The sequence below is a fragment of the Euleptes europaea genome, chromosome 6, assembly GCF_029931775.1.
Source record: "Euleptes europaea isolate rEulEur1 chromosome 6, rEulEur1.hap1, whole genome shotgun sequence".
NCBI classification, from domain to species: domain Eukaryota; kingdom Metazoa; phylum Chordata; class Lepidosauria; order Squamata; family Sphaerodactylidae; genus Euleptes; species Euleptes europaea.
The window spans coordinates 99,133,427-99,205,288 of NC_079317.1; the positions used below are offsets into that span (position 1 = coordinate 99,133,427).

General features: G+C 44.5%; 2 protein-coding genes across 2 annotated transcripts; one reads left to right on the top strand and one right to left on the bottom strand.

Moving 5' to 3' along the window:
- The first annotated feature begins 4,616 nt into the window (after positions 1–4,616).
- Positions 4,617–10,777, top strand: FTH1 (ferritin heavy chain 1). Its single transcript, XM_056852160.1, has 4 exons — positions 4,617–4,739; positions 8,769–8,915; positions 9,839–9,964; positions 10,469–10,777. The coding sequence occupies exons 1-4, from the start codon at positions 4,629–4,631 to the stop codon at positions 10,631–10,633; spliced, it is 549 nt and encodes a 182-aa protein (XP_056708138.1). The 5' UTR covers positions 4,617–4,628; the 3' UTR covers positions 10,634–10,777.
- Positions 10,778–14,570: 3,793 nt separating this feature from the next.
- Positions 14,571–42,579, bottom strand: LOC130479745 (bestrophin-1-like). The gene is made up of 9 exons (XM_056852156.1): positions 42,428–42,579; positions 39,131–39,225; positions 37,828–38,061; positions 30,575–30,729; positions 24,897–24,974; positions 19,797–19,949; positions 19,397–19,477; positions 17,711–17,862; positions 14,571–15,759 (listed from the first exon to the last, which is right to left on the bottom strand). The coding sequence occupies exons 1-9, from the start codon at positions 42,577–42,579 to the stop codon at positions 14,571–14,573; spliced, it is 2,289 nt and encodes a 762-aa protein (XP_056708134.1).
- Positions 42,580–71,862: the final 29,283 nt, after the last annotated feature.

Here is a 71,862-nt window from a genome sequence, read left to right on the forward strand (position 1 = left end):
CCATGGAAACCCTATGGGATCACCATGAGTAACCTGTGACTTGATGGCACTTCATACATACACATAGATCTATGTTGTGGCCTCATTTGGAATACTGTGTGCCGTTCTAGTCACTGTATCTCAAAAAGGACCTCACAGAGCTGGAAAAAGTACAGAAAAGGGCAACCAAGATGATTAGAGGGTTGGAGCACCTTCTGCATGAGGAAAGGTTTTCAGTTTAGAAAACAGATGACTAAGAGGGGATAAGAGAGTTGACAACGTTTTGTCCATCTCCCAACTTTTTGTCCATCTCACAAAATACAAGAACTTGAAGACACCCAATGAAGCTGATGGGCAATAGATTCAGGATGGATAAAAGGAACTACTTCTTTACACAATAAGTGATTAAAATCTGCCAGAAGATGTAGTGATGGCCGCAGGCATAGATGGCTTTAAAAGAGGATTAGATTCATGGAGGAGAGGTCTATCAGTAGCTGCTAGCCATGGTGATTGAAGGGAACCTCCATGTTCAGAGGCAGTAAACCTCTGAATACCTATGCCAGGAGGGGACAGCAGGGGAAGGCCTCGGCCTCTATGCCCTGTTGTTGGACTTCCAAAGGAACTGGTTGGCCACTGTTTGAGACAGGATGCTGGACTATATGGACCACTGGTCTAATCCAGCAGGGCTCTTCTTATATGGTTGACAGGGATGCCGGCACTGCAGGGGAATGCCTAATGTCCAATGGTGCTCCTCCTTTGCAGGTGTCTGCTTGGCCAATGATTAGGGCACATCTTGGGTGTGGGGGTTGTGGATTCAAGGTCAGCTTCCCTAATGTTTTGCTGGCAACTTTTCTATGCTGTGACTCAGACACTCATTGATGGGCTCTGTGCAGAATGGGGCATGGTCTTGAGCCATCGCCCCATTTGTAGATGCTGGTTGGCTGAACCCATTTGTCCCACTCAGAAGGATGTCACTAACCACCGCTCCATGATTGGTGGTTAGTGACATGGTTGCTAGGGACCCTTACATGCTCACTATGGGTCTGTGCCTGGCCAGGGAGCTCAAGTTATCCCCCACCCCACACCGAATGTCCATAGGAAACCAACCAGCAGCACTACTATTATCCTGGCAGCTGGCCACCAGTGCAGCCCTCAAGATTGACGTAGTCGACTAGAGTAACTCCACATAGGATTACACTGTAAAGTGGGGTGCCTAAGGCTACCATGTAAATTTACGACAGGAACGTTTGTAGCTCAATCTCTTAAGCAATCCTGTTAACTCAGACACAGGTCCCACTTTATTTGATAAGGTTTATTTCCAGGTAAGTGTACACAGGCTGCAGCAGTGACAGATCACATTGGCACGTTGGGATGACGTGAAATACGCCAGTATTTTTCCACCCTCCAGGCAGCAGTTTCTACTCACATCACTTGTAACATGGAATTACCTGATGAAGCACTCTGATCTCTTAATTATGTAGGGTTGTTTGGCGCCTAACTTTAGGCAGTATAGGAGTATGAAAGCTTTGAAACCAAAATTTGGCCAATGTGGACAAAAGTGAAAAGTTCTAGCTTTTGGGGTTTTTTTTGTTTTTTACACCATTTCCCAAAGCTGTTCTTCTCCATATGGAATGCCAGAAATAGCATGCCTCACAGTTGACTGTTTTTCTTTAGATCTTCTCACCTTGTACACAGAGTGTGTGTTTGTTTGTTTGGGTAGTCAGCAAGAAGAAACACACCCTTTCTCCACCGTCAAGGCAGGAATGCCAGAATTTCGTCATCTTAGAAAACCACTTCTTGAGCATCAAGAGGCTTTCCTGCGCTTGAAATGTAAATGACTCACCAGCCACAATTCCTTCGGTTCCACCCTTGCCTCCTTCCCTGACGGTCAGCGGGGCACATCAACACCGGAAGAACCACCAGCCCAGATAGACCCTATCCATAGAGAATTGTTTCAATATCTATTACAGCTACCAGAACTCTATACATGTTCCATCGGAAAGCTAAAACAATTCCTGCTCCAGTTGAATGGACCGCTAAATTATTTGACTTTGCGACAACGTCAAGGCTAACAAACCTGTTTCACAGAAAGCTGATAGACGAATACAGAGATTTAAAATCAGATTTAACTGATTTAAAACCAGTCAATATTTTTAGGATGTTAGAGGTTATAGACAGTCTTAGGATATAAACAAATTGCTAGGATATAAACAGTCAAATTGCTAGGATATAACAGTCATAGCAGATAACTAAGGTTTATATCAATTAAGCGGCTTTAGCAGTTAGTAATGCTTTTCATTAATTGTATCAAAAATGATCATGGTTTAGACTAGTTTAGTTTCCTCATAGCGAGGTCTTTGGGGGTACGATCGATCAGCTGAGCTTGAGCACTGTCAACTTGTACATTCCCTCTCTCTGTGTTAAGTGCCATCAAGTTGCTTCTGACTCATGGTGACCCTATGAATCAAAGTCCTCCAAAATGTCGTCTTTGACAGCTTTGCTCAGATCTTGCAAATTGAAGGCTGTGGCTTCCTTTATTGAGTCCGTCCATCTCTTGTTGGGTCTGCCTCTTTTCCTGCTGCCCTCAACCTTTCCTAGCATGACTGTCTTTTCTAGTGACTCTTGTCTTCTCAAAATGTGACCAAAGTACGACAGCCCTCAGTTTAGTCATTTTAGCTTCTAGGGTCAGTTCAGGCTTGATTTGATCTAGAATCCACTGGTTTGTTTTTTTTTGGCTGCCTCTTAGTGTTAGTTAGTAATGCTTTTCATTAATTGTATCAAAACTGATGATGGTTTAGACTAGTTTAGTTTCCTCATACTGAGTTCTTCCGAGCTACGATCAGCTAAGCTTGAGCACAGTCAACTTGTGTGTGTGTGTGTTAAGTGCCGTCAAGTCGCTTCCGACTCATGGCGACCCTATGAATGAAAGTCCTTCAAAACGTCCTATCTTTCTGCAGTAGTAGAAAAGAGCAAGAGTCCAGTAGCACCTCAAAGACTAACAAAAATATTTTCTGGTAGGGTATGAGCTTTCGTGAGCCACAGCTCACTTCTTCAGATACAGCTAGAATGTGAATCCATCTGTCTTTAAGTAGCGGAGAGTGAATTCAGACAAGCATTAGTATGTAAATGTTAACAGTATGTAAAGGTGAATAGCAGGCCTGATGGGATTAGGTATGGTATGCAGAAGAGTCCGTGATGTCCAGGGGAGAAATGGGTGTGGAGAAATCAGCATTGGTAATGAGCCATGAATGCAAGGTCTTTATTCAGCCCAGGTAAATGCATTGACTTTAGTTTGAATATCAACTGTAATTCAGCAGTTTCTTTTTCCAATCTCCCTTTGAAATTCCTTTGTAAGAGAACTGCTACTCTTAAATCTGCAACAGAATGTCCTGGAAGGTTGAAATGTTCTCCCGCTGGTTTTTGAATATTGTGGTTACTGATGTCAGGCTTATGTCCTCTCTTTGACAGCCTTGCTCAGGTCTTGCAAACTGAGGGCTGCTGTGGCTTCCTCTATTGAGTCCGTCCATCACTTGTTGGGCCTTCCTCTTTTCTTGCGTGTACATTATGTTTTTCTTCCCCCGCCCCACAAGTGTCTTTTCCCTTTCTTCTTTCTGTATCCATATATTGAAAATTATAATAATTTATAAAATATATTAATAATTTATAAATATAAATAATTTATAAATATAAATTATATTAATAATTTATCAATATAAATTAGCGGCTGGTGCGGAGCCTGCATGACTCGGCGGTTCTTCCAGGTCGTGTGGTGTTTTTTATTATTATTAGTTTTCAATATAATTATAATTATTATATTTATAATTTGTTATATTATTTATTTTATAATAATTTATAAATATAAATTATTACAAAATAAACAATATAACAAATTATAAATATTGTTAGTTTTCAATCTAATTATAATTATTTTATGTATAATTTGTTATATTATTTATTTTATAATAATTTATAAATATAAATTATTACAAAATAAACAATATAACAAATTATAAATATTATTAGTTTTCAATCTAATTATAACTATTTTATTTATAATTTGTTATATTGTTTATTTTATAATAATTTATAAATATAAATTATTATAAAATAAACAATATAACAAATTATAGATATTATTAGTTTTCAATCTAATTATAATTATTATATTTATAATTTGTTATGTTGTTTATTTTATAATAATTTATAAATATAAATTATAAATTATCTATAATAATAAATATAATAAATTATTTATAAAATAAATAATATAATAAATTATAAATATAATAATTATAATTAGATTGAAAACTAATAATAATAATAAAAAAAAACACCACTGGAAGAACCGCCGAGTCACGCGGGCTCCGCACCAACCGCCTCGAGAGGGCGGGGCCAAAACTCCCTCCCTGCGCAGCCGCTCGCAAACCGACCCCTCCCCTCCTCCCTGGCGACGGTGGGCGTGGCTCCCCGTCCCCGATTATGACGTCACCCCGAGCTATATAGAGGCGGTGCGTCAGGAGGCCGCCTTCAGAACGGCCTGCGAGACGGAGCGGCGGAGGTTCCTGCTTCAACAGTGATTGGACGGAACTTCCTCAGCCCCCCCGCCCGCCCGCCCGGCCTCGTCTTCCTCGCCTCACAGCCGCGCCGCCATGGCTTCGTCTCCTTCCCAGGTGCGCCAGAACTACCACCAGGACTGCGAGGCGGCCATCAACCGGCAGATCAACCTGGAGCTTTACGCATCCTACGTGTACCTCAGCATGGTGAGCGGCGCGGGAGGGCTTTGGGCCAGGGCCCCGGGGCCAGTCTCTCCCTTATTTTTGTGCCCTACGCAAGGCTCACTACTTGTGCTTTCTCCCCCCCACCCCGCCATTGCTTTTTTTTTATATAACATTTTTTATTGTTTTTTATAGCACAGTAGTTTCCATCGTTCATTAAGATAATTACATAATATAAACAATATTCCTCTATTCTGTATAACTAATTAGTTCGTATATTCTCGTTGACTTCCCCTCTCTCCTCCTCTTTATCTTTTTGATAGAAACTAAATGCGAAGGTGACAGTAAAGCTAATTCAATACAATAGATTAATCCAATTACGTTTCTTAAAATCTGAATCTTTGATCTTAATAGTATTTCTACCTTAATCGATTTGAATTAGAGTAAAACATAACCTTCGATGCTTCCCAATTTAAGCTCATTTTGGCAATATATTGTCCATGCCGCCCATTCTCCCACCAATTCTGTGTTCGCCTTTTGATTTACTAATGCCGCAAGTTTAGCCATTTCTGCTAGTTCCAACATTTCATTTATCCAGTCCAACCCCCCGCCACTGCTAACCAATTTTAAAAAACCAATTAAAACAAAACAAAACAGATGTCTTGTAATAAAAATGAAATAAAAGCCTGATGCATTCCTGCAAAACCTTTTGTAAGACGTTATAGTTAATTATGCCCTGACCTGGATGGCCCAGGCTAGCCTGATCTCCTCAGATCTCAGAAGCTGTGAGAACAGACTGCTGGACTTGATGGGCCTTGGTCTGATCCAGCAGGGCCTTTCTTATGTTCTTAAGCTAAGCAGGGTCAGCTCTGGTTAGTATTTGGATGGGAGACCGCCAAGGAAGTCCAGGGTTGCTGTGCAGAGGAAGGCACTGGCAAACCACCTCTGTTCGTCTCTTGCCATGAAACCCCCCCCCCAAAAAAGGGGTCACCTTAAGTCGGCTGCGACTTGACGGCACTTTACACACACACACACACACACAGTTAATTATATTCCATAGCACTGTTGTGGCAGTTAACCTTAAAAAAAATTGAAATATAAATTGTCAGTTACATTTCCCCCCCCCCCAAGAAACTAATCTGTTTAAAACTGTGCCCCTCAGGCCAGTTCTGTGCCCCTCTGAGGTCTGCGCCCTAAGCGACTGCCTAGTTCGCCTAATGGTAGCCCCAGCCCTGCCTGGTGCGGGTGAAGAAGAACGTGGAAGCAACGGCCAGCACAGCCTCAATGTTTATGTGCCTTGGCGTGTCCTTGAGGAGTGAGGCCTCTGCTTGGTGTGGGCGGTGCCTCCCTTCTGGATTACCTCCCTGCAGGCGGGTAGGGAAGGAGGAGTTCTCGGGTGCCAGGATCGTGGTAAACAATCGCGCCTCTCTGGCCCCCTTTGCACATTTCCTGGATCTTCTCCCAGAGTAACCCTGGTTCTTTCCTGCCTGTTCTAGATGCAGGATTGGTGGGGGGGGGGGGGCGACCCTAAAAACCGGCCTACAGCCCTGATTTAGTGCTGTGGCAGCTATAGCAAGGAAATGCAGGTTTCGGTGACAGTTTGTGTCGATCCAAAGGCTCCTTTTGTTTTCATGTTTTTTCTTCCCTATGGGCACGACAGCGATGAAGAGGGAGATGTGTGCCCTTAATGTGCTCTCCCCCTCTGCAAAGACAGTTTCCATTTACGCATGGGAGGTTTTGCCTGGGATTTGCTGCTCTCTGGATGCACATTGCCCCCCATCCAAATTCTCCAACTCAACAATAAGCCCCCATGCAGAGTTTTGAGAATTCGGATGGGGAAAAATGTGCATCTAGAGAGCCGCAAATCCAAGGCAAAACCTCCCATGTGTAAATGGCCAGCGACTGCTCCCTTGACTGAGAGGGGACTTAAAGCTTCTGTTTAGCTGCTGCGCCACAGGCAACGAGCTCCTCGTTGCTGATCCCTGCGCCTTTGGGTCGCAGGAGCATTGTAGTGATGTAATCACATGGGATCTGATTAAACTGGCAAGGTGGATTTATATGGTTTTGGCCCACCAGGCGGTTGGTTTCAAATTTGCGAAATGAGCTGTGTTTGGGTGCAAAGTCTCCAGAGCTTGTTTCTGATAAAGAGTAATCGAGCTTCAGTTGACCTTGGGCCTGAGATAATGATTGTTTGTATGCACTGGCATTACTGAAGCCTTTGGACTGAAGAGTCGGAAATCTTGGTGAAATAGATACCATTATTTCCTCTTGTTTCGAGCCAGTAGATAATCTGGGGGGTGGGGGTAGGTGTACAGGCATCTGGCATTGCCAGTAGACCTATCCGCTTGACAACAGCATGGCTTGAAGGGTGTGAGCACAGAGGCACCTTTTGGCTCCTTCCAGAGAACTGTGTCCAATGATTAGGCTGGGGAAAGGGTTGCTGAAAAACTTCTTCTGTGTACCAGTCTTCATCGGAACCTGCAGCCAGGGTGTATTGTGAGATGAATACTTAACCTATACTTTCTCCAGAACTAAGCAATAAGCTGCTCAGTGCATTAGCTTATTTAAGATGATAGTCTGAATTTCTGTGGTTAAAGATGGTGTAATGATGATTGTGGGTGTGTTCAGTTCATCCACATTGAATGACCTTTGTTGGATGCTGAAATCGGGTTGTCGGCTGTCATATAACCTTGATCAATATATACTGGATTTGAAGGAAGGCGCATATACAGCAAGCTATAAAAAAACAATGTTGCAGCTGTAAAATGAATAGCATTATTGAAACTGCAAGAGGGGGGGGTAAATTCTGGCAGCGTGGTGTAGTGGTTTGGAGCTGTGGACTCTGATCTGGAGAACCAGGTTTGATTCCACACTCCTCCTCATAAGAGGCAGAGGCTAATCTGGTGAACTGGATTTGTTTCCCCACTCTTACACACGAAGCCATCTGGGTGACCTTGGGCAAGTCACAGCTGTTTAGAACTCTCTCAGCCTCACCTACCTCACAGGGTGTCTGTTGTGCGGCGGGGAAGGTGATTGTAAGCTGGTTTGAGTCTCCCTTAAGTGGTAGAGAAAGTCGGCATATAAAAACCAACTCTTCTGCTGCTAGTGACCTCTGGTTCCTAAAGAAAGAAAAGATCTCCCACAACTTGTTAACCTTACCTTCTGTCCCTGAACTTTCCTCAGCTTCACAAAGTTTAAAGTGTGCACTATGTGGGATTGTGCTCAAGTGGAGAAATCGCTGTGCAGTTGATGGTAGCTTAATGGTATAATTGGGGAAAGTATGCCTCCGGCACTCAAACCCCATTGCCATGATGACTCTTCCAAACAAGATTTTATCATCCTAGTGTTTTTTAAAATTGCAAATGAGTTGCTGAAGTTCCCAAGCAGTAAGATTTCTCTTCCTTGAAGGGGCCACCATGACTTCTGTGTAAATGTCAGCTTCCCCTCCCCCCCCCCCCAAGCAGCTGCATTGCTATGGGGAATCAGATGCATCATTAGCTCTGACATTACAATAATTCTCAATTTTGTGTATTATATTTTAAGATGGTTATTGTGAACCTGAGTACAGCCAGGCTTGATAAAGATCAAGCAGTTAATCAAATCCGTATCAGCAAACATCTATCTGTTCATTCCATAACAAAATTAGGAACAGTCGGCTGAGTGTTAATGGCTGAAATACTGGCTCCTATAAGTCAATTTCTGCAGATGTGACGCAGGATGCCCTGACTCTGTCCCACATACTTTTGGACTGCCACCTATACGATATCTCAAGAGAAAATCTCATAAAACCTTTAGTCCCATACTCCTCTCCAAACAGCAGCAAGATGCTTCACAAGCCACTAGCCGACTGTGATTCACAGATCACTGAAAAGGTGGCAAGATTCCTGATGACAGTGGTCAATCAATGGGCACTTAGTTTGAAGAAGGACCACAGTACCGGGGACTGAATTATATTCAGACTCTATTTAAAGTTTTTATCCTTAATCTTTTATTTATTTATTTTTCTACAATATGTATTATGCCAATAAAGGTATTTGAATTTGAATTCAATAATTTGGATATTTCCCCCCTCAGTCCTACTACTTTGACCGTGATGACGTGGCTCTGAAGAACTTTGCCAAGTACTTCTTGCACCAGTCCCGTGAGGAGCGCGAGCATGCAGAGAAACTTATGAAGCTGCAGAACCAGAGGGGTGGTCGTATTTTCCTACAGGACATCAAGGTCAGTTGTGCTAAATAAGACTCGAGAGTTAAGGGTGTATCGTGCAGCTGTATTCTGGTGTGGGACTTGCTGTATTTTTTTTTTTTTTACAGTTTTATGCTGCCTTTCCTCCTAATGCAATTTATGGTTGTACCTCATGCATACACAACTGAGAATGTTGTAGAGGTGGGCCTAGCTAGATCCTCCTCACATAGTAGTCATATACATACAAAGACCTCTTATAAATGAGAAGCATTCACACACACTTGCACACACCCATGGTACAGTTCAGCGGTAATCATGTGCCTTTACTTCAAGGTAGTAGCTTTCAAACTGTGTTCCAGGGAGCCCTGGGGTTCATGGAGTCTTTTCATGAGAACAGCATTGAGGGACAAGCATCCCAGCCATTGCTGCTCTACAGGTGTGCATGCTGAAAAGTGTTTGGGATAGACTTGATCTCATAGCGGCCCTGCGTAAACCCAGTGGGCTTGGCTGGTGAATTTTGTGTGATGTAGAAGTGGTCCCATACCTTTACAAGATGGGCAGATAGTCCTACCTTGAAAGGGTTTCATTAAGGTAGAGAGTGCAAAAAACACAAGACTAGGTTGATATCTCAGTGTAAAATACTAGGCCTTCCAGAATTGTGGTACAATGAAAATGTGATTTGAGAATCTGGCTGTCATGGAAACTATAGTGTGTACTGATCTGATGGTGATTGTGCTTATAAACTGGGACACTTGCCTGAACGTAAGTAGGCGTTGCATGTAACTTCATTGTTTCCTAGGTGATGCTAACTAAGCAAGTGTCCTATGTCAGAGAAATTTTTTTGAATACCTTGGAGTGTGTACGCTAAAGCAGAAGGTCTTTTGTGACGGGCATACTGTGTTGTCAGGGATATCTGCTTGGATCTCCAATGTGAAAATTGGTATTCTTGCTTTTGTTAGAAGCCAGATCGTGATGATTGGGAGAGTGGGCTGACGGCAATGGAGTGTTCTTTGCACTTGGAGAAGAACGTGAACCAGTCTCTGCTGGAACTGCATAAACTGGCAACTGAAAAAAATGATCCTCATGTAAGTTGCAGCTAATGGGAATGCCATGCTCCTATAGTACAGGCCGACTGCTTTGTACCATGTCCCATCTAAATACTAACCTGGGCCAACCCTCCTTCGCTTCCAAGATCTGACGAGATTGGGCCACCCTGGGCCATCCAGAGGTCAGGGTAACTAATTCATGTAGCAGAATGCATTTTTATTGCTGCAGAACTTAGACCACCTCACCACAGAACTCTACAGCATGAGTTACCCATAAGGCTGGAGGTCAACAATAATATCCTTGCATTTCCTTAACTGTTCCCATTAATGGAGTTTGTAAAGTCTAGAAACTACATCTGTGCTGGGCAGGGGGGAATGAGGAAGGAAGAGAAGCACAACTGAGTTGAAAACCCAGACTAATGATGTCACACTGGTTTTTTTTGGTCGTCATATTCTTGCATAATACCCTGAGGGCCGCTTGGCTTTCTGTGGGCTGGAAGTGTGTTCTTGTGTTTAACCTACACTCTTTTTTTTCCCTTGTAGTTATGTGATTTCATTGAAACGCACTATCTGGATGAGCAGGTCAAATCCATCAAGGAGCTGGGTGATCATGTGACCAATCTGCGCAAGATGGGGGCACCACAATCTGGAATGGCAGAGTACCTGTTCGACAAGCACACCTTGGGAGAAAGTGACAATGAGAACTAGAAGCCTGCCATTAATGCCTCACTGGGACTCGAGTTTTTTGTTTGACCTTGCATGTGTCTTTGGTTTATCCCTAACACTGTCCATGACTGTAAAAAAAAATCAATTTTTGTTGTAGCTCATGCCCAATAAACTGACTTGGTTCCAGTTGGTTTCAGCTGTGCTGTCATATGTAGGGAGCCAGTGAAGTATATCAAGTGATGTAAAGTATTTATCTTCAAAGTTACTGCAGTTTCTAGGTCTCCAGTGCTCTCCAGTAACTTCACTGGGGACATTGGTGCATACACAACAGCTGCCCCACTGGCAGGAAGCAAGGAGTTAGCGGGGCTACATTTTGAACTTCCTTCCCATGTTTAGGCTTGTTCATTGCAAATGCACAGTGCCATGATTCCCCCATTAAATATTCGTTGTTCGAAGTAAAAATGTGCAGGGGCCATCCTAAATCAGTGTACCTACTATAGCATATGATTTTGTGGGCCAGGATCTTTGTGTTCATTAAGACACTGCAGGATGTGATCTGTTGCAGTAAAGTTGCTATTTCAGGGTGCTCAAAGACTTCTTGCTGGAATTGCTGGACTTGGTTATGCTTCTGGATTTTTAAAAAGCAACTACACATACATATATGCTTGAAGCTGTCAGACCATTTGTCTATCAAAGTCACTATTTAGTCAACATGGACTGACAATGGCTTTCCAGGATCTCGGTTCACGGTCTTCCATGGATCTTAGTTCAAGGTCTTCCACAACTACTACCAGATCTCAACTGGAGATGCTGGCATTGGACCTGAGACCTCCTCTCTGCAAAACAAGATGCTTCACTGTGGAGTTGGATGGCTCTCTGTGGTTAACCTGGTTGTCATTAGTATTTTGATACAGTTCATATCATGTTGCTTTAGAAGGACAATCTAATCTTGGGAAAGCAAGTGAAGAGCTGAATCTCTTCTGACGCTACTGTAGAAATCAGTGTGTTAAGTTGTTTGGAGTGGTGGAGTCTGATCTGGAGAACTGGGTTTGATTCCCCACTCCTCCAGATGAAGCCAGCTGGGTGACCTTGGGCAAGTCACATTCTCTCAGCCCCACCCACCTCACAAAGGAAGGGAAGGTGATTGTAAGCTGGTTTAAGTTTCAAGTGGTAAAGGAAAGTCAGCATATAAAAACCAACTCTTCTTAATTACTGCTACATCTTTCCAATTATATACGAGTTTTGATGACATCCATGCAAAGCTTTACTAATCTGCTTCAACATTTTATGTACATCCTGAGATAATTAAGCATGTAGGTGTCAACAATTTTAAGCTTTCTCATGTCTCCCAGTACAGTACCAATAAATCATGCTTAGGGACCCCCCACGCTCTTAACTGGCGACAATAGGAATATACAAAACATCCCATGAATTGGTAAAAACATGTCTACACTATTACTTTAGTCCATCTTGACTATTTCTAAGGAGTCCTGTAGGATGGATGAATAATTGCCTGGTGGCATAGCTTCCACTAATGAATTGGGCAGTCATTTGTTAGATGTTTGCAATAGATTGAAATCTGCTAAAAATAACGACAGTGAATAACAGCTGCAGCACACTACCTCTTACAATGAGCAGAAAGGCTAGAAAAGGAGAAATTGATGTTGATAGCTCATGTCAAATCAGTGATTGTGTAGCATGTACATAGCCCAACCTCATGCTTGTATACCAGCTTTGTGGATGGAAACTACCAACTGGTAGAGCAGTGGAGGCTAATCTGGTGAACTGGATTTGTTTCCCACTCCTACACACAAAGCCAGCTGGGTGACCTTGGGCTAGTCACAGCTCTTATAGAGCTCTCTCAGCCCTACCTACCTCACAGGGTGTCTGTTGAGGGGAGGAGAAGGTGATTGTAAGCCGGTTTGAGTCTCCCTTAAGTGGAAGAGAAAGTTGGCATATAACCAACTCTTCATATGTTGTAGTCAAAATAGTACATTTAAGTTATGGTTATAGTGGAGATTCTTTAATGCTAATCTAACTGTTCTTATAGTCTAAAAGGGTACAGCTCATTTTTATGAAGGGAATTTCCTCCTTATGTAGACACTGGCTTGTGTTGCAACTAGTCCAGTAAGCCAGATGGTAAGGGGGCGGCAGCAGAGAAGTGAGAATGGTCACAGTTCTCATGTGGCATCTCTTGAGGTTTCCAGTATGGAAAAAAAAGTGGTTACAGGTGTTTACCCCAAATTGTAACAGTACTTTTCATATCCGCTTCAATTTAATTTTGGCAACTAAAAGCTTTTTCTGGGCAGGCAGAGTTTGTTGGGTCTGTCAGTTGCTCAAGGTGTTATCTATGGCAAATGCAAACAGCCCATTTGATTTTGCTTGGTAAAACAGGAAGGGCGCTGTCTGCTTTCGCTGATACTATTTAAGTTATTAGGAAGTGAAATGTTTTCTTCACAGGTGGCTTTGTCACCTGCTTTTTAGAAGTGGAGCATAGTCCAAAGTATGACATGATTTTCTTTTTTGCTTACTTAGTGAAGGGTTAGAGCACAATATCTGGGCTCCTTATAGTGTAAGAAAGCTGTTCTAACCATTTGTACTATACAGTGCAATTCCTATGCAGAGTTACTCCAGTCTAAGCCCATTGAAATGAACTGAGTTAGACTGGAGTAACTCTCCTTAAGATTGCACTGATAGCTCATCTAAATTGTAAATGCTTGTTGGGTTGGAGGATATTATCCTTTGAGTCTTCATTTTGTTTATTTAACTTCATTTATACCCTGTTCTCCCCAGAGGGGCCCCAAAGTGGCTTCCATCGGTCTGCTGTGTAGTGTTTATTTTCTAAAGATGGTTATACATGTAGAGCAGGGTTTCTCAAGCATTTATTTACTTCATTTATATTACCTTTCTCTCCAGTGGGAACTCAAAGCGGCTTCATCATTCTCTCCTCCATTTTATCCTCACCTAGAGCTCAGTTTTTTTTCCATATTACAGTTGGAGGCATGCTTCACTCTTAAACTGCAGAATAGATTGAGAAAAAATATGCTTGTAAGTTCCCAGGACAATAGGCAGGCATCCTTGCTGCAGGACAGCCCAGTCAAAATTGCCTGCTATTCTGCCCTCCTGTTATCCAGTAAGTCTTTTAGCTCAGGGGGCCAATTTTGGGGCCAATAGTGATGTTTCTAGGATCCCTCCCCATATTTTGGCAGCAGATAGGAATTAATGCTGCATGGGTCATCCTGGCTGTTCTGGGCAAAGAATGGTGAACCAACCGAACCTGCTGGTTTTTCAAAGTACATTTAATCTAATCCTGGAGTACATGGCATGGGAACTGGCGCCATAGAGTCTCTGTACTGTAGAGCCTGAAGACTGATGTGCTTTTGAAATGGATAAACATAAATGTACTACTACTCATGGGTATTTGCTGTAATTTGGGCCCTTGTAAATTGTCTGATTCAGGCAAGTCTCGTCCAGCGTGTGGTGGTCTTCTGTAATCATTGCATGGGAGTTGCCTGATATTGTGTGAAGAAATATGCTCTCCAGCTTGGAACATATCCAACAAGTTTCACCTGTCGGTTGCCCTAGTACAGGTGCTCACCAAGTAAACATCATGAGTGGGAAAGGAATCACTGATTGAAACAGTAGTTGTGCAAAACTGACAATCTACAACTGAAACTGGTTCCAGTGTTAGTGACTTGATTCCATTCTTTGGTGCTTTCAAACTGGTCAACAAACAACTCAACTGCTTACTGGAATTGCAGCTGTTTTCGTAGTCTTGCAATGAGTATAGAGTTTGTAACAGACTGGTTGATGGAAGTACACGTGAGCCGCTCAACCTAAGGAGCTAGCGTTCTCAATTGTTCTTCAGCTCCTAGTACCTGGTTCTGGTGCCTCTGGCTGTTATTAAAAGTCTGAGCATCAATGAAGCTTGGTTAAAGAACAATGACGCCATCCTAAAGAACCTGTGAGCCCGTTCCATTTAGTTGTCCCTCTCCATCATCCCTTCATCAGCTGTATTTTCGCTGGTTTCCATTATCACCTCCATTAATCCTACAAGGTCTCCCTCTGCTAGAGAGATGCCGGAATCATTGGGTGAAGAGCTGGCTACCTTTCTCTGATCTTTAGTGAGATGAACATTGGTGCCTCCACTTCCTATGTCTTTTGCATGCCCAGAAACCATTGCAGGATCTTGCTCAGGAATTCCAGGAGTGTTATCTGAGCTAGGCCCCATGGCAGCTTTTGCCTTGTTCAGATGGGATCTCTCAAGCACTGGGGATGTCAAAGGTGTGAATGAAAAGAAGTTAGGGCCATTGCTGCTAGGGGTCCTGATGCCACTGATATGAAGGGAGGTAGGGTGATCTGGATTTGGAGTTGCTGTGTTATCTGGAGTCAGCCATGGATGATGGTAGGCTTTCATGCTGTTCTTGCTGTTAGCTTGCCACTCAGGGTCTGGGGAGTCAGGAAAGAAATGAAAACTGGGACTTCCTGAGTCCCTTGAGGACAGGGCCCCTGGGCTTCCAAGAGGAACAACGTCTTTGAATTTATGGCTTGTTGATTTTTCCTCCTCTTCTACCGTCACTGCTAGTGTGTCTGGTATTTGGCTTTTTTCTGCTGGCCAAGCAGAAGTTTCTTTAGGTCCTGAACCAAGAGAGGTCTGACTTCTATCCTTATCACTAGCCTTACAAGGAGACTGGCTGGCAGAGTTGTCCCTCAAAGAGCAGGCAACAATACTGGAGAGGGCAGGAGGCTTCTTGCGGCCTAGACGTCTGGATGGGAAGATCATTGGAATGGAGCTGATGGGTGTTTGTGGCGCACTGTAGAAACCAGGCCTCTCATAGAACGGAGTTGACATGAAGGCATCAAATTCTCTTAGTTTGCTGTCTTCATTGTCCCATGGATCCTGTGAACTGAAACCTGGGTTAAACTTTTGAGGATTAATACTAGTAGGGCTCCCAGATTTCCCATCTGGATAAACATAATAAGGGGAAGGAGGCACATTTTCATTCCTCCGACGCATCAGATTCATTCTTGACGATGCTCTGGTGAAACTCGGGGATTGGACACTCAGGAAGCGGCTTATGTGCCCCAACAGTGGCGTTGAATGGTTTGCTTCCTCATTTTCTTTAATCTTTTCCAGGGGTTGGAATTCCATCTCTTCTTTCTGCATGCTGGAAAAGAGAGGCAGGCAGTCACATATACTGACTGAAGAGAAGACTTATAGCATGGCTCTAAGCACATATGTATATACACCAAAGGAATTTTACTCAATGTTTATCCCACCCCCTAAGGCAGGGGTGGGGAATGTTAGGCCCGGGGGCCATTTAAGGCCTGTGAAATCATTTTGCCTGGCCCTTTGTGGGTCCTGGCAGATCTCTATCTCAGAAGGATCTAAGACTGGTAATCTGCCCCCTCCTGCAGACAGGAATAGCCTCTATTCAAGGCAGATGTGAATTTGTTTTAATGAGAAAAGCAACCTTTTTTCCCCCTTGCAGAAGAGTCGTTAGCTATGGAGCTTCTAGGACCGCCCAAGAAACTGTGTTAACCCTTTCCCACCTGGGCCATGGAGAAACGTATTCCCTCTGTACTACAAGAGGGCTGGGGGCGGAAGTAGTGACAATGGAGGAGTTAAAGGAGACAGGGCCAGAATGCGCATGGGGGGGGGGAGCGAGTTCTTAGCCAGTGTGTCCTCATTTCATCCCTGCAGGCGGAGGTAGCAGGAGCTGGCTGTAGAATTCCGCCCCGACCATGCGGAGCAGGAGCAACTCTGGCGTGCGGCTGGACGGCTACGCCCGGCTGGTGCAACAGACCATCCTGTGCCACTAGGTGGGCGAGTATTTGTTTATATACTAAAACTCTTTGGTCTTAGCTTTAACAAAATTATGAGACTCTATTAAGAAGTTAGGAATCGATTTTGTGGTAGCAGTAATTAGAAAATACGGTCATTAAAATACAAAACCCTGACACCTGAAAAATAGCATTGGCTTCTAAAAAAGATAGATGGACTAGAACTTATACAGTATTCTAACAGATCTCTACAAAGGCATTGCAGTACTTGTTACTGTATTTGCAATCCTTTTCCTAATAATTCCCAGTGTAGAGTTTGCCTTTTTCACTGCTGCCACCAACATTTTCATTGAGCTATATACCACAACCCCAAGATCTCTTTCCAAGCCAGTCACTGCCAGCACAGACCTCACAGCAGAGAAGGGGAGTGCATTGCTATCTGCCTCTTCAGTGTTAGCTGCGTGGACTCTGTGTTTACAGCATACCTTTCTATCTCCATGTCCCTCATCACGAAAAGCTGAATTCTGTGAGAAGTAATATGTCTTCAGACATGAGTCAAAGAGACACCTCATGGATTACAAAATTGTGTGTACACATACTGCTTATTTGGCAGCAACTGCCTTGATTACCTTGGGCAATTATACTAACTTTATTGCCTGCAGAGTATTTGGTGATCACCTGAGTGCTAAAGAGAAGGGTGGGGCTCGGTACTGCAAACAATTTAGCCGAGAGGGATGGATGACTAAGGTTATACAGGAAGCCATAATAACAACTTTGTAGTGAATCAAAACAGCCAAAAACATGGGTATATGATGCTCAGCAAAAAATAAAATTAAAAAAATGTCTGCACTTCAGGGAATGTACATTTTTACAAACCGCTAAAAGCTAAAATCAGTGGGTTTTAGATCAAATCAAGCCTGAACTGACCCTAGAAGCTAAAATGACTAAACTGAGGCTGTCGTACTTTGGACATATTATGAGAAGACAAGAGTCACTGGAAAAGACAATCATGCTAGGAAAAGTTGAAGGCAGCAGAAAAAGAGGAAGACCCAACAAGAGATGGATTGACTCTATAAAGGAAGCCATGGCCCTCAGTTTGCAAGATCTGAGCAAGGCTGTTAAGGATAGGACACTTTGGAGGACATTGATTCATAGGGTCGCCATGAGTCGGAGACGACTTGACGGCACTTAACACATACAAAAGCCTTGTGGAACTTTAAATATGAACAATGTATATTGTGGGATGAGCATTCATTGGAAAGAAAAAACATCAGATGTTTTTTTTATTATCTACTTTGTCAGACTGCCAGTGTTGTTTTAGGTAACTTCACTTGCCTGATGTCAAAGGTTGAGCCAAGGAAAGATGGCCGCTTATATTCTGCAGTAGCTGCTGTGTAGGGTGGCTGGGGGTCTGGTTCATTCCAGTATGGATCTTTCTGCAGAGCTGGCAAATCCTGGTGCATTTCATCCACAGCCATAAGAGAGACCTGTCGCAAGAGGACATGCATGTCAGACAATGGGGGTAAAAACTACACTTATATTATCCTAGTTTCTAATAACTGGGGAAGGGTTGTAATATAAAAGCTGATTGAAAAGTTGGGCTTGTTTGATTTAATAACTGAATATGCAGGAGGGCATATGACAATAATGGAGCAGCGCACCAAGATAACCGTGTATTGTGCCCCCTCCCTTTTCCCTGTTATTTCAGAAAGGTGGGATAAAACGGTGGTTATGGAGACCCTGCTGGGCTGTGCTCAGCATGGTGGGTCGGAAGTTGTGTAGACCTGCCAAAAGGAGTATCTTTGAGGCACAGGACGGAGCATCATCTCATGAATGGCAAGGGGATGATCAAAGTGCAAGAAAAACAGCATGAGGGAAAGCTCAGTGAGAGGTCAGCACAGGAAGCCTCAGCATTAAAGAATGATCTTGATGTGCAAGAAATAGGAAGGTCACACCGAGAAATATTTATTATTTCTTTATTAACAAGATTTTTACCTCACCATTCTACCCTCATAGGGCCATCAAGGTGGCCACCAAATTAAAACATACAAATTAAAATGTTATCTTAAAAGTCTTCATTGAAGTTATTAAACACACAAGTCTTTACCATAATGGAGCTGAACACCAAGAAAGGCATGAATTTGATTAACAGGACTAATAATACTGTATGAAGTTCCTTTTCAGTGCTATGTTCTGAATTGTGCCTGAGCTGCTGACAGGGAACGTAGAAATTCATACCCTTTTATTCCAGGTTAAATTTAGTATTTAATATGTACTCTGCTTATTCCCTCAGAAGAACTATGGAGGGCTGCCACAGTCATTGATGGTTCTAAGGGGGCAGTGATGCCACCTAGGAAGCATAAGAAAGACCTTCTGAGGAAGGCTTCCAACTCTACTCTGCTCTGGTTAGACCTCACCTAGAGTACTGTGTCCAGTTTTGGGCACCGCAATTTAAGAAAGATGTAGACAAGCTAGAACATGTCCAGAGGAGGGCAACAAAGATGGTGAGGGGTTGGGAGACCAAGTCCTATGAGAAAAGGTTGAAGGAGCTGGGTATGTTTAGCCTGAAGAGGAGAAGACTGAGAGGGGATATGATAACCATCTGCAAGTACTTGAAGGGCTGTCATATAGAGGAGGGTGCCGAATTGTTTTCTGTTGCTCAAGAAGGTCGTACCAGAAACAACGGGTTAAAATTAAATCAAAAGAGTTTCCATCTAGGCATTAGGAAGAGCAGTTAGGTATTCTAACAGAGCGGTTCCTCAGTGGAAGAGGCTTCCTCGGGAGGTGGTAAGCTCTCCTTCCCTGGAGGTTTTAAAGAAGAGGTTAGATGGCCATCTGTCAGCAGTGCTGATTCTATAACCTTAGGCAGATGATGAGAGGGAAGGCATCTTGGCCATCTTCTGGGCATGTAGTAGGGGTCACTGGGGGGTTTGGGGGGGAGATAATTGCATGGTGCAAGGGGTTGGATTAGATGACCCTGGTGGTCCCTTCCAACTCTATGATTCTGTGATTCTAACTCACTTGCAGATTCCTGTCAATGAGCCAGTTGGTTTCAAAGTCGTCATCATCCTCCCCAAATGGATTAATGAGCTGCTCAGCAACCTGCAAAATGACCGGGAAAGATCACAGATACAGCAGCTGCTTGTTCACATGACTCAGCCCCAGCTCCTCTCTTCCAGTGCAGAAGCCTGGCTGGGAGGAAAACCCCAGGCAGAGAGCAGCAGAAGGTTCAGGAGCCCCCACCCCTTTGACCCTTGAGATCAGGACCCCGAACCCTGGCTTTACGTGTGAAGGAGCTAACCCTTGTTTAAGATGTGTCTATATATATTGCTTGAAATTGGTGGCTCAAAAACCCACTTCCCATGATCTGTATTGGTGAACAGAAATTCCTGGGGATCAATGTTCTTTCTTTTGGACAGACCTTTAGCCATCCAGCGTAGAAGAAAAATTGTAGGAAGGTGAAGATCGGTACAAAGAGGTCCATCTCATGGCCAGGATATGCCTTTGCTGGGTCCAGGAACTGCCGGCCAACCAGACAAGACAAGAAGAAGCTGTAAACAGCCACGGTTACCACCTGGGAGAAAGAAACATTGTTAGGGCCTTTCAAGACACTGTTGTTGTCTTGGAATGGGGAGGAGAACCATACAGCAATGCCTGAACCGCAGTTTAAATTCAAAAGCCTTTGAGTCGCTATAGAATCACAGTTGCCAGAATTTAAGCCAAAAATAATGGTACTCTCTGATTCTCTACCTCAACTACTACACTTGGGTTATAACTTTATTGCTGTGTGAAAAGTGTTTTTGCTAATTCATCTGTAGGCCAATGTTGTCTGTAATACCACTGCAAGGTGCATCACGTGTCCCTCTCTTGCTGCCCACACCAAGATATACACTGCCACTCTAAACCTTTTCCCTGGTTCTTTTCCTCCCCCTTCCTTTAAAGCAGGGGTGGGGAACGTCAGGCCCGGGGGGCATATAAGGCCCGCAAAATCATTTGGTCTGGCCCTTTGTGGGTCCTGGCAGATCTCTAGCTCAGAAGGATCTAAGACTGGCGATCCGCCCCCACCCGCGGCCAGGAATAGCCTCGATTCAAGGCGGATGTGAGTTTGTTTTGCCGAGAAAAGGAACCTTCTTTCCCCCTTGCAGAAGAGTCGTTAGCTATGGAGCTGCTAGGACCACCCAAGAAACTGTGTTAACCCTTTCCCACCTGGGCTGTGGAGAAACGTATTTCCTCTGTATTACAAGAGGGCTGGGGGCGGAAGTGGCGACAATGGAGAGGTTAAAAGGGGCAGGGCCAGAATGTATGGCCCGCGAATGATGTTATAAATATCCAAATGGCCCTTGGCAAAAAAAAAGGTTCCCCACCCCTGCTTTAAAGGTTCAATCAGATCCTCTGTTACTGGACTGCACACTTTATGCAGTTTAAAACAAACAAACAAACTCCTGCTGAAGCAACCTGAGTCCCGTTTCTTTCTGTTACGAAGCGATGGAGATACTGCTTTGAGATGGCTAGTACAAGTAAAATGCTGAGGCCTGGTTCATGCCTGCAATGAGGGCAATGAAGTACCAGAGTTGGAGAATGAATTGCCGCAGTTCATTCTGCAGGTGGAATGTTAAAAATGCCCATCAAACAGAAAACTAGCACAGCTGTCAACGTATTTTCTCCTTCCTGTTCTAGTCCTAGGAATTTTTTTTTTTTTTTTTTAAATGCAGAGGAGTATTTAAAGCTGAACTCTACCACCTGCAACCTGAAATGGTGCGATCCTTTCTGGGACCTCCGCATTCTGCCACCTCATTTTCCTGCATTTGTGAACCAGGCTTAAAGCAGAGGTCACTTACACACCTTGTTTGCCCAGGCTTGAATGCTATTGGAAAGTGGGTCCCCCCCCCCACTTACTCACAACATTGTGGTACTTCTGGGTACTTTCCAAGTTTTCCCTGTCTTTTCTGTGATTCCCCCCACCCCCAAACCTCCTTTAGTAATATTTTGGGAAAGATTGCAGCAAAGCTGAATACGAAAGCCTTTATTGGCATTAAAAGGGAAAACGTACAGTGCGGCAAAGCTGGTGTGGCACTTTGGTGAAAGAGAGGCCAAATCTTGCCCACATGGGTGTTGTTTTCCCCATCCTGGGGAATATTTTCCCTAGCCACCAAAGGGCTTTTATAAACTGACAACTGAATATTGTTAATAGTGTTATAACAATCTGTGTCTCAGGTTCTCTGAACTCCCAGCTTTCATTCTTTTTTAAAAAAGTAAGCCTTCAGTCCCTTTTGTTGCAGAGAGGTGCCTTGTCCCTTGTATCTTCACAATGCAAAGGGCTAGAGACTTATTTTTCTTTGTAAATGAAAGCTGGCGATCCAGAGAACCTGATAAACGGATTACTACTTTGTTACAAGAATATTCAACTGCTGATTTTTTTAAAAAATGAAGATGCCCTAGTGCTTGTGACGCTATGGCTGCTAACTGGAGTAGAGCAGGGAATTTGTGGGGTAATCAACCATGTGGAAGCCCCATTAATGCTGTGTGCTGTATTAGTAGCCACAGCAGCAAGGGAGAAACCATACAAGCCTGTTCCCATGTGGGAAACAGCCAGATTACCCTCCATGAAAAAGGAATTTCAGCTGGCAACTATCCTAAGAGTTTGAGCAGCTCAGTTCTCCATTCACTTTCCCATCCCTCTCCCCACACAAGAGCTACTCTGGCCATTGCTTTCCCTTTGAATCTTTCAGATGTTAAGGTCTACATTTTGCTCCTTTGAATCTCAGTTTATGTTATTTCAGTCCCAATAACTACAGGAAATTTTGAACCCATACGTGGGTTAAAATCACACATGGGCAATAAAGCATTGGGAGGTAGAAATATCTGCCTTCCTGCTTGGCCTTCAGTCATTTCAGAAATCTGGTATTTAAAACTTCCTGTCTATGTTTCACATCTCAGAATCTTAACGTTCACACTTTGAAAACTGCCTTTTCTGTTTTTATGTATTTTTATTTCTTTACCTAATTTCTAGACTGCTCCTACCCTTCATCTATTGCCTTCTCACTGTTCATGGCTGGGTCTGAGGGGTGCCCTGGCGGCTGGTTCTGGTCATATTCTCTCAACCCTATCTGTCTTACAGATCATGTGAGCGTTGGGCAACAGGCTTATCAGGAAGGTAACCTTGGCTGCTGCTCTTGCTGGGCAGTTGATGGCAAATTTGGGTTTGCCTCTGCATAACATGCAAATCATCCACCATACCTGTTCAGCTTCAAAAAGTCTGAGGATCACAGAGGTAGTTTACCATTAGGTAGCACGCACTGGTGAATCCCTCCTCAGACTTCTGATCCTTCCGGTTAGCGAAAAGATTTTATGCAGTCCATCTGCCAATTTGAATCTGGGCCCTCACTCCACATGCCGCCCCTGCTCATTGCTACAGACAGAACTGCCAAGAGCCATCCTGGGCCCTCAGAGAAACAATCCTTCACCCCCCCACCCTCACATGCACAAAGTCAGAAGAATAGCACAAGATGCTAGATTAGAATTTATATGTGGTCTCCCAGTAACATCTTGTCCATTTCTGCAGCCCCTCCCCCCAATTTTATAACCTAGATCTACAAACAATAAATCCCAAACCCGATTTCACACTGAAACTATGCAAGAGATAGTGCAAACTAGTGTTACTTACGTATTGCACCGCATCCGATGACTTTTAATACCAAATATGTCCCCATGGAAACAGACCCTGTATGATCTTTACTTTCATCTGCCTTTGATTCTTGGCTTGCAGGAGACTTTGGTCTTTCCATGTTTCCAAATTAATCTATCATTACGGTCCACAAGGACAGGAATCTTCTTTTACCATGCAACAGTGGAGTGGCTTATCTAAGCAATAAGGTAGCATAAGGCATAAGAAGAAGCTTGCACCATAAGGACTGCCCAGAAACTGTAGTTTGGGGGTCTGGTATCTAATGCAGATAACAGTTCATCCAGCTAACTGCTGGGCCAAGTCTGCCAGTAGCTGCGAAGCAATGTCAGGTACTAGACAGCTCTGTAAAGAGGTGGAGAGAATTGGCTGGTGTGCATACTAAAGAAGCAGGCTTTGATAGTGAAAGAAGAACAAAAATATGTCCTCAGAGGAAATAATCTCATTGGTCATGAAAATATGCTGTTTAGGTATGGGAAGGGTAGGTGTAAGAAAAGAATGCTTTGAGCATGTCTACAATTACAGAGGACAGGTGTACATTTTGTGATTTGAATATAATGGGATGGACTCAACGGAGCACAAGCAAAGTTTTTTTTGTGTTATGGGCCTTGTTTGCCTTTTCCTTCCTGTTGCAGCCACTGTGCTCTCCGAAATGCCAGGGGGCTCTCAGTATGATGTGGACAGGTGAGACTTACCACTTGTATTCTTGACCTTCCTGGATGATAAAAGCTGCCAGAGGTGGACTCACTGAGAGGGTAAGGGGAGTGGTAAATGCTTGAGAGGAGGAGTTATACCACCCATGTTCAAGAAGGCACTAATTACACCTGTTTTTTGGGGGGGGGGGAACCCTCCCTGAGCCCTACTATGTTGGAGAACTTCCAGCCAGTCTCCAATTGTCCATTGTTGGGCGAGGTACTATAGTGGGTGGTTTCTTCTCAGCTCCGGGGGGTCTTGGAAGAGAGTGATTTTCTGGACCCACTTTCAGTCTGGCTTCAGGTCAGGAGTTGGAACAGAGACTTCTTGGTCGCATTGGCTGGTGACGTTTATCAAGAACCAGATGGAGAACGTGACCCTGCTAGTTCTGCTGTACCTCTCAGCAGCCTTTGATACTTTCAACCACAGTAACCTACTGAACTGCCTCTCAGCACTGGGACTAACGGGCACCGTGGTGTGGTGGTTCAAGTCTATCCTGGGGTGTCCGTCTCAGAAGGCAGTGTTGGGGGATTCCTGCTCTGCCCCATAGCTGTTGGTCTGTGGATCTCCACAGGGCTCAATCTGATTTACCATGCTATTTAGTATCTATAAGAAGTCCCTGGGAGAGGTCATCAGGAAGTATAAGCTATGGTGTCACCAATATTTGGATGATACCCAGCTCTGCCTTTCTTTTCCACCTAATTCCACAGATGATATTGATTTTCTGAGCCAGTGCTTGGAGTCGGTAATGGGCTCAATTAGGGTGAACAAGCTGAAGCTTAATCCTGACAAGCCAGAGGGGCTCTGGGCTAGTAGAAAGGTAGACCAGGAACTTGGGACCTCTCCTGTCTTGGGTAGGGTTATACTTCCCTTGAAAAGCCACATTCGCAGCTTAAGACTGCTGCCTGACACAGCATCACCTTAGAAAACCAGGTGTCTGTGGTGTTTTGGAATGCTTTTGCCAAGTTTTGGCTGGTGTGTCAGCCGTGGTTCAGTCAGATGTAGCCACATTAATCCACGTCTTAGTCACATCCAGACTTGAGATCTCTCTAGATTATAAATTTTACTTGTTTCCTCCCATTGTTCTAAAATACTAAAATAATTCTGGTTGCAGTCATGGAGGAAAACATTTATCAAGGTCCTCACCTGAGTGTACACCAAAGGAATGCTGATCCAGTCGTATCCATAGAGTCGCCCACACTGGCTGCGCAAAGTGTTCATTTCCTGGCACAAAAAAAGAACAATTATAGACCGAAAAGACTACAGAGTCTCCATCACTGTTTAAGAGAATACCTGATCTCAGCCTTAGAATAATAGAATCATAGAGTTGGAAGGGACCACCAGGGTAATCTAGTCCAACCCCCTTAACAATGCAGGAAATTCACAACTACCTCCACCCCCAGTGACCTCCACTACATGCCCAGAAGATGGCCAAGGTGCCCTCCCTCTCATCATCTGCTTAAGGTTATAGAATCAGCATTGCTGACAGATGGCCATCTAACCTCTTCTTAAAAACCTCCAGGGAAGGAGAGCTTACCACCTCCAGAGGAAGTCTGTTCCACTGAGGAACCGCTATAACTTTTAGAAAACTCTTCTTAATGTCTAGACGGAAACTCTTTTGATTTAATTTCAAGCCGTTGATTCTGGTCCAACCTTACTATATCTGCCTGCGTTATTGGCATGGTATGCCTCTATATCAAACTTACTATGGAGTACTTTAGATATTTTGGCTGCACAACATAGAAGTTCCTTTCTGGAAATTTCAACCAATTAAAGGTGCCTGCACCAGTTTCTAGCACTGATGACTCTAAACAAGAAGTTTCCAATAAGCAACATTCCTATCCTGTACGCTGCATGAAGGAACTCTGTACATGTTCGGAGACATACTCCTCATTATTATTCAGTGGCCCAGGTCTGTAAGCCTTTGCATTAAAACATGCTTCAGGGCTGAGTTTTAGCTAAAATTAAGCCCTGATTTCAACCCACCTTCTGAATCTCCTCCCTCTTTCCACCAACCCTCCCCTTAACAAAGTAATCAGAACTCTTGCAAAAACCAAATACTGTAACCTATATATGTGCATCTCCCTAGAAGCTAAAATAACTAAACTGAGGCTATCCTACTTTGTTCGCATTATGGGCAAAAACGCATGGTCGCTTTATCCTCCTTTAATCCCTGTTTCAACCAGGATTCAGCCAGGATCGAGCGTATGCGTTTAGCCTAATGTGCGTTCAATCCTGGCTAAAATAGGGATTAAAGGAGGATAAAGTGACCGTGCATTTTCGCCCTATGAGAAGACCAGAATCACTGGAAAAGACAATAATTCTAGCAAATGTGGAAGGCAGCAGGAAAAGAAGACCCTGAATGAGACAGATTGGTTCTATAAAGGAAGCCACAGACATCAGTTTGCAAGACCTGAGCAAGGCTGTTAATGAGAGGACATTTTGGAGGTCATTAATTCATAGGGTCGCCACGAGTCAGAAGCGACTTGATGACACTTAACACACACACACACACACACACACGTGTGTGTATGTTCTAATATGCCCTGACCTGGATGGCCCAGGCTAGCCTGATCTCATCAGATCTCAGAAGTTAGGCAGGGACAGGCCTGGTTAGTACTTGGATGGGAGACTACCAAGACATACCAGGGTTGTTATGCAGGTGAAGGCAATGGCAAACCACCTCTGCTAGTCTCGTGCCTTGAAAACCTTAAGGCTTATCGCACCAACAATTTACAGCATATTATCATGGTGCTCACTGTGTGTGTTTTGGATGCATATTCTTCATTTCCAATCGCACCTGCCTGTTAAGACTGCTCCCAAGATGGTTTATTGCCATATCGTCATGTTGCACCTCCAAAGTAATAGTCCGAAAAGTTGAGAGGAGGAGCGTGGGGGAGCACTGCATCATGTCTACATCGCTGATGCTTCCCCGCCTCCCCCCTTTTTTATGCATGCGCAATATTATTGATCTGAAGGAGCGCTGTACGCCATTAAGAATTGCCTCATTTGCACGGCAGGGAAACCCTAATCACAACCTATACAGGTATTCCCCCCCCACACACACACAAAAACAAAATGAGCTGTTCCTTGCACAGTGCTAATCACAGAGCTGCCGTCTTTTCAGGCATTGGTCCAACGATCTTGCATTTATTCGTTGGGACGAGCGCATTAAAAAATTTTTTTGAGAGCAGGGAGGCACGCTCAACCCCGGCAGCGGGAGAAAGAGAGGAACAGGCGAGGAGAAACGTGTGTGTGTGTGTGTGTGTGTGTGTGTGTGTGTGCGGGAGCTCTCTCTATCCCTCAGTCTCTCTCCCTTCCTCCTCCTCCTGCTTCCTCCTTCCCCATCTGCCGCTCGCAGCAATTTCGCTACTTTTCCAGCCCTCGCCCTCCTCTGCATTCCTTCCCCCTCAAGCCCACGAACGGTTTACAAAATCCACTTCAAGGACATTCCATATGAGGGAAATGTTTGATTGGGACCCTGCACAAATACAAATGGTTGGTCTAATGTCCCAACGTTCCCGTGTTCCTTTGTAAGACCACACACACTTATGGGGTGGGGGGAATTAAGTAACAATAATGATTGGTGGATGCAAATGGGAGGGGAGGGGGAAGGTGGGATGGGAGGAGAAAGGCTTTTCATTGGGTGTTGCAAAAAGAGGGGAGGAGAACTGAATAGCGTATGTAACTGAAAGCACCCCTTGGATTGCCGGTTTTGAAGCGACATAAGGAAATACATCGTGGTATAGGCATTTGGGGGAAAAACAGATGTCTGGCACTTCCAAAGCATTTCCAAGCCGAAATGGGAGGTCTGAGGTGTGATCCAACCTGGATAACACGTTTTTTTAAATGTAGTATATACTGAGTGCGTTAGGCCCCCTTGTTGGGTTGCCATAAGTCGGCTACAGCTTGATGTCACTTTACACACACATTCTAATCATCCCTCATTTTACTCAATGCATTGTATTTGCAGTATTATTCAGAACATAGATCTGAAGTTTCTTTATTACAACTAGAGATTTTTCTAATACTTGGAGCTTGGAGCACTTTCATTATATTTCTCCCAACTGTTTTCTTTTCTTTCATCATCCCTAAATATTTCTTTCTCCATATACCCTCCTGCCACATTCCTAATGGGACTACTGATGTTCCAAGTATAATATCCTGTCTGTACTGTCAGAATCGTCTGAGTGAGGCTATAGTCCCTAACACAGAATAGTTGCTCAGCTAATCCCCAAACTTTTCTTCCACTCTGATTGGGCCAGAAGGCAGGCAGTCACCTGTTCTCCCTCTGAGACTCCTCCTAGGAGGTTCCTCAAGCATCTCATGGATTCACATCATCCTACTTTCCCCTTTCTCTCTTAATCTGCCTGCCCTGGGTCAAGGAAAAGATTATTGCTCAGATAATGCTTTGTTCTTGCTTGACTATTTATCTGTCACATTTTAAACCTGACTTCCTTCCAAGGATCTCCTCCACTGTGTCCTCATAATAATCCTGCGAGGCAGGTTAGAACAGGGGGAACGACAGGCTCTTTGAGTATGTGCCCTCTCTAGGGAGTGGCTGGATGATGGGCCAGACATTCCCAGCCTTCCTTCTCTGTGTCCTTGTGTGTTTTCACTTCAAACGGTGGTTGTTTACAGGTTGTATGTGTGGTAAAAAGGAACTGAATTCTCCAGCTTTGGGAATGTCCACAGTGTGTCAGCTATCCTGTCCACACCACAGCAGTTCACATTACTCATGATGGTTGGGGGTTGTTTTTGCAACTTATGGGTATTATGTTTGTCCATGTGGTGGGAGAGAGTGACTTCATAAAGGCACTGCATTTTGCTAAGCATGGAATGGTTCCATACATACATGTCTAATGTGGGGGTGTGACATCAGCAAGCCATGCACTATGATTGGTGGGTATTGTAGCCATCGTTACATTCCCTGTTGTTTGATGTGTTGTTTTCAGTATCGTTGTTGGAACTGCGCAGTGTTGGACGTGAAGGACAATGCAGTGTCTGTTTGCAGCAAGCATACCCATACCGTAGGAGGTGTTTGACGTGGAAGCAAGTGGATTAGGAGTTCCTCCAGGACATAACCACCAGCAGTCTTGCTTTATAAGAAACAGTGTCTTTTATTTACAGTGCACAGATAAAACATACCATCACCTACACTTCTCCACTACTACTTCCAGGCTGTAATTGGTGTTACAGAAGCACAGTTACATAGCCTTATATACACTCACTGCAGCTGATCTGAATTAGGCCACCTGTGGACCTGCCCAAAGTATTGCATCAGCAAACTGCCCAGATCCGGATTCTTGCAGTTCCCTTTGGTACCAGCAAGGCTATTGCTTCTGCTTACATCATCTTTGACCTCCCAGATCTCTCAGATCTGACAGCTATCACACAGCTGTTACTGTCAGATTATTACAATCAACTTGATACTCTGACAGTGTTATGCTTTTGATCAAAAAGAGTACTCATAGAGTGAACTTATATTTCAGCTTGCAGGAGGCTTTTAGTCTGGTAACTGAAAAACTGAAAAGTCTGTTTTAGAACGGGTTTCAATCAGTTCTTGTGAGCTTCTCTTAAAGAGACAGCTCCTCATGGGAGGCGATAACAGCTGTCTGTTCTGCTGTTATCCCTTTCTTGACTAAAGTGCTGATCTTAGGAACTTCCTTCCTTCTGACTGCCCCTCCTCTCTCTCTCTACCTACAAGAGGGCAACCGGAGCATGGCTAGCTAGAATGCTTCTCTCATCCTTCCTATCACAGTATGGATTTCTTAGAATCATTGAATCATAGAGTTGGAAGGGACCACCAGGGTCATCAAGTCCAACCCCCTGCACAATGCAGGAAATTCACAACTACCTCTCCCCCCCCCACATCCTTAGTGACCAGAAAATGGCCAAGATACCCTCCCTCTCATCATCTGCCCAAGGTCACAGAATCAGCATTGCTGACAGATGGCCATCGAACCTCTTCTTAAAAACCTCCATGGAAGGAGAGCTTACCACCTCCCGAGGAAGCCTGTTCCACTGAGGAACCGCTCTGTTAGAAAATTCTCCCTAATGTCTAGACGGAAACTCTTTTGATTTAATTTCAACCCGTTGGTTCTGGTCCAGCCTTCTTGGGCAACAGAAAACAACTCAGCACCATCCTCTATATGACAGCCCCTCAAATACTTGAAGATGGTTATCTCAGTCTTCTCTTCTTCAGGCTAAACATACCCAGCTCCTTCAACCTTTCCTCATAGGACTTGGTCTCCAGACCCCTCACCATCTTTGTTGCCCTCCTCTGGACACGTTCCAGCTTGTCTACATCTTTCTTAAATTGTGGTGCCCAAAACTGAACAAAGTACTCTAGGTGAGGTCTAACCAGAGCAGAGTAAAGTGATACCATCACTTCGCGTGATCTGGACACTATACTTCTGTTGATGCAGCCCAAGACCACATTTGCCTTTTTAGCTACCGCATCACACTGCTGACTCATGTTCAGTGTTCGGTCTACTAAGACCCCAAGATCCTTTATCAATAAAGAATAGCCTTTCCTTTCTTAAAGCAATAAGCCTTATGTGGACTTATCTTAAAGGACCCTCCCCTCTACTTACACACAGCCAGCTCCAGCTAACACACAGGGTATCAATAACACAATATTAATATTACGCTGGTGTTGGCAGCCACTGGTGCAGCTGGGGTCATAGGACAGTGATGCGTGCATTACACCCTTTGAGCTAGAAGGAAAACATCAATCACTTTGACTTTTCAGCGGTCTGGCTTCATTCTAAATTACCACCATATCCAGTCCTTGGATATGCTGTAGCATATTTAGTACTCACGTTCAAGATGGCTTGGAGCAGCACACTGTCACGGATACGGCCATCGTTGCGTGCCTTCACCGCCAGATTTGAGAACCACACACAGGGGATCCAGAACTTGTTATGGGGTGAGGACAAGCTATCATATTTCTTGTGCTCTTCTGGAGTCATCAGTCCTACACAGACAGTGGTGAAAGGAAAGGCAATTCTGTCCTCCCAATTAATTATTTTAGCAGGAAAAAATATACATTTATTAGGCCCCAAAACAATTTTTGGAACCAGAAAATAATAGTGTTTGAATTCTGCACCTGAGATTCCTGGGTTTGTAAACCCAGGGAACCCAGCCATGACAAGCAGAGACTGAATTTTATTACTGAAAACAAAATGAGGGTAGCACAGAGGACATCTGGTACATTTGATAAGACCCCTGGGCAGAGGACCATGAAAATGTCCCTGAAAGAAGTGTGGAATAAACATGCACTCAATATGTTTTCTTGTGAATGAAAAGTCTGGACTGAGTGTTGGAGAGGTGGCCCTAGCTGCACAAGCAAAGAGCACTGCTCCCTCTTTAGGAGATCTGTGTATTACTCAGAATTAAACAAGTGTGTTTGCTCTGCATTGTTTTGCATTACGTAGAACTCTATCACCCACATAAATTATGCAGACTTACAGATCATTTTTTGCTATTTTTTCCAACATGACTTTTGATTTTGTTGGCTGTGGCAGGGACAAGGAATAGGTTGCCAACTTAAGGTCCACACACTCATACACACACACAAATCACACTAGAGTGAAACTGTTTAAGTGTTCTGAACGTGGTAAAAGCTTCCACCCTTCTACAAAACTTAAGATCTTTGAAACCATAATGAAGAAAAATCATTTTGATGTTCAGTATGTCAAAAAGATTTTGCAAATTACTCCAACATTACTGTACATGAAAGAATTCACACTAAAGAGAAACCTTATTAGTGTTATGAATGTGGGAAACATTTCCATCAGTCCAGAAATCTTATACTACAAGAAAGCATTCATGTTAGGGAGGACCCATGTACTTGCTTGAAATGTGGGACATACTTGGTGAAAAGAGCCACACTGGGGAGGAAACTCATATTCATGCACAATATGTCAAATATTTTTTTCTGATGGCTCACATGTCATTGCATGTGAGAGAAGGCTGTGTTTGAAAATGTTGTCAACAAAATCTGGCCCAGTCTCAAACTCTGAAACTTCATTGTAGGACATTTACTGAAGTTAAAAGAGGCTGGCTTAAAAAAGCAAAAACGAAGGAAACATTCATATTGGATTGGTAGCTGTAATAAGGGGACAGGATTGCATTCTATTGTAAGGTTGGGAAATTTCAGGAGACTTGGGGAAGGAGCCTGTGGAAGGTGGAGATTGGGGAGGGGCCTTTGTGGGGTAAAATGCCATACAGTCTACCTAACAGAGCATCTCTTTTCTCCAGGGAAACTGATCTCTATCGTCTGGAGATCAATTGTAATTCTGGGAGATCTGCAAACCCCACCTGGAAGCTGGCAACCCTGTTTACTTATGTATCACCTTCTTTCCATTGTACTGTTTCCTGCCTTTGCAACCCATGTAAAGCTTCAGCTGCTTATTTCCTTATAGTAAGCCTCTGTTAAAGGGACGAACCCTTCTTCTCCAAGCCAATTCACAATCCTACTTCTGAAATGTCTCTAACAAGTAGAAATCCTCCTTGATTCCTCTTCCACCAAACTTCTAAGATTTTGCTAGGCATTGCCTACAGACATTGAAGCCTAGCTTTGCCACCATCTAGGCTATAAGGTTGCATTTTATTTAAAAGGAAAGCTGAGTTTCTTGGGCAGCAGGATTATGTGACTAAAGCTAAATTCTGTACATGTAAACAGCGTGAAATACAGCCTTGTTCATAAGCTGCTCCTCAACCAGAATCAGCTATAATAGCAATTTATGCCTGAATGTGCATCTTTTGCACAGTTTTTGATGGCAGGGACTGGGTACGCAGTTTACTCGGGGGATTTCAGGCCCAAACTATCCCACTCTAGTCCACGTCCCTTGTACACCACAGCACAGAGCTAGGGGCACTGACAGATACTCTCTGGTTGCACGCTCATAGTAAAAGTCTCGGCATCTCATGAAGTCACTCTTATCTCAAAGGTTGCCAGAGTTCCAATGCCCGAAACAATTACATATGTGAGGAAGACTGTTAACATTGCTTTATTAAAGAGGTTGAGTGATAAAGCATATGCTTGGCCTGCAGAAAGTTCCAAGGTCAATGCCTATAATCTGTCAAAGGGGTCCGAGATCAAAAGAGACAGATGCCTGTGCATGTGTGTGTGTATGTGTGCGTGTGTGTGTGTGTGTGTGGGTGATATTTGGAAAATTTCATGAGAAATATGAAAAAATGCCCTCTACCCTACAATTCCCCATAAAATTTCAATGACTGGGGCTGCACTCTACCCATGCTCCAGAAGGTTTAATGCTGGTGAAAGACTGGCAAAAGGAAAAACTACAGGGGGTGAGTCATAGCTCTCTCAAGCACAGAGCACTTCAGCACATAGTTACACAAATGGAATGGAACAAAAGATTTACCATCTAACCCCTCAGCTAGAATGTCACACCTAAGGACAGTGACTGGGAAGCCAAACACTGGATTCAGAGGGTAGCCATGTTGTTCTGCAGTAAAACAGCTAGATTCGACTCCAGTAGCACCTTTGAGGTCAACAAGATTTTCAGGGTATAAGCTTTTGAGAGTCAAAGCTCCCTTCGTCAGATACAAATGCTAGATTGTGTCTTTTCCTTTCGGGTCAAGAAGAAAGGAATGCCCAAGAGAGGGGATGGGCTCCCAAAAGGGAGATGATAAATTCTTTGCACACACCAGAGAACTCTCTCTCCTTTTCTGCTTGCCTCATACTAGGAACACCAACTTGCCAAGCCATGAAAGCCAAGCTTTTACACCAGGACTCCATCTTGAACATGTGATGAGGACAATGAGGAGGAGCCCCCCAAACTGGAGAACAGAGGTACTGGAAGAATGTCAAACAGCTGTAAGAGTGAATGGCCTGTCCTAGAGACAACACTGTTAAGGTATGTCTAGAGTTAGGGCTAGAAGACTCCATGTTTCATCTTTTCTTTATAACCCAACTCACTGTGATTTTTGTACCTGATCATGTAGGTGGATTTTTATTTGTTTACTGAATTCTTATAACCTGAATGCTCAAAGCCTGATCTCTGTACCCATAACACACCTGCTTCAGTCATACTTTACAAAGGGCTGTAAAAGGGAAGGGTCCAAGGGTGAGCATACATCACCAAAGTGCAAATTTGTGAACATCCGATAGATTGTCCCAGCTTTAGCAAGTATGAGTGAAACGGGAAATAGACCACCCCATCCCACCTTCAAAGAAGTAATGGGAGGGGCGGATTTTGGCTGCCGGTGGTGGGAACGGAGAGCCAGTCTTTGTTCATCCTCAGGCCTGACGTATGAAGAGGGGTGGGCCCAAGGGAAGGGGCTTATAGGGACTGGGTCGAGCAGTTCCTCCATCTTTGGAAGCGAACACTTTTCAGGATTAATTGACTGCAGTGGCTAATGCCCAGAGAGAAGCTGGAGACCCTTTAGGAGTGGGTGGGTAGGGGGAGACCTGCAATGGCCATAGAATCCTCTGAGCTCCTGGAACCCGAGGGAACTCCGTTTGCAAGTCCATTTTCTCACAGGGGGAAAGGTTCAACTGTCCTATGCCACAGCCTTCATCTGATTCTCTCTCCCCCACCCCAATCATCCCTCCTTAAAAACCAGGTCGAATCTGTTCACAGATCTTTCAAGATATGTTTAATTTGACTCTCAGGAGCAGGTTTGGGAAATACCTTCCACTTGAAGGTCTGCTGTCAGTTATCAAAACTGGCCTGGAGGGCCCAGTGATCTTGCTTTACAGGAGTCTTGATGCCCTGAACCTAAACTTTGTGCTGGCTTTTTTGTCTTTAAGCTCATTGCAAGCATGTAAGCGGTTGGTGCCACAAATCTTTGAACCGAACCACTAGGCATCCTTGTTAGGGTTGTCCACCAGGTCTGACTTGATCTGGAGTTCAATTAAGTTTGAAATAAGATGGAACAGCTTCACTGTATTTCAAAAGTATGTTGGCGAAGGCAGTAACTGGCGTCAGGATTTTACAGAGGCCGCCCATTGGAACCCGGTTATAAATGTTTACTCAGAAGTAAGTTCATCTGAGTTTAAAATGACTTAATTTCTTGGTAAGTCTGTTTAGCGTGACAGTTTCAAGAGATCTTTAATAAACAGGTTACTTCCAATGTAATTACTCAAATGGAGCAAAATAGTATTAATAAGTGCCCATCTTTTTGGTTTAGGATGACTAACTATTTCCGAGAGGCATTTGAAGGGCCCACCTCATATAATTATAGAGATCTCCATGGAAACCTAATTACTTTGTGAACCACCATACATTGAAAAGGCTTTACATGCATGAACAAGGCGTACGGAGTTATCTAAGCCCCTAAACCCCTGTTGATGATCTTTTCCTCTCAGGTATGTTTTGTCCACACTGTAAACTGTTTTCCCCCTATCTGATGTGGTTTATTCACCTGCGGAAAAGCAGGAAGCAGGAATGATGACTAGTCCATGTCCTGCCCTTGTGCATCTTCAACACACCGATCAGATTGTTGGTGCTTTGGGGCTTCATGCATCTAAGAAACGGGGTGCTAAGGCACGCAAGCATATGCTGCTTTTTACAGTGCCGTGCACATTGGTTTGTGCTGTGATAGTTTTAAGAATGAGAGCCAACGTGATGAAGTGGTTAAGAGCGGTGGACTGGAATCTGGAGAACCGGGTTCAATTCTCCCCTCCTCCACATGAAGCCTGCTGGTAGTCTTGGGCCAGTCGCAGTTCTCTCAGAACTCTCTCAGCCCACGCAGAGGCGGGCAATGGCAAACCACCTCCGAATGCCTCTTGCCTTGAAAACCCTATGGTGTTGCCATAAGTCAACTGTGACTTGACAGCAAAATCACACCTCACACCGTCTAAGAATGGACCACGCTTTTTGTTTATTCCAGAGAATGAAGGTAGTATATGGATTCCCTGTTTTGCGTGTGTATGCGGGGATTGCTTGTGGCAAACAGGTTTGTGTGGACAACAGAAATACAAGCGCATGCCCTTGGAAGCAAAACCTCTTTCAAACCATTTTTACCTTTCTTAAAAACGATTGTTTGTCTCCCAGTCTTAGTCACTCCTGTGCAACGTGATGGTATGAACTGGACCCCAGAGGGAGGAAAGCAGAAGCAGATTTCCTGTTCAATGGTCAGCTACTTAGTCCTCCCTGTTGTTGAACATCCCTCTTTTTGAATAACCTCAATTAATTGTAGATTGCTGTCTTTATAATGGAGTTAAATTTGAGTACAGAATTGTTAGTGTCTGTGGTTGGCTGCTGCCTGTCCAATTTTTCTGTTTTAAGCTGCTGCTTTTTACCACAGGGCCAACCACCATGGGGGGGGGGATTTCCAAAACCCTTTTAGTTGACTTTACAGGGGAAAAAAGAAAGATGCCAAAAACAGAATACAAAATGACCGCTAGATAGAGCCACTGTATTAGAAAAGACACTGGTAGGAGGTATTTCACACCTTTCTCATTTGTTGTCAGCACATGATTGTATCTTTATAAGCACTGAGGTACATTTTTAGTAATGTGGAATTCACACAAACTTTAGGGGATATCTGCTTGCTAAAGCCACACAGTATATAACCTTTTTTGGAGTGCTACTGGCTTATTGAGAATAGTCTGGAATTTAACTAGGAAGTTCAAAGATTTCAGAAGAGGGCTTGGAGTAGGGTTGCCAGGTCCCTCTTCACAACTGGTGGGAGGTTTTTGGGGTGGAATTTGGGGAGGGCAGGGACTTCAATGCCATGGAGTCCAATTGCCAAAGTGGCCGTTTTCTCCAGGTGAACTGATCTCTATTGGCCGGAGATCAGTTGCAATAGCAGGAGAACTCCAGCTAGTACCTGGAGGTTGGCAGCCCTAGCTTGGAGATACCGAGGGCTAGAGCAGGTCTGTCCTGGCTACCTGTTCTCCTCCTGCAAGCCAGCAGGAAGAAAGGGGGCCAGTCCAACGCTCACGGCATCTCTCCCGAACCTTCCCTGACAAGCCTGGGTGGGAGGTAGCTGTGGCTTGGCCAAGCTGTGCAGATTTAAGGAGCTATGAGGTAGAGGCTGCTGCACGGACACAGACTGTGCTTTGGAACTAGTGAGCTAGTCTGGCATTACTCACCCAGGGGTCAACATCTGTGCAGTGAATTCTGCCCTACCAGTGTATAGCAGAAGGTGGAGCTGTGGACTCACCTTCCAGTATGGGAGCACTCATCTAACTCATGCTTTAAGTGTATAACAAGAGCAAGGCAAATCCCCACCCTAGGCTGGAGTATCCCTTGGTGTTGCCCTCTGTCTCATATGATGCAGCAGGGCTATGTGGAGACACTTCTGCTGCACAACCATAGGCAGGCAGGAACTGGGCCCAGTACAGCCCCTGCAGCATGCAGCTGAAAGGCAACTAGAATGACGCATCCGTGCTCTTTGCCTGACTTTTCAGCTATCAGCTGCTCAGTGTTGTGCTTTCCCTAAAAGAAGATGGATAGGGTTGCCAGCTCCGGGTTGGGAAATACTGGGAGGTTTTGGGGGCGGAGCCTGAGGAGGGCGGTGTTTGGGGAGGGACTTCAGTGCCGTAGAGTCCAGTTGCCAAAGTGACCATTTTCTCCAGGTGAACTGATCTCTATCGGCTGGAGATCAGTTGCAACAGCAGGAGATCTCCAGCCACCACCTGGACGTTGTCAACCCTACATTTTAGGCTGCTGAATTTTGTTTTATGTTATGCTGTTTTATGGCTGATCATTTACTGTTGTTGGTTGTTATGAATTCACTGTGTTGTTTGTACTTTGCGAGTCACGTCAAGCAAGTGTCTGGGGAGGTGGGATATGATTTTCTTAACTTAAAAAAGCAGAGCAATGCTGTTAGGCAGCTTCCTACTTTCACAACAGTTGGCTGGCCACCAAGCATGGCTGGTGGGCTGCACGTGGTTTGATAGGTATCCAGAGCGGGCACAACTATCGTCACCAGCACAGGTAGCGGACCCTTAGACTTCATAAATTCCCCCTTCCTCATATCTTGGTCTCTCAATAAGCTTTGAGGATTCCCCAACTCATAGCATTATCTCTGTTGGTGACACGGAGGAGCATGTCTGTATTTTGTCCTAGCCATTCACCACAATTGTGGCTCATACCTGCTCTCACAACATGTTCTATGCTTGGGAATCTCTTGAAGACGGCAGTGCTCACAGAGCGCAAGATCAGCACACTCAGCAGATTGATGTAGCGTACCAAGGTGCGTCGTAGGAGGCGCCCATACTCATCCTTCCCTTCCACGCTACTTGAGATCAGGTTCATAATGCGATCAGGCCAAGGGATGCTCTCATATTGCCCCCACCAGCGAGACACCACCAAGGTAACGTAAAAGCCTAGAGTGGAAATCACATGTTAGTTATAACAAGGTAGAAAAGGATATAATTGTCTCTCCTACTCATGCATATGTTTTTAATTATCTATTTTATTGAGTGTATTTCTCTGCTGCCTCTCCAGCTCAAAGCTACTCAAGGCAGCTAATACAATATTACATTCTAAACATTTTAAATAACCAACCCCAACCCCTAAAACAACCCAAGCTCAGCAAGTTAAAACAAGTAACAGCAGTGAAAAGTAATCAACATAACTCAACAGAGAACACACATACCCAAAATAACCCAGCCACAACAAGATTTACACAAAAGGTAAGTAAAATACAGGTTTGGGCCTCAGGTTAAGAGGGACCTCTACATATAATTTTTAAAACTAAATTTCAATAGCAGTTAATACACACTTTTAAAAATAATGTTACAGGGCCTCTTAAACCGGCCATAATTTAGGGCTTGATCATGTCTTAATCCAGCCTTGAAAACATCAGGGAACCCAAAAATATCTCAGAAGTGATTAATTATTTTTAAATAATGAGATTAGGAAAGGCATAATAAGTTGGGTCAAGATGAAAGTTTGCGTTCCCTTGGAACATATTTTATGAAGTGACGTTACCCTCGATGTCGATGTGAGACAGTGCTTTGGTTAGATGAGTGTTTTAGTTGGTATTTTTATTTGTGTAAAATATTTATGTCCCATCTTTCAAAACCAAGATCTTTAGGGCAGCCTACAAAGGTATGAAAACATCATATAAAACCAAGTTAATAATGAAGTTAGTTTTATAGCCAAATTGACAGTGCATCTAAACAGGAAAGGCCTTTGTACCACAAATATAGTAAATGCCTTCCAGAATAAAACATTGTCAGTCTGCCACCTAAAGGCCAACAGTAATGTTACAGAACAAACCTCCCTAGTATGGGAATCCCATAATTTTGGTGCCCCTACTAAGAGGGCCCTGCCATATGCATTTACCTATGGCAGCTCGGATGATAGGGAAACATGCTGTGGAGCCTTCAGGGAAGATTTTAAAAGAACAGGTAAGTTCTCATACAGGTTCATATTTTTATCATTCCTTACCTAGCACAAAAGACACGGGGATCAGTTCAGCATAATTATTGCAGTACAGAGCCAGCTTCTCAAACATCTGTCTTTGGCTCTCACGCAGAATAAACCTGGAATAAAAGGGAGATATTCCCCGTTTCTGAACTGTAAGAAAGATTTCTCATTGATCAGAAATACTGGACTCTTGGCTGCCTGCAAAGGTCATTCTGCACAATCAGGGTTTTTGCCCAATAAATGTACATTTGTTTCCATCTGTTGTGTACAGTCTCTCAATACAGCACTTTTGTTATTGGGGATGTCTCGGTTTCTGGACATAAATCACAATATTTTCTTCTTGGGACAAATACAACATTTACCCCAGGTAGCACATTCATTAGTTGCTGGGTGGAACAAAGTTGGCATAGACAGATAATGGAAATTGTTTGTGGGTGGCATGCAAACTGAGCTCTCACTTGCCACTTGTCATTTTAATTTTTTTAATGTGTTGGGTTCTATTTGCTGCCTTGCTATATAAGTCCCAGGTAAGATTGCACATATAGTTTCTTTCAAAGGCAAGGAAGGGCTCACCCCAGCAAGTCCTAGGGTTGCCAACCTCCAGGTACTAGCTGGAATTCTCTTGCTGTTACAACTGATCTCCAGCCGATAGACAGCAGTTCACCCAGAGAAAATGGCCGTGTTGACAATGGGACTCTATGACATTGAAGTCCCCTCCCCAAACCATGACCTCCTCAGGCTCCACCTCAAAAACCTCCCGCCAGTGGCCAAGAGGGACCTGGCAATCCTAGCAATTCCCCCAATTTTGCAGATATTTTGTTATAATTTTTAAGGTTTCAAAAAACTATTTGGATGTTTTCCTTTCTTTACTTCCTGTGTGTAGAGAGAGAGACTCTAGGATAATTCATATGTAAAGACTATTGTTGGGGAAAGAGAAGGAATTGTGTTGGCTCTTCTAAAATATAATGGCTTAGAAGCAAAGTATTTGTGAGATTGCTTCCACTCATCATAATTCCAGAGGGCTAGCTGTGTTAGTCTCTAATAGAAAAATTACAGAGGAATCAGGTAATAGTTTAAAGACTAACAACATTCATTTCATAGCATCATAGAGTTGGAAGGGAATCATAGAATCATAGAGTTGGAAGGAACCACAAGCTTTTGTGAATCAGATCTCATTGCCTTACATACATAGAATTATATTGATTTACTTTATTTACAGTTAATCCTTCTCACTGAGACTCAAAGTGGATTACAGATTTTTTTAAATGCAATTCTACAGCATAATACATCGAATAAACAATGCAATTGACTAGGATTACAGAATTAGAAGACAATGCAAACCAGAAGCTGCCTAGGTAAGGTGCAGTGGAATTACAAAGGCAGAAGTACATCTAAAGGCTTGGTTAAATTGTGGGGGTGTTACAAAGGGAGGCCAGCGTAGAAGATCCAGTCAAAGGAGAAATCAATGCACCTGAATCAGGTGCAAGAGACGCCCATCCGACGATAACAGAGTAGAATAAACATCAAACCTAATGCAGGTGAAATGAGACAGTGAAGCAAATGAACATCTGTAAGGGCCAGGACAGCTGTTAGCATCTATAGTAAATTAGGAATCTGAGGACACTGTTAAAACAATGAGACAATGTACCCTCCCTGGGCTTATATTCAAGCTAATATTTTGCACCATTAGCTAAGTTAGGGAGTTCTGAAGCTATGATATTAGCTCTATAGCACTCTTCTTTTAATGTTTCCAAAATTTGGCCAGTATCTGTGGAAGCTGGAAGGTAAATCTGATTTTTTTAGTACTTGCTTTTCTTTGATTCATTTTGTTTACTGAAATGTTCTAACACAGACAATGATAGCTTCCTAGGAAAACCCCACATACCTTTACATACTTATATTTAAAAATAGGTAGAGGGATTACATAATCATATGGGGGCACAAGTCCCCCTCCTCATGTACTGTTTTGGTTCTTTGGAATACATGAGATGCTCCGGGCTTCCTCTGTCATCCAAACTGAGTTTGTTCGCAGAGAAATGAGGGGTAGGGTGTAGTTGCTAAACAGGCCAGCAGGGGGTGGTCACGTAGAACAGAGCTTCTTAAACCTTTTCCACTTGCGACCCCTTTTCGCCCAAGAAATGTTTACACGACCCCTGGTATATAGGTATATAAAATAGGTATACACATCAGACATTTAATAAATTATAAAGAAATTTATTTTAAAACAATTATTTGGTATACATATAATTTTACCGTTTACTGTTGTCAATTTTTTCGCGACCCCCACAGTTTAAGAAGCTTCGACCTAGAAAAGCCTGTGTTCAAGTGTGCATACGCGCGCGCGCACACACAGCATCCATATCTTTATACTGAGCCTCCTAGGTCCAATGTCTTTTGCAGGGAAGCTAAATATGCCTGGATTCAGGGCTGCTTGCTGGAGAATTTTCTCCCTCCCACAGCTTTACTAGGGTCACCACCAGGTCTGGAGGAAAATGTCCAGTCCCTTTAATCAAGGCTTAATGTGTGGAAATAGGCAGCTAAAGCTTTTCATGGTGTGGAGGTAAATAACATCCCATTTAGCCTCTATTTTTACCCAGACCTGGCTGGCAACCCTAACATTTGTTCTTGCTTCCTAAACTGAAAACTGAGGGAAAGAAAAGGGGTAGCATGTTTATTTAAAACCACATGTGGGCTTTAAAAATGAAAGGAAAAACCACCACTCATACTAACACATCAATATACCAAGATTGTTTGACAATTAATTTCCTGTGATTCATGCAACTATATTGCTTATGTTGCCATGTGGCAGGGGAGCACAAATATTAGTGGGAAACATTTTTGGAGAGGCAACCACTACTTCTTGCTGCCCACAGATGTCATTCTTGAAGATAAGCACATTTAGCTAGAGAAGGGGGCAGAAGTATAAATCTCCTGCTCCCCTTCAACAGCAAGCCTTAACCTCCATCTATGATATCTGGGTGGGATACTGAGCTATTATCACTGAACAGTCACCTGCGGAAAGACGGTGTGGAAAATATACTTGTGACTAGGGTTGCCAGCCTCCATGTAATAGCTGGAGATCTGCTATTACAACTGATCTCCAGCCGATAGAGATCAGATCACCTGGAAGAAATGGCTGCTTTGGCCATTGGACTCTATGGCATTGAAGTCCCTCCCCATACTCCGCCCTCCTCAGGTTCCACACCAAAAACCTCCCGCCGGTGGCGAAGAGGGACCTGGCAACCCTACTTGCGACAGAATTTTAGTGATTATACAGAAAGGCCCTAAAGATAGATGCCAGGCTCAGGAGACGCTCACCTGTAGACAATGCTGATGCCGAAGTAGAAAGAGATAAAGATTAAGAACTCGCAATAGAGGAGTTTGTAGATGCTCCCTTTCCATCGGAGCAGGAGCTGTGAAAAGGTGCCTAGGTGTGCATCAGCTACACGGTAGGTGTAGGTCACTGTCATCACAAGTCCTGCTAGAAACAAACAGCATGATAAGGACCAAGGTGCTCTTAAGGAGGCAGGGGACCTGTATAGAAGCAAAACTAGAGCCAGACCTTGTGGAATGGAAGGACTCAGAGGAAACTATGGAAGTACTATGCTGGGGGGGGGGGAAGAGTTTCAAGAGACCCCCAGGAGGTTTCCATCCTATTGACACAAACACAGTCTATTCCAGAAAATGAAGGAAATCTACATTATAAATGCACAGATAAACAACTTCTGAGCATTTACAAATGAACCCTCAAACAGTCACACTTTAGTTTTCTTGTACTACTTCAGAAACCCAAAGCTGCTAATATTGTGGATGGCACACAGAGCGAACTCATGGTAAGAGTACATGTAGACAGGAACAAGATTTCAGAATAATTTTGGAGACAAGTATAATAACAGACAGGTAAAACGATCTGGGAGAAGGAATCATGGGGAAAGTTTAAAGCAGGAAAAAGAATGGCAAGAAGAAGGGAGTGGGGGTGAGATGCCATAAACGTAATTTGTTAAATACCGCAACTCTGGTTTGGGCTGCTGCCCAGGATATAGTTTACACATTAAAGGGAACATGAAAGCAAAGTTGATCCTCAGAAGGACCTTGTCTCCATGTTGCACAAAATCATCAACAATTGTGTGCTTAGACAGTGTGACTGGGAGTGCTAATGCCAAAGGGAGAAGGAGTCAGGCATAGCAGGGGATGAGAGACTTTCTACATCTTCTGTCCATGCTTTCTGATGCATGGCGTACTCCCCCCAGAATGGAATGTCCAAGGAGCAAGCACTGTGGCTGAAACACAATGGGACACTTGGGCACATTTCTGATCATGCAGGTTTCATAAGGTCTGTATAAGGTGAATTTCCTGGCTCAGTCATGTCACCGCCTGGGGTTGCTCAACATGATAGATAGTCCTCACAAAATCCTGATTTTTTTTGCACTGTATTTCTGCCCATGTATTTGCTAAAGGAAGCTTGTTCCAATGATGGAGGGAGGGAGGGAGGAAGGAAGGAAGGGAGAAAAGAAAGAAGGAAGGAAAGAAAGAAAGAAAGAAAGAAAGAAAGAAAGAAAGAAAGAAAGAAAGAAAGAAAGAAAGAAAGAGAAAGAAAGAATATAGAATCAGAGATGGATGGCTCAAGACATGACCAAGCAGGCTGTATACTGAACCATTTGTTCCTTTCATGGCCAGAAGTGGTTCCTGCGTATCTCACTGAACTAGGGTTGCCAACCTCCAGGTACTAGCTGGAGATCTCCCACTATTACAACTGATCTCCAGCTGATAGAGATAAGTTCACCTGGAGAAAATGGCCGCTTTTGCAATTGGACTCTATGGCATTGAAGTCCCTCCCCTCCCCTTCCCAAACTCTGCCCTCTTCAGGCTCCGCCCCCCAAAATTTCTTGCTGGTAGCAGTGAGGGAACTGGCAACCCTAGACTGAACTAAGAGGAAGACAATGGCCAGCATTATCTGAGGCTGCCATTTGGTAATTTTGCAACCTGGTTTTTAAAAAATACTTGTCCTCAGGCTAATGAATGGGAATGTTAACACTTGTAACAATTTGCATGAATGAATATCAAAATGAACAGTAGTCTCCTTCTCTTCCTGTGTAGATGGCAATCATGCCAATCGGATCAGCTATATTAATTTCAATGCTTAATCTAAACCACACTGCTTACCTCTTCCATATGTTTTCCACAGTAAGGATAACAGCAACTTGGGATGATTAATGGGAAAACAGCAGAGGAAAGAGTTCAAACGGCTTTATCCCCAATATATTGGCCTCTTCCTTGAATTGGCAGCCCAAAAGGCTGTATTTGGTAAAAGAAAAAAGCCTGTTTGGATTGACAATTGACATCAGTTCTTGGATTCGGAGATAAAAATTACAAACATTCTGCATTGTCATCGTACTCCAGTAAACATATTGACACATGAAGCTGCTTTATGGTGAATCAGACCCTTGGTCCATCAAGGTCAGTACTGTCTACTCAGACAGACAGCGGCTCTCCAGGGTCTCAGGCAGGGGTCTTTCACTTCACCTTCTACCTGATCCTTTTAACTGGAGATGCTGGGGATTGAACTAGGGATGTTCTGCATGCAGAGCAGAGGCTCTTCCTCTGAGCCACAGCCCCTCCCTGCAACTCTAGTTGCAGGCAGTTGATCATAGGGTGGTACCAGATATTCATCATATATATCAAAAGATACGTGGATGGGGATGGGCAGCCAGATGCGCACCTGCACTTACAACTCTCTCTCTCTCTCTCTCTCTCTCTCTCTCTCACACACACACACACACACACACACACACACACACACACACACACACAAATGCTGATGCGCACAGATATTTTTTGCAGGATCCAGGCAACTGAGATCCAGGTATGGGAATTGTATTCGTAGTTCATTTTTTAAAAACTAATTTATTCACTTCACTTATACCCCACCTTTCTCCCTAGTGGAGACCCAAAGCGGTTTACATCATTCTCCTCTCCTCCATTTTGTCTTCACAACAACTCTGGCTCAAGGTAACCAAGCAAGCTGCCATGGTAGAGTGGGGATTATGAACCTTGGTCTCCCAGATCCTAGTCCAACCCTCTACCACTACGTAACGCTGGCTCTCAATCAGTTTCTCCAACAGTGGAGCAGGTCCCATTTTCAGTTGTGACCAATCAAGTGTTGGGTACTGAAGTGATGAGACACTGCAATGCACAGACACCTAGGTGGGCATAAAGACTGACCCCTGTATTATTTAGGTAGTTGCAGCATTTATTCTTTGGACTCTTTCTGGTCTTCATTGTGCAGCCACTTAGTTATTGTTAGTTATTGTTGTTATTAACTGTTAGTTATTGTTGTTATTAAGCCTATTTGTTTTTCGTCTCCCTCGCCATCGGCTTCCTCCTCCTCCCCTCCTCCCCTCCTCCCCAATGTGCAGGCAGGCCAGTGGCTGAGGCCAGGTTCTTGATGCAGTTGCTAGCCTAGCCTAGACCATCCAGACAAGGACCGACAGGCTTGCATGGGAGGAGAATCTCTGCTCCTTCTTTCCTCCTTCTCCTGGATGCTTGGTCGGATACATCTGATGCACCCTGGGCAATGTAGTCCTTGCCATTATTAAGTACTACCCCTGCCCTTACCTATGACCTCCTTAAACTCTAAACCGGACAGCTAGGTATCAGGTCAATGGTCTTTGCATTTGTTTTTTGTAATAATAGTGACCTTTTCATTGTGTTTTCCATGAGTTAATAATCTAATACACATCCCTGTTGCAAACAGCTCAGCCCTTCTTAATAATCGTTTTACTCTTGGATTGGGTTCTCTTTCCCAGGGTCTAGGAGAGGGGCCCCAACATTTGGGTCTATTCGGAGCTAATTGAGTTCTCCTGGCATCTCCTTGAATGGCTGTCAAACAACCTGTGCACACGCCCAGCATCCATAGCAGCAAGGACAGAACCTCTCCTTACAGGACACCGGGGAAATAATGCTGGGAAACTGCAGACCTGACCATGCCAGGAAATATCTCTAGCTGAAGAGAACGGCTAGAGCAGATTCAGGACCTTCTTGTTGACAATTGTTGACAAGCTAATTTCAATGTGGGAGGACTCGTTTCCTTTTCAAACAATTAGTAACTTTTTCTGAGAAGTCCTGTATCATATTTGCAGCCACACAGATACTCAGCATCTCTTACTGTGCCTTTTACAACTACAAAAAACCATTCTTTCTGTTAGCAAACTTGATGGTCCTGTGCCTCACCGTATGGCAGCCAAACTGGGCAATCCGCAGACAAAGCAGAGGATTGTGCATACTCTAGGGCACTGGTTCCCAACCAGGGGTCCATGGACCCCCAGGGGTCCGTGAGAACTAAATTAAGGTCTGCGAAACAAAGTTATAAACCCATAATAAATTAATATTTTCAATTAAAAGTTCTCTATTATAAAATATATATTCAAATATTATTCTAAGTTTAATGTTTAACTAACAGTTATGATTAAAGTTTATTTTCAAATTCTCAGAATTTTTATTTTGAACCTTGGGGTCCCTGCACCGAATAAAAAAGTCCTAGTGGTCCCTGGTCAAAAAAAGGTTGGGAACCACTGCTCTAGGGCCTTCCTGGGTATGTAGAAAATACAAGTCGGTAAATGAAACACATCTCCCAAATATCATGTGCTACTAGGGTTGCCAAACACCAGGTGGGGCCTGGAGATCTCCAAGATTTACAACTGCTCTCCAAACCACAGAGTTCAGTTCCCCTGGAGATAATGGCTGCTTTGGAAGGTGGACTCTATGGCATTATAGCCCACTGCAGTCCCTCCACTCTCCAAACGCTGCTCTTCCCAGGCTCCACCCCCAGCTCTCAAGTAATTTCTGGACTTGGAGGTGGCAACCCTACGTGTTATGGATTCAAAGGGCAATACTGGTCGCCAAGTGAATTATCTTCCAGTACCTGAACTAGGTCTGCCAGGTCCCTCTTCACCACCGGTGGGAGGATTTTGGGGCGGAGCCTGAGGAGGGCAGGGTTTGGGGAGGGGAGGGACTTCAATGCCATAGAGCCCAATTGCCAAAGCGGCCATTTTCTCCAGGTGAACCGATCTCTACTGGCCGGAGATCAGTTGTAATAGCAGGAGCTCTCCAGCCATCACCTGGAGGTTGGCAACCCTAACCTGAACTTTCATATTCCTCCTTTTGTGGATGATTGGGTCAGTGATATGTTATATCTTAGTATAAGGGCATACAACGCAGACCAAGCTCATCAGATCTTCACCTGCATTTGGCAAGATTTCTTTTATCTCTTTGAGCAGTGATGCTTCACTTTCATTCTTTGTTTAGCTGCTTCCATGTTGCTACCTCTCCCCTCCGCTCCCCCGCCGTTCTCTCACCCTCTGATTTTTAAATCTCTACTCTCAGCCAACTGGGTATCAGCCCTGTCTTTTACTTCTTCTCTTGCTGATGGACTGTGTTGAGGAAAAGGGTAGTTGTAGGATTACATGGGGTTGGTTTGTGGTTGTATTTACTATCCTATGCAGGAAACAATACAAATGTTCATAGGAAAGTCTGTAAATAAAACACCCCCACCCACTGAAATCGCCCAGTGGGCGCTGAGCAACAAAATATTGAGGCGGTTGAATGAAGAAAATAAACTAGTGGGGTAATGGGAAACTTATATTTTCCTGAAGGGAGAGATACTTGCTATGAGGTGCATATACCCAGATCCCAAATCATGTTCTCCTCTGCAAGCTCACTCTAGAATGTGACATGCTTTAAAAGGCTCTAACGGTTTAAAATAGTAGGGGGGGTTGAAGGAAAAGTGCTTCTTCCAGTCAAATTGAATCCCCCCCCCCCATAACTCTTTTAAGATGTGTTAGAACTAGGGTTGCCAGGTCCCTCTTCACCACCTGTGGGAGATGTTTGGGGTGGAGCCTGAGAAGGGCAGGGTTGGGGGAGGGACTTTAATGCCATAGAGTCCAATTGCCAAAGTGGCCATTTTCTCCTGGTAAACTAATCTCTATCAGCTGGAGATCAGTTGTAATAGCAGGAGATCTCTAGCTAGTACCTGGAGGTTGGCAACCCTACTTCAGTGCCATAGACGCCAATGGCCAAAGTGGCCCTTTTCTCCAGGTGGACTGATCTTTATTGGCTGGAGATCAGTTGTAATAGCAGGAGATCTCCAGCTAGTACCTGGAGGTTGGCAGCCCTATCCCCTCCCCTGGTGGGGGATGGGGGGTAGGGTTGCCAGATCCAGGTTGGGAAACTCCTGGAGATTTGAGGATGGAGCCAGGGGAGGACAGGGAGATCAGTGGGGTACGATGCCATAGAATCCACCCTCCAAAATAGCCTTTTTCTCCATGGGAACTGATCTCTGTGGTCTGGAAATGAGCTGTAATTCCAGAATATCCCAAGGGCCCACCTGGAGGCTGGCATCACTAGTTGGAACCCCTAACAACTTAGTATGTTGGAATGGGAGATAAAATCAGGGCCCCCCACTTCCATACAGCATGGTGAGAGAGAGTTCAAAACCACACCCTCCTGCATTAAAAACTTGAGATTGGGGCATTTTCCAGCTCACCTGTTCCTGGGCAGGTGCACTAGAGAGCAAGACTGCTGCGGTTCCAATCAAGGTGAGCAGAAAACTACTTATCTAGCCCTGAGGTTCAGAAGTATTGCACAAAAGAATTTCTTAATCATTTGTCCCCCCCCCCCCCAGAAAAAAGCAGTGACTGTGGGCCCCAACTTGTCAAATGTTAAGAAGAAAGGCAGTGAGATTAGCTGTGGTGTCAGAGCCTGGAAGAGGCTTGTGTTTGAGTCCAAATGAAAGTTAACCAGGGCAGGACACTTTCCCCCCCATCACACCCATTATACCTGTCAGCTTCTATATATTGGCATTTTGTGACAAAGGATGAACTGGGGAACTGTGGTTTAACTCTTCCTCAAGAATGGAACAGATCAGAAATGCACACATGCACACACCATGTGAAGATATTACTAAGTTCTTTATAATCGAAACAACTTTGGTTTCTGCACAGCACCTAGTAGATATTTTTCTTATGCAACTGAAATGCAGAATATATACAGTGCTGTAGCAAAGTGCATAATTTCTCCTGACAAATGGCTTCCTCTCACTCAGATGTTAAGGCACACAACCCTACTCTGATTAATGCTGGCAAACATAATGGGCACTGAGCAATTCCATAATATAGGAAGCTAACCTCAATGTGGTGTACACTGTAAATATATATATCCAAATTCACTTAAGGTAAGTCAAAGATTCCCTGACCTGGATGGCCCAGGCTAGCCTGATCCCGTCAGATCTCAGAAGCTAAGCAGGGTCAGCCCTGGTTAGTATTTGGATGGGAGACCACCAAGGAAGTCCAGGGTTGCTGTGCAGAGGAAGGCACTGGCAAACCACCTCTGGTAGTCTCTTGCCATGAAAACCCCCAAAAGGGGTCGCCATAAGTCGGCTGCGGCTTGAAGGCACTTCACACACACACAAGTCAAAGATCCCCCCCCCCCCACCGTTGATGTCATTTGCATCCTGTTACCTTCTGGGTATGGAAGACAACTTAAATGCATACCTGCCTCACAAAATGGAAGTCTGAAGAAACTTTCCGTTATGAACATTGTTTTTCAAGTTATGCTCCCTGAGCTTATTGAGTATTTGGAACTGGTAGCCACCAAACTGAAAAAGATACCCTGACACAAAAGGCAGAAACACAAGTATCTAACTTAGCAAGAAACCTCGCACAGGATCCCTCAGCAGTGGTAGACTGGTACTTACAGAAGAAGGCTCCGGGACGTGCAAAGACTGGCCTGGCATGAGTCCTGGTTGGGTTTTGTGGCTGCACGCTCCACACCCTACCTTCTGCCACCTCTGTGGCCTGTGAGGGAATGAACCTGACAGTGGCACGGGGCTCTAAGAAGCCTGAAAACCACTTGGGAGTTGCAACCGGTCACTTGATTCCTTAATCCCATTCCCATTACAAAAGGGACTCTGTCGTCTTTTGCTCTGTTCTCTCTTAATCTTCCCAGTAAGCCTTGTGTGTTTAGAGAGGCAGTCCGGGGAGGGGAAGCAGGGGTGGACCCTCAGCTGCTGCTGCTGCTGCTTACTCCTGGCACAGCCGTGGCGGTTGCAAGAAGAAAGGCATTTCTCCTGCTAATTCTTTCCTGTTTGGATCTATGCTTAATGTCACGGTTTTTCAGAAGGCCCAGGGATTAAGTGGAGCTGGAATTTTCCACCAACTCTCTGAGGAGTTTGTCATGCTAGCCTGAACACAATCCCCACAGGCCTTCTGTGGCCCAACGATTCCTTGGCATGAGTTGGGATGTTGTGACCTCTGGTTCCTGGGCTTGGGCAACAAGGGCCATGTGGACCTGCAGTCAGCACCAAAGGCCCTGCTCTGTGTGCCCCACTTTTGGAAGGAAGTGGGCATCAACCAGAAGAACATGTCTTCAAATCACAGATGTCTCGTTGTGACCTCATTCATGGGGTGTTACAAGCAAGAGACAAGCAGAGGTGGTTTGCCGTTGCCTTCCTCCATACAGCAACCCCTGTCTTCCTTGGTTGTCTCTCCTCCAAGTACTACCTGTGTCTGACCCTTCTTAGCTTCCAAGTTCGGATAAGCGCAGTCTGAGCTGGGCTATTCAGGCTGCTGTGGGCAGCAACCAGAGCCAGGGCTTTTTCAGGGATGGTGTCTCAGTTGTGCCTGGCCCCTAGCCTTTTACGGTGATGCTACCCTTTCATGACCAGGTTGGGCTCAGAGCAGCTCACAACAGTTTCCCACAATTTAAAACCAAACGCAGTATACCGTTTAAAACTACAACATAATTTTAAAATCTAAGGCGCCCTTAAACCATACACGGTAAACACTAAAGCTATTGCAGGAACCAAACAGAGGGAAATATAAAGGAACAGACATATTCCAACTAGGGTTGTGCATATCAATAAACCTGAACCAAAAATAAACACGAAATTAGCCGTTTCGGCAATATTCATGTTTTGGGTTTACCAAACACCAAAACCTGGGACTCTCCCCAAAGCCGAATAGGTGATTCCCAAATCACCTATAATAATTATTCAGCTTTAATAATTATTCGGCTTTTTTGGGTTTGGCTAGTCACCTTTGCTCAGATGCATGGCTCTATGCTTTCTCCCATTTTCCTCTCTTTTGTTGACTGGTTTTGTTAGGGCTCCATAGCTGGGGCCCTTTTGAGGTCAGGGTTGTGTAATCGGAGATAACTTGGTGTGACCAATCATTCAGTGGGTTGATATGGATCAAGCAAAAGGTTTTTTAAAAAAAGATGGGGCTCACCAAGTCCTGTCTGGAGGGATATACCCTCTGACTAAAAAGAACCAGCTTCAACAGCTGCTCACACCACCAGGCTTCCTTGAAGGAGCAGTCTCCTTCAGACAGCCCCCGTGGTCAAGACTTTGGCTGGCTCCAATATCCCCTTCCCCCGAAAACCTGTTGTCAAACTGAAGGTTGTCCTGAGTAGAGGCTTTGTTTTCCCGCACCATGACCATCTCTTGAAATCAGATTTTTGATGACCACAATAAAGGACTGTTCACAGGATGTCATTTGCCACCAAAATAAATGTTTTTGTGCCTTATTTTTCTTGCATTTAAGCTGTTTTCCTCAGTTTGGAAGCTAATTTGCAAGTACATCATGCTATGTACCCCAGATACGAGTGGAGCCCCCAGACTTTGAGACGCCAGCCTGCCAATCAGCTCTTTTCGCCAGTCCTCGGCGATACTTAACTTCTGAATCTGAAAACCGACGGACAGCTCAGCAAAGCAAATGCCTGGAGGATGGGGTGACCCCTTTGCTGGTCCATAAAATTGGACCCCCTGTTCCAAAGTTCACCAAACTTCGGTGACCGTCTAAGGAGAGTCCCTTGCAGCCATGCTGCAAATTTATTAGTCTACCTTGTGGAACTCAAGGTGGCTTACAATGTAACTAATAATACAATAATAAAAAATGCATAAAAGACCACAATTTAAAATCTCAATTAGGTCTGCCAAAAAAGAAAAAACGAAATTAGTCAAATACAGACCTAAATACAACCGTCTTCAACTGCCTCCTAAAGATTGAAAGTGAGGGGGCCAGGTGTACCTTCCTGGAGAGGTTGTTCCATAACTGTGAGACTGTCATCAAAAGGACCCTCTCTCATGTACCCACCAAATGAGCTTCTTTGATTGGTGGGAAAGTCAGAAGGGCCTCTCCCTGTAATCTTAATTCCAAGGCCAGAACGTATGAGAGAAGACAGTTCTTCAGATACCCCGGTCCCAAGCCATGTAGGGTTTTAAAGGACAAAGCCAATTAGGGATGTATACTTGGATATATCTGATCCAAAAATATACAACCCCATTCCTTATCAGTATTTTTGGGGTATATCTGGATCCAAATACATATCAAAGAATCACCGCCAAAGCCTGTTGGGCATGCCACATTGGCTTGAGGTTCTTCTGGGTTTCTGTGGATTGACATGGGTTCTGCTGGACTTGCAAAAGTGCCCCCTTGCTTAAGGTTGTTCTTCTGGGAATCTCTGGTTTGACATTGGTTCCATTGGGCTTGCCACATTGGCTTGTGAGTCTGCTAAGATTCCCTGGTTCTGCATTGGTTCTGTTAGGCTTGTTGGTTCTGTTTTCATGGGAGGCATTTGACCAGTGGCTGCTGCTGAATGCTCGAGTGTGTTTTGCTATTGGCTTTTGCCCTGGAGAAAGCATGAAATCCCTCCCCCACTGAAAACAGTGGAGGATGGCTGAGGGCACCTTGTTCAGGGACCCATAGAATTGCACCCCTTGACCCAATGTTCTTGAAACTTGGGAGTTCAACAGAGGACATGCACCAACAGCTGCTTGGCAATTTTGGTACTATTAACTTTTAAAACAGCCCCTACAACCCCCACCCCTCAAATAATGTTTTTGAATAATAATAAACCAATATTTGGAACCGGAATAACCGGGAATACTGATATTTTTAAGCTCCCTGATATCCTGATCTGAAAAATACTTGTTTTTTTTGCCGTTTATATCTCCAAAACCAATGCTTTGAATTGGGCTCAGGAGCTTATTGGTAGCCAGTGTAATAGCTGTAGGATCAGGGTCACATGCTCCTGGTAGTTGGCCTCAACCAGCAGTCTAGTTACAGCATTCTGCACTAGCTGCAGCTTCTGGATACTTTTCAAAGGGAGCCCCAAGTAGAGCACATTCAGTCTTGATGTAACTGAGGCACTGATCACTGTGGCTAGATCAGACTGAGCCAGGAATGGGTGCAGCTGGTGCACCAGCCAAAGCTGAATGAAAGCATTCTGAACCACAGCAGTCATCTGATTTTATGAGGTGATGCTGTGTCAAGAAGCACTCCCAAGATGCAAACCTGGCTTTTCAAGGGTAGTGTAACCCCATCCAAGACAGATAAGATTTCAAGTTCCTGGTCTACCTTTCCACTAACCCAGAGCACCTCTGTCTTGTCAGCATAGATGCAGCACAACTCCTGCTCTCAAGGAAGCATTTACAGCTCCTCTTCCCCACTTTGCCAGCCCCCCTCTGGCTGCTTTTATCAGCTAGGAAGGACTAGGATCAAGGACACAGGTAGTAGGCCTCACCTCTCCAAGGATACTGTCCACATTCTCAGGTGCCACATGCTGAAAGGCATCCTTATAAATCGGACAAGCAGATGCCAAAGGTACATTGTCTGAACATGTATCCATGCCAGCATCTAACCAAGAGTGGATCTAGGTAAATGAGTGCAAAATAAGTAGCAAATTGATCACAGAGGGCCATCATGTGGTCAGAGTCCAATACCATGGTGATATAATGTAATGTGCCAAAGCAGGACTACAGCTGAACATCAAGAAGACAGAAGTTATGACTACAGGAGAATTACACAATTTAAGGTTGACAATGAGGAAGTAGAAATTGTTGAAGACTTACTTGGCTCCATCATCAACCAAAAGGGAGACTGCAGCCAAGAAATCAGATGGAGATTGAGACTGAGAAGGGCAGCCATGAAGGAGCTAGAAAAGATTCTGAAGTGTAAGGATGTGTCACTGGCCACCAAGATTAAGTTAATTCATGCCATAGTATTCCCTATTACTATGTATGGGTGTGAAAGCTGGACGTTGAAGAAAGCTGATAGGGAGAAAGTTGATTCATTTGAAATGTGGTGTTGGAGGAGAGTGTTATGGATACCGTTGACTGCCAAAAAACCAAGCCAGTGGGTTATAGATCAAATCAAGCCTGAACTGTCCCTAGAAGCTCAAATGACTAAACTGAGGCTATCGTATTTTGGTCACATTTTGAGAAGACAAGAGTCACTAGAAAAGACAGTCATGCTAGGAAAAGTTGAGGGCAACAGGAAAAGAGGAAGACCCAACAGGAGATGGATGGACTCAATAAAGGAAGCCACAGCCCTCAATTTGCAAGATCTGAGCGAGGCTGTCAAAGATGGGACATTTTGGAGGACATTGATTCATAGGATCGCCATGAGTCGGAAGCGACTTGACAGGACTTAACACACACACACACACACACACACACATATTGCTTTTTTTTTTTTTTGCCGCCACCAGCACTACAGAATAGGCTCTAATATGGACTAAGCCACATTCCATTTGCCTCACTTTGTTCTCCCCCAGCAATGTTCTAGCTGTTGTCCCTCCCATTTCATTGCTATCAGTTGCCTTGTAAACTAGGGAGTCTGCTGAAGGAGGAGAGTGTTATTGGGGGCAATTGTGGCATCAGCCTGGGCCATTTCGATATTCCAGAGAGCAGCCAGAGCCTTGACAGAATCATCATCAGCTGAGGTGGGGAAATTCCCAGGCGCAGTCAGGAATCCGTCATGATCCATCAACTGGCTGGGATGGACCATCTTAATGGGTCCACCACCCCATGGAGGGAAGAGGAAGCAGTGAATCTAAACTATATCAGGTAACAATCTGTCCATTTTATTCTTTTTATTTACATATGTTATTTATAGTCTGCCTTTGTCTCCTGGACTCAAGGCAGATTACATAGAGTGAGCCAATATAATTGACAGGATAGGACATTCAATAGGTAATACAATAGGATTAGGATTGTAGAACCAATCAGAAATCTAAAAACAGAACTGAAGCAAAGCATAAGTATTAACATGATACATTCAATGATACAAAAATTGCATAATAGGATCCTAGTTTCAGCAAACTAAACACAGTAGTATAGACCACAGTCTGTAATAATTCATCCAAGTATTTTTGTAAAATATTTGGTACAGTGTGACTCTATTGCCTGTGTAGAAAAGCCCTTTTGAATACTTCAGTTTTGTACAGTTTGTGAAAGCTAGGATAGTTTGAATCTTCCTGACATCTTCAGGCAGACCATTCCACATGATGGGGGCCACAATGGACTAGGCACATGTATGGGCAGTTGCTTATTTTGCCTATTTGCAGGTTGGCATCTGCAGAAGGCCCTGAAAAGATGAGGGAAGCTTTCATGGTGGGGCACTGGGGGAGAGGCGCTCCTGTAGATATGAGGGACCATGGCCATGAAGGGCTTTGTATGTAATAGCCAATACTTTGAACTGAACCTGATAACTGATAAGCAACCAATGAATTGACTGTAGAATGGAAGTAATATGCATGCTCCTGATAATAGCCAAGCTGTAGCATTCTGCACCAACTGAAGCCTCTGACTTCAAGGAGAGCTCTATATAGTCTAGTCTCGATGTTACTGTGATATGGATCCAGGTGGCCAGTTTGGCCTTGTCAAGGTAGGAAGCCATCTTGTGGGCTAGACTAAGTTGGAAGAATGCATTTTTTGCAGCTGCATTAACTTGCTTCTCCATCAATAACATTGGGTCCAGTATAACCCCAAGGCTCTTAACCCAGTTCGCAAGGGTCAGCTGAATTCCATCAAAAGTGGGGAGCACAATGTCCTTCAAGATCTCCATTTGAACAACCAGCATTACTTCTGTCTAGTGATTTAGGACCACTACCACATCACCAGGAGACTTGGATAAGGATATATAGAGCTGGCTATCATACGCATATTGATGACAACCAACCCCAAAGCTACGAATGATTTGTCCTGAGGACTTTACACAGAGATTGAAAAGCATGGGGGATAGAATTGTGCCCTGTGAAATGCCATAGATTAGGTCCACAGTGATGATAACTGGTTTCCAATAGCAACCCTCCGAGTCCGATCCATGACAAGGGAGTTACTTTTAACTCCCCCACCTCCAGATCTCCCTCTCTAGCAGCACAGTAGACCAAATGCAGCATGTGCCCTGTTAAATATACGAGGCCAGTAATTACTTGGGACAGGCCCATGGTCATCATGGATGCTATGAAATCCTGAGGCACTACTGACAGCTTGGTCTTGGCATGGATGTTGAAGTCACCTAGGACCAATAGTCTTGGGGTCTCCACCAAAATGCCTGAGACCAGACTGGCCAGCTCAGGAAGAGAAATATTTGGGCATCAGGGTGGACATACACCAGCAGAATCCCTACCCTGTCCTGGTCATTCACCTGTCCAGAGGAGGGCAACAAAGATGGTGAGGGGTCTGAAGACCAAGTCCTATGAGGAAAGGTTGGAGGAGCTGGGTATGTTTAGCCTGAAGAGGAGAAGACTGAGAGGGGATATGATAACCATCTTCAAGTACTTGAAGGGCTGTCATATAGAGTTGTTTTCTGTTGCCCCAGAAGGTTGTTCCAGAAACAGCGGGTTGAAATTAAATCAAAAGAGTTTCCATCTAGACATTAGGAAGAATTTTCTAACAGTCAGAGCAGTTCCTCAGTGGAACAGGCTTCCTCGGGAGGTGGTAAGCTCTCCTTCCCTGGAGATTTTAAAGAAGAGGTTAGATGGCCATCAGCAATGCTGATTCTATGACCTTAGGCAGTTCATGAGAGGGAAGGCATCTTGGCCATCTTCTGGGCATGTAGTAGGGGTCACTGGGGGTTTGGGGGGGAGGTAGTTGTGAATTTCCTGCATTGTGCAGGGGGTTGGACTAGATGACCCTGGTGGTCCCTTCCAACTCTATGATTCTATTCTATGACCTTCAGGAGCACACACTCAAAATTGGTAGACTGCTAGATGAGACATCTTGATAGATGGGTGGAATTCCAATAGACCACCATGACCCCACCGCTCCATCCTCTGGTCTAACATGCTGCTGTACAGAGAAACCGGGAGGGCAAAGCTGGGTCAGATTTACATCCCTAGTTTTATTCTACCAGGTCTCCGTAATACGTGCAAGGTCAGTTTGCTCCTTCAGGATTAAATCCCTTCAGGGGGCTTTTTTGTTTTTGTAAAGGGGCTGGAATTGTAGCATCATGGAACAACACAAGAAGTTGCTCTATAAGGGAAAAGGTCATAGTCTATTGCAATGTTTTTTGTATATATCATCCTCCCTTTTCTCCATGGTCTTCTGCCTTTCCTACTTACTTTGTGTATCATGGTATGTCATGCCTGTTTTTTCCTTTTTGTTTGTGTTGTTATCCCATTCTGTAACCTTAGTCCGATTGTACAATGAATCGGAGTTCTCTGATTATTTTATATTCTGAGACCTTGAATCTCAGCAAGAAAGGCTTAGCTATAAATGAAGTAAATAATCAAACAAAATAAAACAACGTTATCGAGTGAGTTGGTTCCACGAAAGCAGGCTGCAATTGCTTCAGAGAGCAATAGTCTGAACACGTTTTTAAAGCATCCCACACTTTAGGCTGCATCAAGTGGGTGTACCGCTAGGGGGCTCCAATGCGTGCACTAAGTTGGTTGTAACAACTGGCTGTCTATTTTCAGTCTCATTGCGGCACACTATAGGAGAGGATGAGACTAGCCTGGCTAATACAAGCATTTTCCGGATGACCAGGATACGCTACTTTGAGCTCAAAAGGAGAGGCCTGTGATTGTATATTAATGTTATTGTATTCATATTCAATACTGTATATTAATATTATTGATTAAGTGCTGATTTTAATATTTTTCCATTGGATGCCTTCAATTTTTTGCTCCTTCGTCCCATAAGAAGAAGAAGAAGAAAAAGCAGAAGAGTTGGGTTTTTTATATGCCGACTTTCTCTACCACTTAAGGGAGACTCAAACCAGCCTGCAATCACCTTCCCTTCCCCTCCCCAAAACAGACACCCTGTGAGGTAGGTGGGGCTGAGAGAGCTCTAACGCAGCTGTGGCTTGCCCAAGGTTACCCAGCTGGCTTCATGTGGAGGAGTGGGGAAACAAATCCAATGCACCAGATTCGCCTCCACCGCTCAAGTGGAGGAGTGGGGAATCTAACCCGGTTCTCCAGATCAGACTCCACCACTCCAAACCACCACTCTTAACCACCACACCACACTAGCTCTGGGTGATACTGTACACACCTTCTACCTAATAAAGTCAGTAGAGCATTCTACCCAAGATGCAGACAGTCCTGAAGATCTCCCCCCACCCTTTGCTTTTGAACATGCAGCAGGATGAGTAGTTTTGAAAGCATGCGTGTGGCACTGGGTTATTTTGCTTGGACTTAATGAAAGGTATTCCATAGCTTTAAAAAAAATGTTTGCTAAGGACCAGTGTGGCCACCTGTAATTGATATGATACAGAAGATTCAGGTTAGCTTTCTTCCCTGGTGGGGTGATGGTACTGGGATGGGATGGGATGAAAAGAGGTGAGGGGAAACAAAATCTCCTTGTCATGGCTTCTCGCTCTGTTGGGTTTTTAGCTCTGGAAAGATGCTTCAAAAGAAAGAGATTTATGTGAGAAAGATGGTATCTTCAGGTAGAACAATCTCATCCTCAAGCCAGAATGTCCACAAAATGCTCCCCCACCATGTATCATAGTCTTTAGGGAAACTGGAACAACTACCTAAACATCTGGCTGCAGTATTGTGTAGTGGTTAGTCTGCTGAACTAGGGTCTTGGCTGGAAAACCAGGACTGACTCTCCAATTTGCCACGGAAGCTCGCTGGGTGACCTTGGGCACGTCACTTTCTCTGTCAGCCTAACCTACCTCACAAAATGGTTGTTGAGGGGATAAAAGGGGGGCTGAGAGAACACGGTGGTTCCCCAATGGGAAGAAAAGCGGAGTATAAATAGGGTTGCCAACTGCCTGGAGAGAGAAAAATGCCCTGTCCCTTTAATAAAGGCTTAATGGGATGTTATTTATTAACAATATTTATTAATTAATGGGATGTTATTTATTAAGTGATATTATTAACGACTATGCCATGAAGAGCTTTAACTGACTATTAAGCCTCTATTAAAGTGAGAGGACATTTTTCTCCAGGTCAGCTGGCAACCCTAGGTATAAATGTCTAAATAAATCTTATATGGGGGCCAGGACGGACACAACTATGCAAAGCTATAGACACCATTTTGCATGGCCTAGTTTCTTGAACCAACCAGTTTAAAAAAACCCAAAAACTTTCAAGCTATAAACTGCACATACTTTAACACACATGTAAAGTTCTACGAATGCATAGACCGTCCAGCACTACCATAACTCTTTAAAATCTTCTCTGAATTATTTGAGGAGATTATTTGTTTTCCCTGACATGCTACCTTTTCTTATGTAGAGAATGGGAGAAGCACCCGAAATAGAATTTCCCCCATCTGAATGATGAAGTGGCACAGTTTTCGACTATTTTCCATTGGATGCCTTCCTTTTTTTTTTCCTTTTTTTATTTTTTTTGCTCCTTCTTCACATAATTCTGTGGGAGGAATAACCATATTATATTTCTCAACATGCCTTATTGCTGCACTGCTATTTTCTCCAGAAACTCCATGGGCTCCCTGCTGTGCGAAGGGGTTCAGCAAACAAGCACCTGCCTGAACTGAGGCAGCTGTCCCTTCCTGACTTCACTTCTCTGGACAGACTAGGACAGTGAGCTGAGGAGATAGGGATCCTTCCTTATCAATTCCTGCTCTGCCATGGGATTCACTGGGTAGCCTTGGGGAAGTTATCTTACAACTCTTACAACCAGTTTCCAAGCTGTAAATTCCAGAGGAGCAGCCATGTCAGCTTGTTGCAACAAAACCAACAAAGAATTTGTTTTTTAGTGACATGATGATTGGCTATAGAGCTTACTTCATCAGTTGCACAAAGAATTATCCTCAGTTGGTACACAAACGCACGTATAGAGAAAAAATGTTAAGTGGGGTCACAGTCTGTGGTATTTCTGTGTACAGATCTGTCTCCAGATCTGTCTCTTACATTTTATTGGCCTCTTGGCTCCACTGTTGACAATTTTGTTCTTTGTATAAGGCTGGTTCACCTCTTGAGCAACCCAAGTGGCCCTGCAGTTCAACAAAATATTCTGTTGGGGCTTCATCTTGATCTTGGCTACAGGTGGAGTGGGACGAGATGCTGGGCTTGGCTATCCCCTTGTATTGCCCTTTCACAACCATGCGGCCACCTCCGAGTCCAAAACTGAACTCCAGAGGTCCTGGCAGCTCATCTTGCTCCCAGCTGATCGTGATGTGGGGGCTGGGAAGTGGCAATAGACACAGCTTGCATACATCTGTTATCACCCACACTGCTTGGGGTGGCAAAATACCTTGAGTTGGCCCTCTTTCCATATGCCCATCCTATGTGTGGCACTTCATGCGTATTATGAAATGGACCCTAATCAACAAAAGCTTGCACTGAAAACTAATAAAAACATTTATATATAAAAAAGCTTATATATCACAAGAACAGTGCAATTCTAAGTAGAGTTACACCCTTCTGAACCCATTGTCTTCCACAGAAAAGTATAGCTCTGCTTAGGTCTGCAATGTAAACCTGTTAGTCATTAAGGGGTCAAAAGACTTGAGTTAAAAAGTGGCTGGGAAATGGTCACAGTGTGTTAGGTACACAGAGTCAAAAGCCTGTCCAAGACAAAGGCTTGGTGAGTCAGCTTTAGAAATGTTTGCCAAATGTGATGTTCAGACTCATACCTAATTTCCATCCAGATCTTACAAAAAAACTATCTGGGTATTTCTTATTCAGTTCCATGTATATATTTTATGAAAATAAGTAGGAAAAATACAGCTACATCTTTGCCTAAATTACCTCTCAGATGGCAAAACACAAGTCATGTTACTATAAAGGAGCCCTTCAGAAAAAAAAACATGTATATTCTTGCAATATATATAATTACCTCCATTACTCCTGCCCACCAGCACACTGAAAGGGCCATTCACTGCTCTATACTCTACCTTGGTTAATTAGGTGAGTGAAAGACTTCTACATGATGGGGAAAGACTTACTTGGTTAGTTGTAGCTGCTGGTGAAGCCACATGACCTGTAAAGAAAGATGGGAAAATCCAAGCTAACTTTGAGTTTGGCACTATGGCAAAAACCAAGAAGACTATCATGTGAGGCCAGGGGATGGTATAATTTAGACTGGAGGCAGTCTCCTCCCCCCTGAACACTGAAGATGGCATGAGAAAAGCATTGCTGTCCAAGATAATGGATACAGTCCTGTCACTATTGCTGTTTTTATTGAGTTTCAAAAACACACTGACCTTGTTTGACCAGAGATACATGGAATGTATATGTACACTAATAATAAAGATGCCTCTATCAAATCATTTTCAGCTCTCTGAAAAGCAGTCCTCTCTCTCTAGCCCCAAAGTCATCATGTCTCCCCCTCCTCTTCCCAAATAGATTTGCAGGATCAGATTGAACCATGGCCAATCTGGCTTTGTGTTTTTCTCTCTTCCCCCTCCCTAGTTTTAGCCAGTCCCTTTCCCTTGAGTTATTTGGTAGTGAAAGTAAATTATTTCATGCTGACTATGACATAATGCTGTATTCCTTCCCTTGTACCCCCTCTTTGAAACTGGAGATCTTTAGATGCAGGGATCCCTTGAGGATTCTCAGTAAAAACATTCAAGCCAGTTGTGCAAACATTCCACACAGCTGGATGAGGGGAACATGTGGGCGGTAGGAACTTGTGTTTCCAAGAGCCTTGTTTTTATTCTCTCTCTCTTTTTTTTGGCAGTTGTGCACTTTGTGAGTTTTTAAATTTGAGGAGACCATTTGCATCTCCTGACACAAATAAGGGGCTGTACAGCTACAGGATCCACACAGCACTGCTGCATTCCTTGAGCCTAAAGTTTCAGTATGAAAGGATAATGGTTGTCATGTGGCAGGGAAAAAAACATAGCAAGTTCTGAAGGCCAAGCTCTGACTGGCTTCAGATCAGTGGCTGGTGTGTCAGGTAATACTTCCTGGCTCAGCACAGGGTCTCTGGTTGACTTCTCCAGCAAGTAAGTTGGATGGCTCATGGTGTATTACAGGGGAATGGGAGTAAGCACATTTTATAAACACTGGCTGCAGACTCGTGCGTGTGATATTTCAGAGCTGAAATCTGGAAAATGAGAAGAAACAACTCAGAAGGTGCCAAGGTTCTGTTTTCCATCAGCTGTTTCCACGCCTTGCTTGGGTACGTGTGTGCCTGCACAGCCTCGCAAAGCTGAACTGCACACGAGGAAGCGAGCCCCGGGTTCCTAATCCTGTGTTAGCCTCACAGTACTCATCAGGGGGCAAGCAACTAGCAGAAGAGGGGAGCTCAACCTTCCCCAATCTGTTGATGCCCCCCTGCAAATGTTCCCCAGGGTGCTTCCCCCCCCCCAGCTGAACTCCCACTCCACAGGGAGGGAACAGATGGGAAATGGTCAGGAGGCATTTGCAGGGGAGAATCATCATGCTTAGGATGCATTAAATAATGTCGTCCTGCACACCAATTCTCTCCTGCCTATTAGGTTATTACATTAGTTATCGCATTTGAAAATACATTGAAAATTTACTACTGTTTTCATGAGGGCTGGTTCTTTACATGATGCAGGCAGTAATGTTTGGATAGATCAGTGTTGCATGGTGGATGTGGGTGACTTTTGGTTGGCTCTCCCTACCCTGCTCTAACTTATTGTGGTCCCCAAAGTGCAAACAGATGTGTGTGCATGAGTGAACACTTGGAGACAGTGTGGGGTGCAACATGAGGGTCTATAATGGGAGGGAGGCTGCTTTGAAGGGTGGCATATCTCGCTGAGGGCCCCAACCTCCCCAGGCACCCCCCCCCAAAATCCCCAGGAATTTCCAACCCAGAGTTGGCAACCCTAGCTCTGATTCAGATCAGGGCCACATGGACATAAGGACATAAGAAAGGCCATGTTGGATCAGACCAAGGCCCATCAAGTCCAGCAGTCTGTTCACGCAGTGGCCAACCAGGTGCCTCTGGGAAGCCACAAACAAGACGACTGCAGCAGCATCCTGCATGGGGAAGGGAAAGGGTATTTGACATGTCAACCCTGTGCGGTTCACGAATCAGAACCAGCCCTTCATCTTTCTGCTGTTATTGGCACTTTTAACTCTGTCTTTTCCTCTTGAAAGTACTAACAGGCCTTTTATGCATGGGCTGTTTCTGTGGCGAGCACCCCCCTCCACGACTACTTCGGGGCTTCTTTTTCATTACGCCTTTTCCGACCTTTAGAAGTCACTTCACTCTCACCCTGCGTTTTCTGGATGCTGTTTCTGGCAGCATCCAGAAAACACAGGGAGAGAGCAAAGTGATCGCCACAGAAACAACCCAAGCATAAAAGGTTAGGGTTAGGGATAGGCCACACAGTGGGGAGAGGAATGGCCACACAGTGAGGAGAGGAATGGTTTGATTGACTATGGGTCTTGAAAGGTTAAACTCCCTTTCCCTTTGCTCGCGGCTGTGGGGTGCATCTGAAGCTCACCCTTTTAAGACAGGTATCTGTGATTTTCATCATATTTATTTGTGCCATCGTACATTATTAAATCCAAGCCGAGTGGGTGATTGCAAGATGTTTGCAAGCAGGGCCCATATGATGCGAATCAGTTAGATGTAGGGTAGACATGGCATGGGAGAATATTTAAAAATATAGCTCCTAAATGCAGGCTGAAAAAGTCTGGTCTGGAATTCTACCACTGTATTCTCAGTAATGCACAGAAAGGCTCTGAATACCCTGACCTGGATGGCCCAGGCTAGCCTGATCTCGTCAGATCTCAGAAGCTAAGCAGGGTCAGCCCTGGTTAGCATTTGGATGGGAGACCACCAAGGAAGTCCAGGGTTGCTATACAGAGGAAGGCACTGGCAAACCACCTCTGTTAGTCTCTTGCCTTGAAAACCCCATAAGGGGTCGCCATAAGTCGGCTGCGACTTGACGGCACTTTACACACACACACACACACACACAAGGCTCTGAAAGTCACTTCTGGCGTCTCCTGCCACGGCGAGAGAGGCAGTAGGATTACGGCTTGGCTCCTCTCCTCAGAGTGATGTTACTTTGGAACATCCAGTGCAGCTCTCAGACTCAGGGATGCTGCCTTGCCTAGGCGAGGCCACAGAGAGTCCAAGGATGGGATCTGAACCCATCTCTTCCCACTCTCCCTATGACTCTGGCGCTGAGACTGTGGCCAGATGGTTCAATTACTCTGTTCCATATTTTCTCCAAAGCAAATGTAATCCGCCCACTTTATTTACACTTGGCTCTTTGTCCTTCTCTGATGATCACATTCATTGTTAATATCATAAGCACATGGGGATGTAGCAAAGGGAGAAAGCTGAACTTCTTGGTTTTCTGCCAGACATTCAGCTATCCCTTCCTTCCACCTTTCATTTTTCATCCAAGGAGCTCAAAGTGGAGTACGTGGTTCTCGCCGTCTCCACTTCATCCTCACAACAACCCTGTGAAGTAACGGCACAGAGTTTCTGACAGGGGGAAAAACAGATTGCAACTCAAATGCAAACCAAAGTTATGCTTAGGTTAACATTTGCATTTTAATCTCAGGTGTGGGATGCCACTTGGATTATTTATAAATAAGCAATGGTCAGGGCAGTATTGTGCAATCTTTTTCTGAGTGCTGCAAGACACTGAATACCAGTTCTGTCCTATGGGTTTCCCACCAAACTTACTTGGATGCCATTATTTTCACATTGTGCCCACCCTATATCCTTTAACCATGCAACTGGAGCTTTGGTCATCACTAATGTTTTTGGAGCCCCGTGGCGCAGAGTGGTAAGCTGCAGTACTGCAGTCCAAGCTCGGCTCACGACCTGAGTTCGATCCCAATGGAAGTTGGTTTCAGGTAGCCGGCTCAAGGTTGACGCAGCCTTCCATCCTTCCGAGGTCGGTAAAATGAGTACCCAGCTTGCTGGGGGTAAAAGGAAGATGACTGGGGAAGGCACTGGCAAACCACCCGGCAAACAAAGTCCGCCAAGTAAAAGTCGGGATGTGATGTCACCCCATGGGTCAGGAATGACCCAGTGCTTGCACAGGGGACCTTTACCTTACCTTTTTAATGTTTTTGGGGACTGCAGAACTGCTCATACCTAAAGCACACTCTCTTTCTCCTCTCTTTGCCAACTGTTAGTTTTCCACACTCCCAAATCCCAGGATCCTCCACTCTGACAACTAAGTCTTGGGAGTTAATTATTACACAGGACTAATTAGTTACAGTGTTACTTTCTGTGGTGATGATTCATTTCCCTTCTTTTCTGCTTTTCCTGGAAGGTAGTTTGGGGTTGTGTGCCACAATCCACTCAGGGAGATCCATTGTGAGGCAGCAGGTGCACATGTGTGCAGCTGTGATGCAGGCGCACATCTAAATTCTCATCAATATCATAATGCTCATCTGCGTCCCATTGAACTTGGACGCAACTCTTGATGCAGATGGAGAGGTGCATCTCCTTTCAGTGCAAATTAATGGCTGCAGCAAATTAATGGATTTATTATGGCACAAACTGTTGTGGACCAGAGCACACTTCATCAGATGCAACAAGTGCATCCTCAATTAGCAGATAATTAAGTCCAACAATATAGAGAAAACAAATTGTAAACAGCAGAGCGGAGAGGCCAGGAAATTCAAGAGACATCCCACATAATTTCTGTGTGAACAAATATATACAAGGCCTTTTATACATGGGTTGTTTCTCTTGGATATGGTGCTCTCTCGATGCACAGTATTTGCAGTCGAATTCTCAAATCACTCTGTACAGGGGTTTCCCCCCAAAAAAATTCCCAGACCACTTGGGATTACTTGGAATAGATTTCTACTTGTGCTAGTGAAAATGCAGAGCATTAGAACCAAGGGGGGAGTGTTCAGCAATGCGTGAGACCCCCTCCCCCCACAAATACTGCTTTGTAATTGGCTGCAGTGTTTTTTTTAAATATGTGGGCTGTCTCTTGAATTTCCTGGCCTCTCCGCTCTGCTGTTTACACACCCTCTGGCCATAACCTGATGACAGTCCTGAAACTGATATTCTAGTTGATACCAACTATCTGAAGAAGTGAGCTGGGTTAACCCTCAGACCAAGCCTGGGGCCTTGGTGCCTTCATGGACCTGGGACAGAAACCTTTGAGTGGTATCATTATCCTTGACCCATATGCCATGCGGCTAGAGGAACAGGTAGTGGCACACCTCCATCAAGCATCACGAAGGCTTGGCAAGGAGGAACCTGAGCCATGAGTATGTGACAGCTCATGGCTCAAAGCTGGGGTGGCCTCACTCAAAATTCAGGGATGCACAAACAAGAGGAGGCCCGACTCTTCTGCATCCCATCAATCACCTCCACTGCAAATGGGTTCAGAAGGGGTTTTTGGTTTGCAGGCATTGCAGATCCCTTTTTATCAATGTAAATAAATAACTGAATAAAGCTGGCCCATTTTATCTTCCAGCTGTTGCTGTCCTTATGCTCCTTAGTTAGATTCGAGATATTCTGACAAAGCGAGTTCTTAGAATGCAATCTGGGTCAAAGGGACAAATTGTCTTGTTTGGGGGCTCCCTAGAGGCACCTGGTTGGCCACTGTGTGAACAGACTGCTGGACTTGATGGGCCTGGATCTGATCCAGCATGGCTTTTCTTATATTCTTATGAGCTTTGATTCTCAAAAGCTTATACCCTGAAACTCTTGTTGGTCTCTAAAATGCCACTGGACTCAAATTTAACTGTCCTTCGGTGATGTGTGTGACATCTGCATTTACTCGTAAGCATACGTAATGACAATCATTGATAGGGCACTGGTGCTCAGCCTGAAAGAATGGTTGTGAGACAACACTACTTGGTATCAACTATTCACAGTGGGTAGCTGTGTTAGTCTGTCTGCAGTAGTAGAAAAGGGCAAGAGTCCAGTAGCACCTTAAAGACTAACAAAAATATTTTCTGGTAGGGTATGAGCTTTCGTGAACCACAGCTCACTTCTTCAGATAGTTGGTATCAACTAGAATATCAATTTCCTGCCAGCTGTCAAAATGCAATCAGTGAGTGATTGACAGTCATCAATATCCCCCTCATACTCCAATCACCCTGGCCCACACCTCTTTCACTCTCAATCTTTCTCCAATTTTAAAGCAATGTTACCTTTGTGCCCCACTGCTCACATGCCCTGTGAGTCAGTCTGCCCCGAGGGCAGAATTTTACTATAAAGCAAAGAACCCTGGCACATGTCCGTGCCTTCTCCTTTGGATCCAAAAAGACCGCCCCGTGTCTCTGCACGGCTTCTTGGCTATAACACGCTGGTTCGTGTAATAGCCCCCCCTCAACAGCTTCCCTCCTTGGAACCTCGCAGGACAGGTAGCTATTGACTCCCCTTATTGCTATCCCTTTTAGAACTCTTGTGTGTGTGAATATTGCGTGCAATTGCATTTGTGTGATTTGTACCCTCTTTCCCCCTAAATAAAGTGCACCCTGTTTTGACTGCATTCAATCTCTTTAGCTATTTGTTTGTTACTGGTTTTGCTCACCTTGCATAGACACAGGAATAGACCCCGCTAAAGCCTCTCGTTAGTGCTCTAAATTTGTCTCCAAACTGACTAATTCCCCCAATAAAAGTTGGAGACCCCAGCATTCCCCATAACAGTACAGCGTACCATTCAAGCAATGTGACCCACACTGCTACTGCCACAAGGGGGGGGGCAGCTTGCTGCTTGGTCAACCCCTACCCCACCAGCCCATGGAGGCCATGCCACAGATCCCCTGAAAGCATCATGGCCCACATCCATGAAAGACCCTGTCAGCCCAATTAGCAAGGTGGCCATACCAGGCTCCCCCATCCAGGTGACCCCAGCAGATACTCCATGCCTCAGGTGGAGCCTGAGGAGAGTGAGGTTTGGAGAGGGGAGGGACTTCAATGCCATAGAGTCCAATGGCCAAAGTGGCTGTTTTCTTCAGGGGAACAAGAGATCTTCAGGCCCCACCTGGAGGTTGGCAACCTTAGGCCTACATAAGGCTTCACAGGCAGTCTCCCATCCAGGCTTGACAACTCCCTTAGACTTGCCAGATAGTTCCAGCAACTGAACCTTATCTTGTGGCTACAGACCATTTCTCTAAGCCATGGCACAGTTTAAGCCCTTCTCTCATGTAAAAAGAAAACTCAGCCTAAATATCCCAGCCACATCTGCCATCTTATTGCATCCACCATTCCTCTACCTCTTCCCTGCCGGCTTTCTAGGTTTCTATAAAGCCTCAGTTGTCCAGAGTGATACAAATCATGACCACCTAACCTTTACGCCTCTTTGTGAAGATTCCTGCCCTCAACCATAGCTTTCACCACTGTGTATTATCCAAACTCCAGTCTTTCCCGCTGAACCAGTTCAAGCTGTCTCAACATTAGGCTGAGAAGCTCCTACATTCCACACCATGATGTATTCATGTGTGTGTGTGTGTGTGTGGGGGAGCAGCATTAGGTGGTGCCAATTTAACCCCCTAGCCATATGTTATTGCAATTGATGGCCTCCTCCAGCTGTGCAGTTTTAACTGCTCTGGCTTTTGCAAATTATTTCCACAATAAAAGGCCTTCCCCTTTCCCCTTCTGATTTTGGCCATCAAAAATGTCCTTTTTTTTTTTTAAGCTAACACCACCTGGTTTTCCTGCTTAGAGAAGATTTGTTTACTGTGTTACAGTTCTATATAGGGATGTGCATTTGGTATATCGAAGACGAAAAATCCCCCCCCCCCGCAAAATCTTACAGTATCCCTGCTGAGATTCTCTGGTTTTACATTGGTTCTACTAGGCTTGCAAAGTGCCCCCCTGAGCTTAAGATGGTTCTATTGGGTTTCTGTGGGTTGCCCTTGGTTCTTCAAAAAGAACCCCCCCCCCCAAAAAAAACCCTGCTGGGATTCTCTGGTTTGGCATTGATTCTCTGGGCTTGCAAAAACACCCCTCTGTGCTTAAGATGGCTCTGATGGACTTCCATGCTGGACTTTTTTCAAGTGCCCCCTCATACTTAAGATTGTTGTGCTGGGCTTGTAGGGATTGCCCTTGGTTATTTAAAAAAAAACGTGCTGGGTTTATCTGGTTTGACATTGGTTCTATACATCCTCCCCAGTACATGGTGGAGCAGTGGTCTTCAGTGTCTCCAGACCCCAAGGCACATTGAGCTGCAATCATGTGACAGGAAATCATGTGATATGAGAGTCTTATAATTGGGAGACAGTATCAAGGCCCAGAACCATGGGCAGCAGACCGAAGGAGCAGGGGGACAGGAACACAAAGCCAGGATCTAGGAGGAACAAGCCAGTGGTCAGAGCCATGGAAGAATACTCTCCATAAGTCCCCTCACCTCACTGTTTTGCTGCTCTTGTCTGCATGAGGGCAAAAAGAGGCACAAAGCATGACACCTTGCTCTCTAAGTAGCAGGTCCTTCTTAAAAGGCATCAAATATGGCAGCTATTCAGGTGCCTGTGACCTAGCAAAGGGAGTGCCTTTACTCACTTGAGGACTACTGTGATAGGAAATGCTTTCTGGACAAGAAATTGAACTACATGACAAGCTGGGGTCCCTCCAATGCAGTAATGTTATCATGAGCATGGCTGGAACTTTGGGTTTTACAAGAATTAGCATAACATGTGAGAAAGAACAAAACATAAAAGAATTCTGCCAATCCCCTCACACCTGGCCAGCTTTCAACCTTTTGACACCTGGAAAGACACAATGAAATCACTCCCCTCCTCATTTTTTGAAAAATGACAGCAAGAAATGGAGGTCAAGGACCAGATAATGGTGTTTACTTCTTCTGACTGTGAAATTACTGCTGAATGGCTCGGTGAGGTTAGTCTGATTAAAAAAAGAAATGTGTCTTGAAGTAATTTACTATTGAGATGCAATGATGATTTTTATACTAACGTAGCCAATGCTAACAGGGTTGTAGGGGAAGCTGGAGAACGCTCCACTTAATCATTGCATAGAATTGATAAAGACTTTGTCTGATAATGTTGTGTAGGTATTTTGTGTGTGTGTGTGTGTGTAAAGTGCCTTCAAGGCACAGCCGACTTATGGCGACCCCTTTTGGGGTTTTCATGGCAAGAGACTAACAGAGGTGGTTTGCCAGTGCCTTCCTCTGCACAGCAAGCCTGGTATTCCTTGGTGGTCTCCCATCCAAATACTAACCAGGGCTGACCCTACTTAGCTTCTGAGATCTGATGAGATCAGGCTAGCCTGGGCCACCCAGGTCAGGGCATTTAGGTATTTTAGCCATTTGAAATTTTGAAAAGTTACTCCTCTGTTACTCCTCTGAAGATGCCGGCCACAGCTGCTGGCGAAACGTCAGGAAAGAAAACACCAAGACCACGGTTACACAGCCCGGATAACCTACGAGAACCTTTTGAAAAGTTATTTGCAGGCTTTTTTGTTTGTTTGTTTGTTTAATTCTTCTGCACCAGTCCTTACTGCACCGTTCATGACATTTCAAAATAACGACATAAAAATTAAATGAAGAGGTATGCCTTACTGAGCAAAGGCGGGAGAAGAATCTACCTCGGATCCCACTGATTAGAGCAGTGGCGGACTGGCCATTGTGTTGGCTTCGACATTTAGACGAGATGTTAAAAATAAAAATTAATAAAAAAATTTAAATGTTAGCCTTATCGCGGTGGGCGAGCCCCCTTTGTCTCCGGGCAACCCATTTGTTTAGACCCCTGGTTCCCAACCAGGGGTCCGTGGACCCCCAGGGGTCCACGAGAACTAAATTAAGGTCCGCGAAACAAAGTTATAAACCCACAATAAATTAATATTTTCAATTAAAAGTTCTCTATTATAAAATATATATATTCAAATATTATTCTAAGCTTAAAGTTTAACTAACAGTGATGATTAAAGTTTATTTTCAAATTCTCGGAATTTTAATTTTGAACCTTGGGGTCCCTGCACCGAGCAAAAAAGTCCTAGTGGTCCCTGGTCAAAAAAAGGTTGGGAACCACTGGTTTAGACCCAGCCCGCCACTGGATGGGAGCCCCGCACCCGCTCCTCGAGTCGCTCCAGCTCCTTTTGCGCAACTGGAGGATGCGGCCGGAGCGCGCGCGCAAAAGAGACCCGAAACGACCGCCTCCCACCCCCCACCCCCACTCAATTGAAGTGAATGGGACGTCACGTGACTCATGGCTGAGCCGGGCGCGCACGTGCGTCCCCGAGAGGGGGGGGAGGAGGAGACGAGGCTTCCGAGAGGTCACGTGACCCCCCCCTGTCCCCTCCAGCTGCGGAGGGAGGCGAGCAGCTGGCCGGGAGGCTCCGCCGCAGAGGAGCCGGGCAGGAGCTGGAGGGCTCGCCCCGGCCTCTCGGGGCCGCCCCCTGGGAACCGCGTTGGAGCCAGCATGTGGGGGTAGGTCGTGCCCCGGGGAGGCAGCCCCGCCGGGTGGGCGCGGGGGTCTCCCCGGCCCTCGGCCTCGCTCCGCTTGCAGGCAGAGTCCAGCTGCTTCTTAGGGATGCGTCCCCAGGCATACCATGAACAGGGCGCCGGGCTCTGCAGACTGGTGAGGCGCGTCGGGAAGGCCAAACGGGTGCGGACTTTTCCTCTCAAT

What these genes read in the sequence shown, in the direction of transcription:
- LOC130479745 (XM_056852156.1), bottom strand. Translation starts at nt 42,579, where the DNA reads ATGACAGTGACCTACACCTACCGTGTAGCTGATGCACACCTAGGCACC. An exon ending in TCATTGACAGGAATCTGCAA is followed by an intron (nt 17,863 to 19,396) that starts GTGAGTTAGAAT and finishes CTCTTGCGACAG; the next exon opens with GTCTCTCTTATGGCTGTGGA. An exon ending in GGCTCAACCTTTGACATCAG is followed by an intron (nt 15,760 to 17,710) that starts GCAAGTGAAGTT and finishes TCTCTTTTCCAG; the next exon opens with CATGCAGAAAGAAGAGATGG.
- FTH1 (XM_056852160.1), top strand. Translation starts at nt 4,629, where the DNA reads ATGGCTTCGTCTCCTTCCCAGGTGCGCCAGAACTACCACCAGGACTGC. An exon ending in CCTACGTGTACCTCAGCATG is followed by an intron (nt 4,740 to 8,768) that starts GTGAGCGGCGCG and finishes TTCCCCCCTCAG; the next exon opens with TCCTACTACTTTGACCGTGA. An exon ending in CTGAAAAAAATGATCCTCAT is followed by an intron (nt 9,965 to 10,468) that starts GTAAGTTGCAGC and finishes TTTCCCTTGTAG; the next exon opens with TTATGTGATTTCATTGAAAC.